The sequence below is a fragment of the Mauremys reevesii genome, linkage group 6 (assembly GCF_016161935.1).
Source record: "Mauremys reevesii isolate NIE-2019 linkage group 6, ASM1616193v1, whole genome shotgun sequence".
Taxonomy (NCBI): Eukaryota; Metazoa; Chordata; order Testudines; family Geoemydidae; genus Mauremys; species Mauremys reevesii.
Window position 1 is genome coordinate 128,803,217 of NC_052628.1, and position 68,383 is coordinate 128,871,599.

At 52.8% G+C, this 68,383-nt stretch overlaps 2 protein-coding genes and 2 long non-coding RNA genes across 5 annotated transcripts in view; 1 reads left to right on the forward strand and 3 right to left on the reverse strand.

The window, feature by feature from the left end:
- LOC120408010 overlaps positions 1–3,201 on the reverse strand; it is a 6,475-nt gene extending 3,274 nt beyond the window's left edge. Inside the window, exon 1 of one of the 2 annotated variants that reach the window (XR_005600367.1) lies at positions 3,117–3,201. This is a non-coding gene — a long non-coding RNA (uncharacterized LOC120408010). Of the gene's footprint in view, positions 846–3,116 lie in introns of those variants that run through there. The other variant, XR_005600366.1, reaches the window with a different exon arrangement.
- A 29,551-nt stretch (positions 3,202–32,752) lies between these two features.
- Positions 32,753–36,944, reverse strand: LOC120408020. The gene is made up of 4 exons (XR_005600370.1): positions 36,885–36,944; positions 35,556–35,691; positions 33,632–35,329; positions 32,753–32,769 (listed from the first exon to the last, which is right to left on the reverse strand). It is a non-coding gene; the product is annotated as an uncharacterized LOC120408020 (long non-coding RNA).
- A 178-nt stretch (positions 36,945–37,122) lies between these two features.
- LOC120407315 lies at positions 37,123–42,799 on the reverse strand. Its single transcript, XM_039542823.1, has 8 exons — positions 42,763–42,799; positions 40,416–40,918; positions 39,895–39,992; positions 39,413–39,535; positions 38,850–38,929; positions 38,291–38,396; positions 37,775–37,828; positions 37,123–37,221 (listed from the first exon to the last, which is right to left on the reverse strand). Exons 2-8 carry the CDS (start codon positions 40,915–40,917, stop codon positions 37,123–37,125), a joined length of 1,062 nt encoding a protein of 353 aa, XP_039398757.1. The 5' UTR covers position 40,918; positions 42,763–42,799.
- Positions 42,800–54,002: 11,203 nt separating this feature from the next.
- LOC120407316 (class I histocompatibility antigen, F10 alpha chain-like) lies at positions 54,003–60,546 on the forward strand (the record flags this gene model as incomplete). Its single annotated transcript, XM_039542825.1, has 3 exons — positions 54,003–54,267; positions 59,165–59,443; positions 60,464–60,546. Coding segments are annotated over 3 exons (627 nt in total), but the record flags the coding sequence as incomplete, so codon positions are not given.
- Positions 60,547–68,383: the final 7,837 nt, after the last annotated feature.

Sequence of the window (68,383 nt, forward strand, 5' to 3'; positions counted from 1 at the left end):
ACTAGTGTAGCAGGGCAAGTTGCGGTTCTTCTGACTAGTGGCTGAGAAGTAGGAAGAGGAGCATGCAGAAATCTCCAGCTATTTGCAAGGGTGGCTCTGGAACAAATCTCCAAGCCGGATGCTGCAAACTGCCTTAGGGCCTCGTACCCCCGTCGTTAGCTCCAGCGCTTGCACTGTCAGACTAATGATGTACAAGGAGCCTTAAGGCTCAGAACTCATCTGCATGGTGCATTAGTCTGCACTGGAGTGGGACACATTCCAGTGTGTTGTGCACTAACAGGCCTGTGCGTGCTGCAGTGATGCACACTAGGGAACTCTCCGTGCATGCCAGCAGGTCCTTATGGGCCAGTTAGTGCACAACACACAAGTGCACCCTAGACCTTGCCCCCCCCGCTCGTGCAGACAAGCTCTTAGTTTACACTGACTTTAGTTCCCCACCTTTCTGAAGAGCAGCGTGTCCGGTGATAGAGCCACCGTTGCATTCCAGCAGATTCTGCTGCGAAGCCTAAAGCTTCCTATTTCCCCAGCTCACGCTCCTTCTGTTCCAGGCACACGGTTGCAGCCGAACTGTTTAGGCAACACTTGTTTTCTCTCTTGCACAGCTCAAGGCATTGCAGCCGCTCTCTGACTGGAACCTGTTAAAACTCCCTGGCTCACCGGGTTTGGATGCACTAGCCTTGCAGACGGCTTGGTTTGGACTGGACATATTCAGAGCGAGATCTTGTCCAAAGTGGAGGGGGGGGGTGAAAAGAAAGGTGTCAATACATTAATACCACAGGGTCAAAGCAGGAGCACAACTGCAACCATAGATGCACTAACAGGCTCTCCTGGGCTGAGATTTAAAGCTTCTTAGGAGCTTCCTGTTTCCTGCTGCTTCCCTGAACCCGCTTGAGGAGAACAGGCAGTCAACTGACATAATAGGAGCCAGTTAGGCCTTAAGATGCTGATATCTTCCCTCACTCAGGCCCTGCTACCAGCCTGCTTATTTGTCCCCTTCAACTGAGTGTTGAGAGCCACTCTAGCTGGCACAGAACAGCAGTCATGAGTGAAAGAAGAAAACGCCCCTCTGGGGCAGCATTCAGAAAAAGAAAGAAAGCAAAGGAAGCTTTTGTATCTAAGCAGGAAGGAGCTCTCCTGAGATACATAGACACAAATGTTCACCGTGAGCCTTCCGGCCCCAGTGATGATGTGAGTGGTGAGGAGATGCCTGATCTTCCAGTTAGTCAGAGTGCAGGTGACCTGGCAGCTACTGCAGCATCCATATCTCCCATCTCAAATGGATGTAACCAAGCACATTCCTGAAGAAAAGCGTAGATCAGAGAAGAGTGTGGTGGAGGCACAAGAAGCAGCTGCTGCTGAGTTTAGTTCCTTAAGTCTAGATGATCCAGGACTGTGGACCCACTTGAGCAGTAGCCTGAGGGACTTCCTTGTTCTGCATGGGCCACAGCAAGTGAAACTTCATGTTCCCCAAAGACAATGAAAATAGAAGTTTCCATCCAACACATTACTGGTGTGAAATCCCCAATGGTGACAAAGTGGAGAGGCCACGGCTTATGTACTCAGAAACCCAGAATGCTGCATACTGTTTGTGTTGCAAACTCTTCCAGTCTAATGTTCCAGCCACATTGGGTTCTACAGAAACAAAGGACTGGAAACATCTGGCAAGAAATCTGGCATGCCATGAGAAGGCAGCAAATCACCAGAGAGCATTGCATAGGTGGAAAGAGCTTGAGATGAGACTAAGGTTAAAGGCCACCCTAGATGATCAGCATCAAGAGAAGATTGCATCAGAGTCTCTGTACTGGCAAAATGTTCTGAAAATGCTTCCGACCCAAAACCTAGCACTTCAGATCAGCTGTCTGGGCCAAACAATGGAAACTTCCTTAAAACTGTGGCGCTAATGGCTGAGTTTGATGCTGTACTCCAGGAGCATCTAAGAAGAGTCACCACTCAAGAAATGTACATACACCACTACCTTGGAAAAACCATTCAAAATGAGATCATATAGTTACTGGTAACAAAAATCAAACAGAAGATTGTGGCAGATTTGAAGTCAGCAAGGTATTACTAAAAAGAACAGGCGTACTTGTGGCACCTTGGAGACTAACAAATTGATTTGAGCATAAGCTTTTGTGGGCTACAGCCCACTTCATCGGATGCATGCAGTGGAAAATACAAGAGGAAGCTATATATACACAGAGAACCTGAAACAATGGGTGTTACCATACACACTCTAATGAGAGTGATCAGTTAAGGTGAGCCTTTACCAGCAGGAGAAGGGAAAAAGAATTTGTAGTGGTACTCAAAATGGTCCATTTGCAGCAGTTGACTTCTGGGCTGCACACCTAACATCAGCCATATGCAATAAATGACTTTAATGGTGCATTTTGTAACAAGAGAAGAACCTAGTGAAAATGTCCTTGCAATGGTGACGGTCAGAGAGCATTTTCTAGAATTTATTGACATTGATGATACTACAGGAGCTGGTATGACAAATGTGCTTCTTAAAAAGCTGGAAGATACAGGAATTGCGATAGCTGACATGAGAGGTCAGGGCTACGATCATGGTGCCAACGTGAGAGGAAAGAACAGAGGAGTGCAGACACGGATCCGAGAGTTAAACCCTCGAGCTTCTTTTGTCCCATGCAGTTCTCATTCACTGAACTTGGTGGTCAGTGATGCAGCATCAGCTTCTAGTGAGGCTGCTGAATTTTTTAAATATAATTCAAAGCATCTATGTATTTTTCTCTGCATTGACTCGTCAATGGCAAGTTTTGAAGCAACATCTGGGAACATTCTGTCTGACATGGAAACCTACCGATGCACACTCTGAACCCTCTGAACAAACCCACCAAAGCTCAGAAAAGTCTCGAAGATCCAAGAAAGTTAGCAGCTGAAACAGATGGCAAAATGGGATTTATGACCTCTAACATCACTGGCAGCCAGTGGGGCCTTGCTATATTGCTCACTGCTAGGAGAATGGCGTTCACATAAACATTTACTTATAAACTGTTCAGTGTGAAAGCCTGAAGTGCAGCACTTGGGAAACACGCTGCCGTGGTGTTTTTGAAAGAGAGAATCTGCCAAGTGCTGAGATTTTACTGCAGTGCACTTACCTCAAAGGTGAATTCCCGCTGAGCAGCAAGATCTATCTTATTGCCGACTAAAACAATCACGAGCTCATCGGGAAGAAATTCCTTCTGTGCGTGCGTGCAAGGAGACCCTGCTCCTGCCATGCCAGGCCCATGCCCGGCTGCGGTCAGTGTGCACGGGGAGATACAGGGAGGAGGCAGAGTGGCTTGAGGTGCTCTGAGTGCGGGCAGACTTCATACGCGCACAGCGCTGCTCCTGCACCTCTGCACTACACCCTGTTCAACGCCTGGGCGCTCTGGAGACTCTCCACCCTGTGACTAAACCACGCTCTGAACATAGGCTACCATGGGAGAGAGACAGGAGAAGCCTCTCTATTAAACACTGACCCTGCCATGCCACCCACTGATACCGTCACCGACCTCCTAGGCTCTTCTGTGCTGGGTCCAATTATCTGGGGAGGGCAGAGATAACGGGGGTGGGGGGGCAGCAGAGCCATTTGGGGTGGCTCTGCGCCAGTCTGCACCAGCTGAGGAGCTGGCCTGGCTGCTGCAGTTACAGGGACTTACTCCTGATTTCCATGGATCGCTCGTGGAGTCGGCATTCGGCTTTGGGCAGGGCCAGACAGATGAGCAGCAGGTACATGAAGCAGGCAGCCAGCAGTTTCATTCCCTTCAGCTCCCCCAAGGCTTGTGGCTGGTGCCGGAATTTAGCAAGGTGTGAGTCCAGCCTGCAGAAACAGAGACCAGGAGAGTTAATGAGACCTCATCTTGGGTGGGGGGGGGGTGAGCAAATCAATCCACTCTCTGGAGAGACACTCACTGAATAACAGGAATTACAGCTGTTCCCAGGAAACTGGAGGAAACATGGAAGTGCCAACGTTTTGAAACGGGTTTTTGTTCCAAATTGGACTGAAAAGCTGAAATTGCCCGCAAAATAAAAAATTCCAAGATTTTTTTAAATTTGGAACCATTAAAATGTTTTGTTTAGTTAATGTCAAAGCAATACACACTATTAAACCATCAATCTTAAATACATTACAATTAACGGTTTAATATAAAAGTCAAAACGAAACAAATGAAAATGAGGAGATTCAAAACGCTGTGTTTTGACTCTATCAATATGAACCACTTCAACATTATCGAAACAAAACCAGAAAGTCAAAACGGTTCATTTTGGTTCTTTATGCATCTAAAATGTTGTCAGAATTGACACATTCCCGCAAAATAGTTGGACTTTGACAAAACTGCATTTTCCAATGGAAAAAAGGTTCCCCTGAAAGTGTTTTGCCAAGCACCAGTGGGAACGGATGCATGATCAGCATTGTCAACCACACCTTAGTCATTCAAAAGTCATGAGTCAGGTCCCCCCAATCATGAGATTATGATCATAATATATATATATATATATATACACACACACACATGTTTCTTTTTATTTGTCAGTCTGGTTTCTGAGCTGCTACAGTGCACTTGGGTTATATTTTCAAGCTTTTCTCCTCAGCCAGTAGATCGAAAAACCATTTTTAATGAAAGCCAAGACTCTCGTGCGATCTCTGGATTCCGAAAACTGGATAAAACATCTCGAGAGTTGGCATCACTCTAAGCAGTGAGTGAGTAGTTGCCTTTTTGGAGCTAAAACTAAACCTGAGACCTAAACTTACCTGTGAAACCACACACAGGTGCACACCTGAGCGTCTCCTCTGTGGGCATGTAACAGGGCGGCTTGCCTGGGTTCTGGAGTCTGGGCTAAGCCAGGCCGGAGTACAAGAGGAGCCTCACCTGAGCGGATGCAGGTGATTTAATATAAGAGGCAGCAGGATGCGGCAGGTGTGTGGCTGGCTGAGAGGGAGGAAGGAGCAGGAGGGCAAGCAAAGGAGCCAGAGGGCTGAGACCTGGCGGCTTTGGGTACAAGACTCTCTGGAGTGCTTAAGGGGCCCATAAGGGGCTGCTAGAGGCAAGACACTGCAGAGGCATCCCTGGCCACAAGGGGGCGCTTCGGCCGCAGCAACACTCTAGGGCAGCAAAGGGCAGTGAAAGGGCTGCAAGCCGTACCACCAGAGTGACACAGGCACCGATGCCTTGAGCTGGTAACTGCATCTGTGACATGGGTCCAAGGAGCTGGCTGGGGTAGAGGCGGGGTGGGGGGGGGGCAAAGGGGGCAGTGGGCAGGCCAGCATTGTCCCACCCATTTGCATTGCTCATGGCAGAGATGTAACACAGCCAGGGCTAATACGTTTCTGCTGCCCATCCATCCGTAAAGCCGCCGAGTAGCTGCTGGCTTTGGAAGTCCTGGCAGTGCAGCCACTGGGAGATCCGTCACCTTTGCTCCCTCCATCAGGGGTGTTGGTGCGAGTGAATGCCCTGGGCCCAGAGTTTTGAGAGTACTCTGCCCTGGAGATGATTGAGCCCTGCACCAAAAGCTACATATTTTGAAGGCACCAAGGACCATAAAAACTCTCTGAGCCCTCGTCATCTCTGGCCTCGATCCTGCAACCTCCTTTCCAGGCCTCCCCGACAGCCAGGTCAAGCCCCTCCCTCCTGTCTGACGGCTGGGATTGTCTTCTGACCTTGTAGCTATGACCACGTCACCCTGCTTCCCTGCAGTCGGTTAAACGTCTTGTTCTCACTGTTAATGTCGTTCATGGCTCGGCTCCTTACCTGCGCTTCTTTTGTCTGGGCCTACTGCCTCCACTCTGCCGACGATGCCGCCCTTGTCGGCCTGTCTGTCCACTTCTCCCATGCTTCCCAGGTGCAGAGAGTTCCTGTCCCAACTAGCCCTCACAACTGCCACCCCAGGCCTCCTTCTCCTCAAGGCCTACTTGTGTGTCACGAAGCCACTGGTGGTGACAACTGCTAATGGCTCATTAATGGACAGTGGGGATCGCACAGAGTAGAAGTGGGTATTCACCCACAAAAGCTCATGCTGCAAAACGTCTATTAGTCTATAAGGTGCCACAGGATTCTTTGCTGCTTTTACAGAACCAGACTAACACGGCTACCCCTCTGATACTTGACAGAGTATTTTGTGCATTTGTTTGCATCTCAAAATTTATTTGGACTTGTAAGAAGATTCAGACCCATCTACAGTGCACATTCATCAGCTGTGCACCCTTCGGTCACCTTATCTATTGTTCCATCACCTCATTCCCTCACATTGTTTGCTACGCTTGTTCGATTGCTTTTGACTTTCTCTGGTGTGTCTTGTCGTAAGTTGGGCCCTTACCCTGCAAGCGGCTGTGTGTGACCAGAACCCTGCATTGCGTGGCCAGGGTCAGGACCTCAGACCGAGTTAATCGGGGCCTGGTCTGTCTTTTACCGTGTGTTTGCCACAAAGGGGCTGTGATCTGATTGAGGGCCGTGGGCACATAAAAAATCCAAGACACCTCCTCTGAGCACAGTTAGAGGCATGTCAAGATCTTAAGGATCATAGAACAACTCTCCCCCTCCGTCCATCTCCTGATGTGCTACCTGGAAAAGCTTGAAGTCAAGGAACAACCGCAGCCACTATACTGTCCTAAGCAGACTGTCAATTCCCAGTGTGTGTAGACTCATAGACTTTAAGGCCAAAAGGATCATCTAGTCTGACCTCCTGCACATTGCAGGCCCCGCAACCTCACCCACCCAACTCCTGTAATATTTATGAAGCACCAACAAAGTGCTTTGCCTATAAATGAAATACTCCTGTCATCCTCCCTACCCCCTCCACTGTTTATTTTTCTGCCTTCCTCTCTAGGAGCAAGGGGTGAACTCCTGCCCCTCTGGCCATGGTTACTGGAAATGGGAACAAAATTTTTTCCCCATCCTGACTCGGGATGAGAAGTCAAAATCTCAAAAATTTCCTAAACTGAAAATTTGAAAAAAAAAATCAGTTTGGGTCAATCAAAATGTTTCATTTTGATCATTTCAAAGTGTGTTATTTCAGTTTTGACTCTTAATTTCTTTAACTATCGCTAGCTGAAATTTTGAAATGAAAAGTTGTTTAGGAATCAGAACTTTTCATTTCAAAAAATGCTAAAATGAAACATTCTGAACATTTTCAAAAAAAGTCAAGTAAAGAAATTAATCAAAACTGACCCTTTTGCATGAGAAATTTTGGTTTTTGATAAATCAGCATGTTCTGATGAGAAACACTGAGTAAAAACCATTCCCGACTAGCTCTGATTGCTCTTCCTTTTTGTATACTCCTTGGTGAATGACCATAAGACATTGTAAGAAAAGAATTGCTTTGAAAAGCTTCTTGGTCTATTACTTCTGTTCATTGTTATTTTCTATCCAAGTTACTGACCTGCTTAAAACACTGAAGTGGTTCAGAAATAGACAGATGTCTTCAGCCTAGGAAATAAATGACCAAGGAGTCATGCGTGAGGAGTCAACACAAGTGTAAGTGTTCATTGTAACCTACAGTCTCAGTGCGAAGTCCTACTACCTTGTTAATTCTTTCCCTAGCACATCAGAGAGGGCGTTTTGGAAGACATTTCTTATTGGTGTGAATAAAAAGGAAACTCGTGCTGAGGGGTGCGGGGGGAAGGCCGGCTGTCATTTAATGAAGCAATGGTTAGAAAAATATAGGGGAAGCTGTAGGGGATCCAAGCTCTGGCCCAATGAGCCCACGTGCATGACTAAGGCCAGCAGAACTTGAAGCTGGATTGGCTAGTGGTGAGACCATTGGGCTGGGGCCCAGAACTGGTAGATCTCTGGTTCTGGTTCTATCGCTGACCCTTGCCAGGCCCTTACTCTCTTTAGTCCTCACTTTCCTGTCTGTCAAACAGGCATCACAATACTTCCTGGCAGCAGGTTCTGAGGCCTAATGAATGTTTGTTAAGCAGGCTGAGATCCTTGGGGGGTGGGCGGGGCTGTACACCCGCAAACTATTGGTCTGAATCATGCTAGGAAATCCATGTAATTGGATGATGCCATGAAGGTGTTCGTTGGGTACGGCTACCTACTGAAAGCTGTGCCTGGGGAAGGAGCCACGCAGTTCCCAGTGACACCAAAGACAACTGTCAGACTGACTCCTCCTGCACCCCTACGTCTGACACTGCAGACACTGGAGCTCTCGGGCCCAGCTCAAAGCCCACTGGGAGTCTTTCCAGGGATGTCAGCAGGCCCTTAGCGGGCATCCTAAGAAGGGTTTCAGGTGCCTTAGTGAAGGGCTGGAAGTCAGGTGCTTTAGGACTTGTCTGCACTTGAAATGCTACAGCAGCACAGTTGTTGCGCCGCTGTAGCGCTTTGGTGTAGACGCTCCCGATGCTGACAGGAGAGATTCTCCCATCGGTGTAGTTAATCCACCTCCCTGAGAGGTGGTAGCTAGGTTGATGGTTCCAGCAACCTAGCACTGGCTACACCATTAATTCCTATGAACTGCAGGAGCACCCCTTTGGGAGAGCAGGATGAGTCCCATGACAGAGCCACACAAGCCCTGACTCTCACACCTGTAACTGGCCGAGCCGTCAGTGGATGGCGGTCCTAGGCTCGATTTGCGTTTACTCCGATGCCTCCCACCACCGAGCTGGTGTGTGGTTTCAATTTGTCAGCGTGATTTACTCTGACAAAGTCACATAGCCCTTCCCCTTGCTGGGAATCACCCTGGGACTCCAGGTAGAAACGAAGTGACTCTGTTTGGCAATCTCTTACCAGAAAGGCCAGCTGATTGCAGTTATAGCGCTGCCAGCAGGCTGCTGAGTTTGAACCTTATAGCAGCAAATATCCAACGGAAGGAAATGTGCTAATCGTTAGAGAACCTTCTGTCCATCCACACCTGTTCTTTTCCCCTGGGCTGTATCACCATTGATCGCCTCCTTTTTAGCCCTCACGGTTTCTCTCCTGCATGCGGCGATAATTGTACATGAAGTTATGCACCCGCCGCTGGGTGCACTCCATTTTAAAATGTGAAATTCTGTGCTACAGATAACAGATGCATTCTGGAACCTTGGGAGAGACGGACTCTGAGCACTGAGGCTTCTTCACACCCCTTATGGCACAATTTCCACCGTGCTTCTTACATTCTCGTTTAAATTGATGGCAACCATGCAGCCGAACATACCGGGCATGGGAGTCAAAACTCCTCACCAGTGCTTCCCCGTGCAACTGGCACACTCTCAATGCATCACCCTCACCATTCAAGTGGAGTGTGGACATTTAAAAGACGGTCACTGGAGCCGATGCACTAGGAATGAGAGTGGGATCTGGCTGCAGGTTCTGCTGCATTTGTCCATTGCCCCATTTGGACAAAGACAGACTTTTGGGCAGTCCACACCCCACTGCTGCAGGACATGGCCCGGGGACACCAGTTAATGTGCAGATGTTTAGGTGGTAACTCTGAGTATCAGTGGAAGAACAGCATTCCCACCCAGCCCATTTCTAGTTCCTACGGCTCCTGGGAGGCTCAAGTGTCATGTAGTTGACCTCTCAATGACAGTGATGGCACCTGTGGCTGTTCTAGCTTGAGCAGAGTGCTCAGTTCAATCAAAAGGCCATTTCCCCCTGAAAAGTGCGAGACCTGAACATCCAAGCCAGGCTCTGAAAATCAAAGGGCTTTTTACATCAGCAATAAAGATTCTGCCATCAGGACGTCCAGAATTTGGCAATTCTGCTGCTGATACAACAGACAGAAGAGATTCCACCTTGCTTTTCCAGAGCTGGCTCAATCTGCAGTGGGAACTTCATGCAAAAACTGGGTCAGCGAAGGAAGCAGGTGTGACCTAAGACACACAGGGCACAGTTTTTAACACCGAGCGCACCCAGCTGTGGGTGCCTAACTTCATGCACAATCACCATCCTTGCGGGTGATAATACGATCAGAAACTGAACACATCATTTTACTCTTTTCTGGCTTCCCCACTTTTTATTCCAATTGGGTTTTACTAGAGGTTTCATGGGTCTTAAGCAATGAGGTTAATATCTGAGTATAAATGCACAGGCTAGATGCCTAACATGTCCAATGTTGTTTTCTTCAACCGCCTGGAATTCAGGAGCTAACCGAGCATGTACAACCTACAAGGGATGAGAGGTATTGTTCCAGATGTTCTTAGCATCGGCAGCAGACTCAGACAAAGTCAGTTTTCCTTTGCAGGCCTTTTGAAAATTCTAAGGCTCTGAACTCAATCGACAGAAAATACCTGTTTTGCCATGCAAACAACATTGTAGTAGCGGTTATAGTTCAGTCACGGGAAAACAGAATTAGAAGCCATTTGGATATAAGCTCAAAGGCTCGCACTGTGTATGGACACTTGCCTTTCGTTGCAGGCTTCATGTACTTTCAGCAAAGAGCACTTTATGGGAAATACTGTTTGCTGAACGTGTAACACTGCTCACATGGATGGATAGTACACAGACATTCATGTGCAGAAAAACTCACACCAAAAACTTCAAACATGCGAACAAGCACATTGCCACAGCACACAAGGGTCACTGCATGAAAACACCTGGCTGCGTCCCCAAGATAACGCATCACACAAGCAAACAAAGAGTGGAGGAAAAACCAGTGGATTCAAATAAGGTGCAGTTCCAACCCCTTCCAGTTTACCTCTGGCTGCGAGTGTGTGGCTGGCACACAGACATGCTAAAGTACTTACTGTGTGTCAAGCAGGAGTTCTCGGGCCCGAGAACAAGAGTTACTGTGTGTCAAGCAGATGTATCCTGTCCCTATTCTGGCGGCTACTCCGGAAAAAGAGCTCGCCCCTGCTCCCACCTGAGGGAGGTGTTGGGTTGAGATCAGCTGATCCAAGCAGGCAGTAGGGACAGAATCTGAGACTTGAAGCTCCTAGAGTGACCTCTTACCTTTATAGTCCTGCCCTTCAGCCATCCCGAGCTATTTTCAAGTGTAACGTGATCATAACTAGACCCATTTGAAACCCTTCACCACACAAGACAAAGCCCGTAGAGCTAGTGATAACTATTTATTTCTCCTCCCCTGGCTCCCTACAGCCACTAGCCACCTTCGAGCTTTCCCTCTTCTCTCCCAGGCTCTGCTCACTTGATTGCAGCAGCTCAGCGGATGGTCCAGATTTGCTCTTTCACTTCCATTCTTCACTTCTTTGGGGGGCTGCATTTGCAATCGAGCAGCCTGATGGAAATCCCTGAGTCCTCTGTCTCGGCAGGCAGGCCAAGCAGCCAAGGGAGGTTAGCCTGAACTGTCAGGAGTGGAGGCTTGGCCCATAGGGTAGGGTTACCATATTGGAACTGTCAAAAAAGAGGACACTCCATGGGCGGGGGAGTGGTTTAAATGCTCCAGACAGATGCTTCGCAGGTAGGGTTGGGGGCATGTAAGAGTCCGGTGTGGGGGCTCGGCCCTCTCGGGTGTGGCCGGGAGCCAGGCCGCGTCACTACACGGCCTAAATCAGCAGTTCAGTCTCCGAAGGTCCAAGGGCTCAGACCCTCAGGCAGGGCTGAGCACCCAGAGTCAGTAAAGCCCTAGCCCTAGTCAGGGCGGGGCAATAAACAGTAGTTCAAGGGGCTCAGCTATTTAAGCAGGAGCTGAGCAAACAATAGTTCAGGGCTCAGATCTTTAAGCAGGAGCTGAGCAGCAATAATAGTTCAGGGCTCAGGTCCTCGAAGCAGGAGCTGAGCAGCAACAATAGGTGAGTCCAGACTTCTGGGTCTGAGCTCTGATGTGAGGGGGAGACTGCCACCTGTGAGGCGGTGGCATGGGGGGACACAGGCCCACCCACTCCACTGTGTCCCAGACCCAGTTAGTCTGCTGCTGTGTCGGTGGGGTCCTGACCGCAACACACCGACATCGGCTCGAAATCTGCAGTAGCCAGACTGGGGTCAGCTACCCCCGGGCTACTTCCCATCTCCCCCTCCATGGGTACCTGCTCATCGCGGGTGTCCGCAGCGGGGTCCCATACCATGGGCTCCTCGTCGTGATGAGGGCTGACTAGGTCGGGCTGCTCCTCAGGACACGGGTCGGGGGGATGCTCGGGCAGCTCCTCAGGGTACCGGGCTCGGGGCAGGCTCGGCCAGTTCTCCTCTGGATACCGGGCTCGGGGCAGGCTCGGCCAGTTCTCCTCTGGATACCGGGCTCGGGGCAGGCTCGGCCAGTTCTCCTCTGGATACCGGGCTCGGGGCAGGCTCGGCCAGTCCTCCTCTGGATACCGGGCTCGGGGCAGGCTCGGCCAGTCCTCCTCAGGGTACCGGGCTCGGGGAAGGCTCGGCCAGTTCTCCTCAGGGTACGGGGCTCGGGGAAGGCTCGGCCAGTTCTCCTCAGGGTACGGGGCTCGGGGAAGGCTCGGCCAGTTCTCCTCAGGGTACCGGGCTCGGGGCAGGCTCGGCCAGTTCTCCTCAGGGTACCGGGCTCGGGGCAGGCTCGGACAGTTCTCCTCAGGGTACCCGGCTCGGGGCAGGCTCGGACAGTTCTCCTCAGGGTACCCGGCTCGGGGCAGGCTCGGACAGTTCTCCTCAGGGTACGGGGCTCGGGGCAGGCTCGGCCAGTCCTCCTCAGGGTACGGGGCTCGGGGCAGGCTCGGCCAGTCCTCCTCAGGGTACGGGGCTCGGGGCAGGCTCGGCCAGTCCTCCTCAGGGTACGGGGCTCGGGGCAGGCTCGGCCAGTCCTCCTCAGGGTACGGGGCTTGGGGCAGGCTCGGTCCAGCAGGAGCTCGGTCAGGAGCGTCTGTCCTCTCCAGCCGCCGGGCTGCAACTGAGTGCTGGGCCAGGGCTTTTATACTTCCTGTCCCGCCCCTTGACTTCCGGGGGGGCGGGGACAGGTGGCAGTGGCTCCGCCCACTGTGGCAGCTGTTCTGGCTCCTCCCTCTCGGGTGCGGCCGGGAGCCAGGCTGCCTCACTACACGGCCCCCCCCTCAAGGCTGGCTCCCGTGCAGCGGGGTCAGCCCCTTCCATACCCCCCAGCCGGGAGAGGAAGTCCGCGTTAGCATGGTCCTTCCCGGCCCGATGACGCACAGTGAAGGCATAGGGCTGCAGGGCCAAGTACCACCGCTGCAGCCGCATATTATGGTCCTTCATGCGAGCCAACCATTGGAGGGCGAAATGGTCGGTGACCAAGGTGAAGGGCTCCCAGGATGTAATACCTCAGGGCTTCACAGGCCCACTTCACAGTGAGGGCTTCCTTTTCGACCACCGCGTAGTTTTCTCTCGGGGAACAGCTTCCGGCTGATGTAAAGAACCGGATGCTCTTCCCCTCTACTTCTTGGGAAAGGACGGCCCGAGTCCCACTTCCGAGGCATCTGTCTGTAAAACAAATGTCGGTGGAAATCAGGACTATACAAGTCCGGCTTGCTGCAGAGACTCGTTTTGAGTGTCTGAAAGGCCTCGCCGCACTCGTGGTCCATTTCACCTGCCGCGGGCTATCCTTTGTCAGGAGCCCGGTAAGGGCGGCAATTACGCGAATTGAGAATAAATCGTCTGTAATACCCTGCCAGCCCCAGAAACTGGCTCACCTGGCGCCGTGGCTGGCGGGGGCAGGTTGCGATGGCCTGGACCTTGCCGACAAGAGGTTTTACCTGTCCATGCCCGATAGTATACCCCAGGTACGTGGTCTCTTCTCAGCCGATGCGACATTTCTTAGGGTTGGCTGTTAACCCGGCCTTCCGCAGGGACCTCAGGACGGCTGCGACCCTTTCTAGGTGGTTCTCCCACCGAGGACTGTAAATGACCACGTCATCTAGATAGGCGGCCTCGTAGTCCTGATGTGGCTGGAGGAGGCGGTCCATTAGGCGTTGAAAGGTGGCGGAGCCCCATGGAGGCGAAGGGCATCCGGGTAAACTGGTATAGGCCAGTGGGTGTGGCGAGCAGTCTTCTCCCTGGAGGCTGGTTCCAGGGGGATCTGCCAGTACCCTTTGCTTAGATCAAGGGTGGTGATATAGCGGGCCTCCCCTAAGCGGGCCAACAGCTCATCTATCCGAGGCATGGGATAGGCATCGAACTTGGAGATAGCATTAACGCACCTAAAGTCGATACAGAATCTCTGTGAGCCGTCGGGCTTCGGTACCAGCACTACAGGGCTGCGCCACTCATGTTGCGATGGTTCAATCACCCCTAGATCCAGCATAGCTCGTACCACCTCCTCAACGACCTGCCTCCTGTGATACGGCAAGGGCCTGGTCGCGCCCCGGATCACCACCCCAGGCTCCGTCTGGATCCTATGGTATACCAGGGTGGTGTATCCCGGTTGGCCCGTAAAGGTGTGGGAAAAGGCTTGCAAGAGGCACCGGGTCTGCTTGAGTTGGTCGTCTGTTAGGGTCTCCCCGAGCTGCGGTTCCCCGGGGTCCTCTGTATGGGCTACCTGGGGTCCTAGCTCAGGTTCTGGCGGGTAGGGGTTGATCGGGAGACCTTCATGTTCCTGCCAGGGCTTGAAGAGGTTGACATGGTACCGTTGGGTCTTCTTTTTCCGGTCCGGCTGATTGATTTCATAATTAACCGGGCCCACCTTCCGAACCACCTCATATGGCCCTTGCCACCAGGCCAGGATCTTCGATTCACTGGAGGGAAGGAGGAGTAATACCCGGTCTCCGGGATGAAAGTCCCGAGTCTGGGCGTCCCAGTTATAAGTCTGGGCCTGCGTGTCTTGGGTGGCTTTCAAGTTCTCCTGCGCCAGGGCCCCCGCCTGCTTAAGGCGCTCCTGAAGCTGGAGTACGTACTTTAAGAGGCCCTGGGACGGCGATGGGGCTTGCTCCCAGGTTTCCCTCATGAGATCCAGCAGGCCCCGAGGTCGCCGACCGTACAGCAACTCAAAGGGTGAGAACTTGGTTGAAGACTGGGGGACTTCCCGCACTGCCAGGAGCAGGGGTGGAAGGAGCTGGTCCCATCGGCGAAGGTCCTCCTGGGGGAACCTACGCAACAGCTCTTTCAGCGTCCGATTGAATCTTTCAACCAGCCCATCTGTCTGGGGATGGTAAACGGACGTCCAGAGTTGCTTTATCCCCAAGAGTTCGCACACCTGCTGGAGCAGCCGTGACGTAAAGTTGGTCCCCTGATCCATGAGGATCTCCCGGGGCAGGCCGACACGGGCGAAGACCTTCACCAGCTCAGCTGCGATGGTGCGGGCCGTGATGGTCCGGAGAGGGATTGCTTCGGGGAACCTGGTAGCATAGTCCATTATCACCAAAATGTATTGGAACACTGCGCTGCTCTTAGGGAGGGGCCCCACCAGGTCCATGGCCACCCGCTCAAAGGGGGTCTCAATCAGAGGCATCGGGACCAGCGGTGCCTTGGGAGTTCGTGCTGGGGCAGCCAACTGGCATTCCGGACAAGAGTTGCAATAATTCTTTACCTCCTGGTGTACCCCTGGCCAGAAGAAGCACCCCAGGATCCGAGCCAGGGTCTTCTCGTGACCGAGGTGCCCGGCCGCAGGGATGTCGTGGGCCAGTTTCATGACCGCCCGGCGGTGACACCGAGGCACGAGGAGTTGTGTCCGGGTATCCCCCGTGCGGGGGTCCCTCTCGACGCGATACAGGTGCTCCTGCCGCAATTCAAAGTGCGGCCACTGCGCCGCTCGATGGGGGTCGAGGACCGTCCCATCCAGGGAGGCCAGCTGGTCGTATGTCCGCGTGAGTGTACGGTCGGCCCGTTGATCCCGGCAAAAGTCCATGGGCGCCGAGGGATCCTCCCCCACTCCGGGGGGAGGATCTTCACGTCCTTCCATCGGGTTGGTGTGGTCGGGGGCTTCCACCTCGTCTTCCTCAGTCTCTGGGGCCTCCCCTTCCAAGGCTGGCGTGACCTGCGGGCTGCCCTCGGCGTGACGGCGTGTCGGCGGGAACTCGGGCCAGTCGACCCAGGATCACCGGGTACGCCAGCCGTGGAGCGAGTCCCACTGTCATCAGCCGGGTGACCCCATCAATAGTCAGTTGGGCCCTGGTACTTGGGTAGGGCCGTATATCCCCGTGGATACACTGCAGCTGAATGTTCCCCAGGCGGTTGTAAGCCTGCGGGCCCATGGTTTGGCAGACCAGTGTCTGGCCGCAGCCTGAATCGAGGAGGGCCACCGTCGGGCGCCCCTCAACGACCACGGGCACGGTGATCTTGGCCGCTTGCCAACACCGGGCACGGCCTTCCCCTGAGTAAACCTGGCCAAAGGTACACTCCAGTCCTCGGCAGTCCCACTGTAAATGGCCATACTCTCCACAGGAGAAACAGGGCCCCAGGTCTGCTCGTCCCGTCCGTGACCGGGTCCCGGGGTTACCTCCAGGCAGGTTCCGGTAGTCCCCTCTCGCCACGGGAACCGGGGTCCGAGCGGCTCTCCCGGAGGACGTGGCGGTACGGGTCCAGGCCTCCGCTCCACGGGAGGAAACTTGTACGTCTGTGAGGGTGGGCGCCCCCTTCTTTTCTGGGTTGGGGCGCTCCGTCCGGGGCGGGGCTGTCCGGCCAGCCGAGCCCAGCGGGGTTTCAGCCGCAAGGAAGTCCTCCATTAACGTAACGGCCGCGGCCACTGTCGCCGGCCTATGGCGGAGGACCCAGGCTCTTCCTCGCGGCGGGAGTACATGGGCGAACTGCTCCAATACTACCACTCGAAGCTCCTGGGCCACTATCCGAGGTCGGGCCCCTGGAGGATACGCCAGGCTTCTAAACCGCTGTCGGTAGGTCTCTGGACTCACATCCAGGGCGTCTAGGATAGCGGCTTTCACCTGGCTGTAGTCCTGGACTGCCTCCACAGACAAGCCTCGATAGACCGTCTGAGCAGTCCCCGTTAAGTATGGGGCCAGGATGGTGGCCCATTGGTCCTGGGCCCAGCCCGCGACGACGGCCACCCGCTTCAAGGTGACGAGAAAGGCTTCGGGGTCGTCGCCGGGCCCCATCTTCGTCAGCCGAATTGGGGGGCAGGGCCACGGGGCCCCTGCAGCATCTCCTGGATGGGGTTCCCCCGGTCGAGTCAGCACCGCTGCGAGCTGCTGGACACATTGCCGCTGGAAGTCCTGGTGCTGGGTAACCAGGTCTTGAATGAGCTGCCGTTGTTGCGAACCTAGCTGCTCGACGAGCTGCTGCTGCTGTTGTGACCGGGCCGCCTGTTGTCGCTCCTGGCTCTCCGTCATGAGGGCAGGAGCTGGGACAGATCCATCTCTCTGGCGGGAGGCCTCTCTCCCGCGGCCCCCTTTTCACCGGCGTCAAGAGCTCGCGCCCACATCCTGGGCGAGAGGTCCTCAGAGAAGGCACCACGTGTAAGAGTCCGGTGTGGGGGCTCGGCCCTCTCGGGTGTGGCCGGGAGCCAGGCCGCGTCACTACACGGCCTAAATCAGCAGTTCAGTCTCCGAAGGTCCAAGGGCTCAGACCCTCAGGCAGGGCTGAGCAGAAATAAACAGTCAACGAAGCCCAAGCCCTCAGTCAGGGCGGGGCAGCAAACAGCAGTTCTAGGCTCAGACCCTCAGGCAGGGGCTGAGCACCCAGAGTCAGTAAAGCCCTAGCCCTAGTCAGGGCGGGGCAATAAGCAGTAGTTCAAGGGGCTCAGGTCCTTAAGCAGGAGCTGAGCAAACAACAATAGTTCAATGCTCAGCTCCTTAAGCAGGAGCTGAGCAAACAACAATAGTTCAGGGCTCAGGTCCTTAAGCAGGAGCTGAGCAGCAAAATAGTTCAGGGCTCAGGTCCTTAAAGCAGGAGCTGAGCAGCAACAATAGTTCAGGGCTCAGGTCCTTAAAGCAGGAGCTGAGCAGCAACCACAATAGTTCAGGGCTCAGGTCCTTAAGCAGGAGCTGAGCAAACAACAATAGTTCAGGGCTCAGGTCCTTAAAGCAAGAGCTGAGCAACAACAATAGTTCAGGGCTCAGGTCCTTAAGCAGGAGCTGAGCAGCAATAATAGTTCAGGGCTCAGGTCCTTAAGCAGGAGCTGAGCAGCAACCACAATAGTTCAGGGCTCAGGTCCTTAAGCAGGAGCTGAGCAGCAAACAACAATAGTTCAGGGCTCAGGTCCTTAAGCAGGAGCTGAGCAGCAATAATAGTTCAGGGCTCAGGTCCTTAAAGCAGGAGCTGAGCAGCAACAATAGTTCAGGGCTCAGGTCCTTAAAGCAGGAGCTGAGCAGCAATAATAGTTCAGGGCTCAGGTCCTTAAAGCAGGAGCTGAGCAGCAATAATAGTTCAGGGCTCAGGTCCTCGAAGCAGGAGCTGAGCAGCAACAATAGGTCAGTCCAGACTTCTGGGTCTGAGCTCTGATGTGAGGGGGAGACTGCCACCCGTGAGGCGGTGGCAGGGGGGACACAGGCCCACCCACTCCACTGTGTCCCAGCCCGGGGCCCTAACAGCAGCAGTTAGTCTGCTGCTGTGTCGGTGGGGTCCTGACCGCAACACACCGACATCGGCTCGAAATCTGCAGTAGCCAGACTGGGGTCAGCTACCCCCGGGCTACTTCCCATCTCCCCCTCCATGGGTACCTGCTCATCGCGGGTGTCCGCAGCGGGGTCCCATACCATGGGCTCCTCGTCGTGCTGAGGGCTGGCTAGGTCAGGCTGCTCCTCAGGACACGGGTCGGGGGGACGCTCGGGCAGCTCCTCGGGGTAACGGGCTCGGGGCAGGCTCGGCCAGTTCTCCTCAGGGTACCGGGCTCGGGGAAGGCTCGGCCAGTCCTCCTCAGGGTACCGGGCTTGGGGCAGGCTCGGTCCAGCAAGAGCTCGGTCAGGAGCGTCTGTCCTCTCCGGCCGCTGGGCTGCAACTGAGCGCTGGGCCGGGGCTTTTATACTTCCTGTCCCGCCCCTTGACTTCCGGGGGCGGGGACAGGCGGCAGTGGCTCCGCCCACTGTGGCAGCTGTTCTGGCTCCTCCCTCTCGGGTGCGGCCGGGAGCCAGGTCGCCTCACTACAGGGCCGTACTGTTGCAAGAGATGGGAGGAGAAGAACACCCCATTTTGGACCTGAGCCACAAGCTGTTCCCCAGAGAGACCCGGTATTCCACCACAGAGCGGGAGGCCCTGGGAGTGAAATGGGCATTCGTGGCGCTGAGGTACTGTGATGTTCGTCCATCGTTGTCGATGAAGACCTCAACAACTCATTCGTTCGATGACCGGACTCTGTGAGTCCGGAGATGACTGATCAGTCCGATTCGGGCGTGGAACGTCCTGCCACACGTTGGACAGACATGCGATGGCACTGTCGATGATGTGCGGGCAGCTCTGGACTCGCGCAGCTCACGCTTTCTTTCAGACTCAGCAGTACGCCTCGCCTCAGAGGTATTACTGCCTGTGTGAATGAGGCTGCGCCATGCTGGACGGTTCAGTGCGAGGGTTTCCCATGTGGCGGTGTTGATCTCCAGGGAGTTCAGAGAGGTCTTCAGCGTGTCCTTGAACCGCTTCTTTTGTCCTCCATGGGAGCGCTTTCCCTGGTGAGTTCTCCGTAGAAGAGCTGTTTAGAAATGCGCTCCTCTGACATTCTCACGACATGTCCGGCCCATCTGGTCTGGGCTCTCATCAGCAGTGTGTGAACTGACGGCAGACTGGCTCTGGTAAGGACTTCAGTATCGGGCACTTTGTCCTGCCATCTGATTTTTAGAAGCTTTTGCAGACAGGAAATGTGGAAATGATTGAGCCTTCGTGCATGACTCTGATAGACAGTCCACGGCTCGCAGGCCTACAGCAGAGTTGGAAGCACCACTGCTCGGTAGACCATCAGCCGTTGGTAGGCTGATCCTCGGCGTTCCCAGGCGTTGGGCGCAATCGGCCAAATGCAGAGCTGGCTTTAGCAATTCTGCCGTTTACTTCATCATCGACTGACACTGCTTGGGAAAGGGTACTGCCCAGGTATGTGAAGTGCTCCACTGCCTGGAGTCTCTGTCCATTTACAGTGATGGCCGGTTCTGAGTACGGGCGTGGGAGCTGGCTGGTGCATGACCTCAGTCTTCTTGATGCTAACGGTGAGACCGAAGTTGTTACATGCAGATGAAAACTTGTCCATATTGGCTTTCATTTGTGGCTCTGTACTAGCATTCAGAGCACAATCATCGGCAAAGACAAAGTCTCGAAGTACAGTTTCCTTCACCTTGGTAATGGCACGCAGTCGCCTCGGATTGAATAGTTTCCTGTCAGTTCTGTATTTCAGGCCTACTCCTTCAGTGCAGTATTGAAAGGCATCAGTCAGAGTGGCAGAGAATATCATGCTGAACAAAGTGGGTGCTAAAACACACCCTTGCTTGATGCCGTTGGTGACTGGGAAGGCCTCAGATGTTTCACTGTCATCCAGGACACGAGCCATCATACCGTGATGAAATTGCCGGACCATGGGGATGAATCTGTCTGGACAGCTGAATTTCGACATGATCCTCCACAGGCCCCGGCGACTGACAGAGTCGAACGCTTTCGTGAGGTCCACAAAAGTTGTGTAGAGCTCACAATTCTGTTCTTGACATTTCTCCTGTAGCTGACACGCAGCGAAGATCATGTCAATAATCCCACGTCCCTTGCGGAAGCCGCACTGTGATTCTGGCAGTAAGCCCTGCTGCAGGTGAGTGATCAATCGGTTCAACAGAACCCGTGCAAGAATTTTCCACGCTGTAGAGAGCAGCGAGATTCCATGGTGATTGTTGCATACCTGGCGATTGCCCTTCCTCTTATAGAGGTGCACCATGGACACATCTCTAAATTCCTGTGGAATGGATCCCTGCTTCCAGAAGGACTGAAACAGCTCAGTGACTTTCCGTAGCAGCACGGGTCCACTGACTTTGTACACCTCTGCTGGTATGGCATCTGACCCTGGGGCTTTGCCACTTGACAGCTGGTTGATGGCTTCCTTCACTTCATCCTCTTTTGGTGAAGCATCCATGGAGTCATGGACTGCAACCTGGGGCATCTTGTCAATGGCCTCATCATTGATGACTGAGGGCAGTTGAGAACTGCTTCAAAATGTTCAGCCCATCTCTGGAGAATCTGCGTCTTCTCTGTAAGGAGCACAGTGCCATCAGAGTTCAGGAGGGGAAAGCTCCCAGAAGACTGTGGACCATAGACTCTCCCTCACTTTAATCCAATTCACGCGCAAGTCTCGACATCATAACATATCAAGTCCTGTGGTGATGGGCAAGCGACGAAGCAGCAGGTGTGGATACACTGGGAGCTGTTGCCGCGGACCTGCACACAGGCGGCTCAGGTATAATGGTCGTTCCTCACTGACCGAAGCAGCAGTGGGCGCGGCATCTTCTTGGCGACTGAGCAGCCCTATTCAGGACTGCACTGCTCACTTGGCTAGAAAAGGTGCCTAAACATTGCCTGCTTCACCTTACCTGGCCAGCATACGCGGCTGGTGGGGATCACATCAAAGAGGTTGAACAAAATAAAACTTAGAGTGACACCGATCACCATTGGCACATGGAATGTGCGCACGCTACTGGACAACATCACGGCAGACAGACCGGAGAGAAGAACAGCACTTGTCGCCAGAGAGCTCGCACGCTACAACATTGACATTGCAGCCCTTAGCGAAACTCGCCTTGCTAATGAAGGACAGCTGTCCGAGTCAGGCAGAGGCTATACATTCTTCTGGAGTGGCGCAGCAGTGATGGCGTCGCGAATCTGGAGTTGGCCGCCATCAAGAATCATCTTGTTCGGAAACTTGCCAGTTCCCCCAAGGGTGTGAATGACCGACTCATGACAATGCAGCTTCCGCTTCAAAAAGGAAAACAAGCTACTTTGATCAGCACATACACTCCCATAATGACCAACCCAGAGAATGTGAAGGATAAATTCTACGAAGAACTAGGTGCTCTGTTATCATCAGTGCACCGCAGAGACAAGCTGATCCTGCTTGGCGATTTTAACGCAAGAGTCGGATGCGATGCCGCAGCCTGGGAAGGAGTCATCGGGAAACATGGAGTGGGAAAGTGTAACAGCAATGGCCTGTTACTGCTGAAAACTTGTGCAGCACATGACCTTCTGATCACCAATACGGTCTTCGCCTCCATACCCGCAACAGGACTTGGTGGATGCATCCCGTTCCAAGCACTGGCATCTGATCGACTATGTCGTCATCAGGAGAAGGACAGACAAGATGTCAGGGTTATAAAAGCTATGTGCGGCGGTGACTGTTGGACGGATCACAGGCTCATAGTATCCAAAATGAAGCTCCGTATCATGCCGAAGAGACGACCACAAGGCTGTAAGGCTCTCAAAAGGATCAACGTGTCGAAGCTGAAGAATAGCCGCATCGCTGAAAATCTAGCGGAAGACCTAGAGAATGAGCTTGCTGATCTTCGTATTGAGGATGACGCTGAGAAAGACTGGGAGCCATTCCGCAACACTGTCCATACAGCTGCATCGAAGGTATTGGGGCCCTCCACACGCAGGCGGCAAGGCTGGTTTGTGAAAATGATGCAGAAATCCAGGTCCTACTTGCTGAGAAGCATCGCCTGCATCGTGCACATCAGAACGACCCATCCTCAGCGGCAAAGAAGACAGCCTTTATCATGCTCGCAGAACAGTACAGCACCGACTGCACAAAATGCGGGACTTGTGGCTGAGCGCCAAAGCAGATGAAATACAGGCATATGCGGACAAGAATGACTATAAGCAGTTCTGTGAAGCCCTCCTTCTCCTTGGTAATAGAACACGCACCCCTCAGGTGGATTAACAGCATGAAGGACTCAAACACACGGATCATGTGGTGGTACATGTCCCTCCAACCCTATTCCTTCCAAGTGTTACACCGGCCGGGAAAGGCTCATGCGGATGCAGATTTCTTTTCCCAAGTTGTGGGGCGGTAGGGGGGTAGGGGGAAGGGGAGGAGACGACTAAGGGTCAGCCGGCCCAGGCGACTGTCTTAAGGGGGAGGGTGTGTGACGGGGCAGAGTGGACCCACATTGGTATAGCAGGGGTTAACACTTCCTCCTGGCAGAGGAAGCCCCGCCCCAGAAGTTCTGCTGGGCCTGCTCCAACGGGAGCTCAGATATAAAAGCCTGCACATCAGCTCAGTCTGGGCTGACCGCCGGAGGAAGGGCGCACGCTGTTAGCTCCTGCAGAGAGGGCCTGCGAGCCAGGATCCGGGTGTCAGCCCTGCCGAGGCACCACCGGAGACCCTGACGGAGGATGACCCAGGGGCGGAACAGACCGGAGGACCCCTCGCTGCAGAAGCACTGCCATTCCCAGGGGAAAGTAGAGATAAACGGTGTTAAAGCTGTGTTAGCACTCGGCGTGTTGCGGGCAGATCCCTGCTGAGCGGCGGCAAGTAGAGCTTGCAGCTATCAGGGCCCTGGCAGGGCTCAGAGGAGAAGGTGGGCCCGAGTCCAACCGTGAAGGATTATGTGGACTCTGGCGCACTACCCGCCTGAAAGGGGATTATATCAGGCCCGCACAACTCGTAAAGCGGCGAGGCCACCGTCCTCCAAAGCAAACAGCCGAGGGCCGACACCTCCCAGCCCCGCAGAACCACCCGGCCCCAGGGCCGCCCAGCCCTGTGGAAACAAACCCTCCTTCCCCAGCGCCGCCCCACCAAAACTGCTGTGGGCCAAAAGGAAGGTTGGGGTGGGAAGTGATACTTTATTTTAAATCAACCGGGGCTCCCAGCTGAAGAGGTGGCTGGGAGCCCTCAGGATCAAATTAAAGGGCCCAGGGCTCCGGCGGCTGGGAACCCGGCAGGGTCGGCTCTAGGTGTTTGCTGCCCCAAGCAAAAAAAAAACTTGGCTGCCCCCATCCCAGCCCTGGGCTCCCCTGTACCCTCCTGCTGCCCCAATCCTGGGCTCTCCCCACTGACCCACACCCCTGCGCCCCAGTGCTGGGCTTCCCCCTTTCCTCCCCACCAGTGCCCTCCCTCCACCCAGCTGCTGCCCCAGCCTGGGCTCCCCACCAGTGCCTCCCCCCCAACACACCTCCTGCCTCCCCAGCCCTGGGTCACTAGTAACGCTCCCAGGGCAGGTCATTCAGCAGGAATTTTGGATGTGCACAAAACACAGACAGGATTGGTTCCCATATGGTTACAGAGCTGCAATAAAGTGGAACAATTTTCAGCTTGTGTGATTGGAGGATATCTGGATGCATATTATAAGACTGTCCTCCATAAATGAGGAAAAGTTGAGGTGCCTTTATTATTCTTTTGTTCCACTCTTTCTTTCTATGGGAATTTGCCTATGCAATATCACTGTCTTCCTTAAACAAACAAAAAGGCAATGGCTGCTGAAAATAGCAATTCCAGTCCTAATAAGCATTTCTTGCTCAATTTTATCCTGCTTTTTCTACAGCAAGTTACAGTGGATCAGTATATTTGATTTGGGAGAAATGAAGTAACAGCTGCCCAAACTGAGCTTGAGCACTCCTGAATCCTGAGGTGTTCAAATCTGGAAGGCAGGCGCAGGGGGCTGTGGGCTCCACGGGAGTCTGGCTGCAATGTGTCTGGAGCTGCATGGAGCCAGACACGCTGGTCTGAGTGGCACAGTAAGTGGGCTGGAGGTTGGAGAAGGGGTAGGGAGTTCCAGGGGGCAGTCAAGGGACAGGGAGCTGTGGGGGCTGGATGGGGCAGTGGTTCAGGGGGGCAGTCAGGGGCCAGGCAGCAGTAGGATCGGCCTGGGAGTCCCAGGGGGTTCTCAGGGGATAGGTAGGGGGTGGGGTCCTGGGCGAACGGTGGGGGGGTCTCAGGAGGGGGCAGTGGGGGACAAGGAGAAGGGAGGCTTCGATCGGGGCTGGGGTCCCAAGGGGCAGTTGGAGCAGGGGTCTTGGGAGGGAGCAAGCGGGGGACAAGGAGCAGCGGCATTTAGATAGGGGTGGGGTCCGGGGGCAGTTAGGGGCAGGAGTCCCAGGAGAGGAGTATCAGGGGACAAGGACCAGCGGTGTTAGATAGGGGTGGGGTTCTGGGGGCAGTTGGGAGGTGCAAACAGTGGTCGCATGCCGGGATTCAAACCGCTCTGGGCTGCTGGCAGCCGCGGGGAGCCCTGAGCTCTTAAAATCCCAGCCGCAGCCGGGAATCTGTGGGCAGCCCAGAGCCCTCTGACTCCCAACTCTGGCTGAGATTTAAAGGGCTCTGCGCTCCCTGCGGCTGCGGGCAGCCCAGAGCCCTCTGACTCCCGGCCGCGGCTGGGATTTAAAGGGCTCTGGGCTCCCCGCGGCTGCCAGCAGCCCAGAGCCCTCTGACTCCCGGCCGCGGCTGGGATTTAAAGGTCTCTGGGCTCCCCGCCACTGCCAGCAGCCCAGAGCCCTCTGACTCACGGCCGCGGCTGGGATTTAAAGGGCTCTGGGCTCCCCGCGGCTGCCAGCAGCCCAGAGCCCTCTGACTCCCGGCCGCGGCTGGGATTTAAAGGGCTCTGGGCTCCCCGCGGCTGCCAGCAGCCCAGAGCCCTCTGACTCCCGGCCGCGGCCGGGATTAAAAGTGCTCTGGCCTCCCGCGGCTGCCAGCAGCCCAGAGACCTCTGACTCACGGCCGCGGCTGGGATTTAAAGGGCTCTGGCCTCCCCGCGGCTGCCAGCAGCCCAGAGCCCTCTGACTCACACAGCTGGGATTTAAAGGGCCCCTCTGACTCCCGGCGCGGCTGGGATTTAAAGGCTCTGGGCTCCCGCCACTGCCAGCAGCCAGAGCCCTCTGACTCACGGCCACGGCTGGGATTTAAAGGGCTCTGGGCTCCCCGCGGCTGCCAGCAGCCCAGAGCCCTCTGACTCCCGGCCGCGGCTGGGATTTAAAGGGCTCTGGGCTCCCCGCCGCTGCCGGCAGCCCAGAGCCCTCTGACTCCCAGCCGCGGCTGAGATTCAAAGGGCTCCCCGCGGTTGCCGGCAGCCCAGAGCTCTCTGCTTCCTGGCCGCAGCCGGGATTCAAAGGGCTCTGGGCTGCCCGCAGAGCTCCGTGTGCGGGGGATTTAGAATCCCCTCGCGGGCCGCACAGTGAGGCTCCGCGGGCCGTATGTTGTGCAGGCCTGGATTATATGAACGTTGGCCGCTAGGCTGTTCTACCCTGCTGCAAGAGGATTATATGGACTTTGTCCGCTAGGCGTGCTACCCCACCCTTAAGAGGTTATATAGATGCCGCCAGTCGCGCTACTGCAAATACTGGGGAGGAAGAGCGTAAGACCGGTGACAGTAACAGGCGGCCCGTAGAGGCAAACACCGAGACTAGAGAGGCGAGGCCCCAGCACCGTTCGGCACCTGCCACAAAGGCGCTGCGGTGCCAGGTCCACTACAGACTCCTAGACTTTAAGGTCAGAGGACCATTTATGATCATCTAGTCTGACCTCCTGCACAATACAGGCCACAGAAACTCACCCACCCACTCTTGTAATAAACCCCTGACCTATGTCTGAACTACTCAAGTCCTCAAATAATGGTTTCAAGACTTTAAGGTGCAGAGACTCCTCCAGCAAGTGAACCAGGCCCTGTACTGCAGAGGAAGGTGAAAAGCCCAGCTATGGTGATCAGCTAAACCCTGAGCATGTGGGCAAGACTCACCTCGACCCAAGAAGAGCAGGCCTGGGCAGAGCAGGTCTGTACCAGGGAAAGGAGAGTGCTTTCCCCTGGGCGGCACAGCCTGGGGCTTAGCCAAATTGATTACAGAATGAGTCCTACCTCCGAGGGACCATGTATTGGCCCTGAAAGAACCAGACTGCAGCGGCGATAAAGCCTAGCTGGGCTATGCACTGGAATGAGAACTAGGTAGGAAGTTGAAAGCAGCAAGGAAAGCCTAGAAGGGAACTTGAGAAGAGAGGTAGGATGTGCCCAGGGAAACCTGCAGCAAAGAGAAAAGAGCAGACCTAGCTGTTGAGCACAGAGCCCTGGGCTGCTACCAGGTTCAGGATGGGACCGGGTTCCTCTACTGACCCCAAAGAAGGGGGCATAAATGCACCCAGAGAGGTTACCAAGCCCAGCAAGGGGGCTGCAGGCTGAGCCAGAGCCCCAGTGAGAGGAGAAGAATTTTTTCTCTGGGAAGACCTTTTTGGACTTTTACTGTGTCACAAACTGAGCCCCAGAAGCGGTGACTAAAAGTAGTGAGCCGGCCAGAGGGCCGAATTACCAGGCAGAGAGACTGCCATGGTGCTGGAGTGACCGTCGATGAAGGACCAGAGGGCACCTAACAATGAGTAGATTCATTGATTATTGGCATCGTCAGCAGAAATGAATTCCTCCCGTCATCTGCGATGGCTCATGGAAGTCTTGGATACTGAAGGAAGGTCCGTCCCCGCAAGTGGGATTTCCCATTTGAGTTCCAGGGACTGGTTAAGCAGGCAAAGCAGGGCTCGGGGTTTCTCCAGCAGCTCCTAGAAACTCCCCAGAAGCAGAAGGAAGTGCAGGCAGAGCTGCAGATGCAGCTGGTAATCTTGAAGGAGCAGCAGCAAGACCTGTCAGAGATCCTGCAAAGGGAAATGAACCTGCTACGCCCATGGACAAACAGAGCAGCCTCGGATCTAGTGGCCAGTGAACTCTGGTACAAAGCTGCTTCCATTATGGAAACAGCCTGGTACTGGCGTGGGGGTGGGGAGACCTGGGTGTGGGGTGGGGTTACTGTGGCGGGGGTGGGGAAGACGCTGTGGGGCTGGGAGGGGAAGGACATGGCCCAGCTTGTGGGAAGGATCCTGCTGGCTGTGTCTGGAGCACTGTGCAGCCTCTTCTGTGGGAAGTTCCCATGGGTCAGTGTGGCCTGAATCTCTCCTGCTCCTTTGTTCTCTTTGGGCTTCACAGGAGATGTCTGGTGAACTGCCTGTGGACTCTGTGCCTGCACCGCTCCGAAATTATTCACTACCTTGAAAGAAACAGGGCACAGCTCAGCCTGGTAGGTAGGCTGGAGACTCACACTTCACTCACACACACAACACTGAGGGGCTTTGGGAAGCACAGTAACAAAGAAGAGATTTAAGTGATACTAAGCAAGAGAAAGAGACAAATTTCAAACAGACAAAAAAAACAAAACACACTTTGTAGTGACTCAAACTGAATCATAAGAGTCACAATTGTGGCCTTAGCAGTTTCAGACTAACATCTCCGCTTTCCTAACAGACCTTATTTGATGTCCCTGTACGGTACAAAAATTCTCTGTCGAATCTGCTGATTTGATTGCTTAGCCTTCGGTTTCAGACCCTCTGTTCTCTTTCTGGGGTGCCTGGACCCTGACTGCAACATCTCTCTTCCAGTCTCTGGCCCAGCCTCTTCCACAGACGTATGCTGCAGCCAGCCCAGCTCAGAGAGCAGTGGGGACACATGATCTCATCCTGTCAAACCAAGCAACATGGGTCCCATTGAGGCTTAGATGGAAGATCCCAGGTATCTCGTGGAGGTAAAACCATTCACTCTTCTGGGCACTTTGGGCTTCCTGTTCCATAGCCTAGTTGTCATCATGACTTTGTTTTTATTCTCAGAGGACGTGTCTGGGATCCTGGAGACTGTTTCCTGCTGGAGGTTTGAGCGGGGAGAGATCACTCAGAAGATCACTCGGGTCTGCAGGGTTCATGGGAGCAGCCACACTCCAGCAGGCCATCTGGAAGCCTACTAAAAACTGCTTACCTCGACTTACAAAGTCCAGACCCAGTTTGAGGCTCCATCCCTGAGGCCTATTGGCAGAGTCCCAGAGCAGCTAATCGGCCCCCGGGACCTCCTTAAACCAACAGCAGGAACAAGAAGCTGTCTGCTCACTGGGGCTCCCCTGTCTTCTGGACCATGTGACTCGCTGTGGCTCATCAGTTTGAGGTCTGAACACAATTTGATCTTTTGCTTCTGCTCTTCCAGTATCCTGACCCAGCTGACTCTCGACTCCTGTCTTCTGAGTGTAGACTCTGCCTCTGAGCACTAGATCTGGCTGCTCATGACCCGGCCATGACACTGACTTTTCTACAATTCCTCCAATGCCCTTTTCTGCTCTCCAGCTCTGCTCTCCCAGCAAGACACACCAATCCCCTGGCTCCCAAAGTCCTAGTTGCTGCTATTCAAGGGCTCAGGGATAGTGCTTGTATTGCCCCCTCCCGCACCACAGCTGCTTTTCCTATGAGAATCTCTCTAGCGCAGAGGAGAAATCCGCTCTTCTCTTAGAATCAGTCCTGGCAGCAATTCAGGAAGTCATAGAAGGGACGGTCTGCTAAGCTCCCTCTGCAATGCCACTGTCAGAGACCATTACTGGTGGGTGCCAAGTGAGTGCGCAGGCAGCTCCTTGAGAGACTCCTAGGGGCAGGGTAGTCGTGTTTCACGGTGACCTCTGAAAGCCATGCAAAGAGTGCAGCATTGAAGAGACTCTCCTGCGGTAACAAAGGGTTTCTGTTCTCCTACATAGTCAGCCAGTGAGGCCAGTTTGCAGCATGTGGAAGAGCTGTTTGGTGCCTTGTTGGAGGATTCACCATATAGCTGGCAGCAGCTTCAGATCCTGGAGTCCCTATGATATGGTTACCATGCATCCGGATTTTCCAAGACATGTCCAGCTTTTTGGTTTTTAAATAGCCGTCGGGGAGGAATTTGTAAAAATCTAAAGGTCCGTGATTTCCCTCCCAATGCCCGGGCCACCCAGAGGGGGAGCAAGTGGGGCAATTTGCCCCAGGCCCTGGGCCCCGCAGGGGCCATCCCTTTTGTTTTTGGGGGCCTCTGGAGAAGGGTCTGTCACTCGCGCCGGGGGCCCCAGAAAACTCTCGCGGGGCCCGGGCCCCCGGAGCTTCTTCTGCTCTGGCTCTTCAGCGGCAATTCAGCGGTGGGGGGTCCTTCCGCTCCGGATCCCGCCGCCAAAGACCCTGGGACCCCTGAATCCTCTGGGCGGCCCCACCCAATGCAGAGTGTGACTGAGCTGAAACAGCGGCCAGCCCCGATTGAGCCACTCACATCCAGGCCTCCAGTAGTCAGAGCCCCTCCCCTGGTCTCCCCCTCCCCTGGCCTCCCTCTCCCCCCTGCAGCCAAAGTCCATTTAATCCTCCTTTGCAGGTGGGGTAGCGCGGCCTAGCGAGCAGAGTCTATAAAATCCCCCCTTGCAGGCGGGGGAGCATGGCCTAGTGGCCAGAGTCCATATAATCCCCCTGTACACATGGGGTAGCACGGCCTAACAGCCAGAGTCCATATAATCCTTCACGGTTCAGGGTGGGGGGGTAGGGGCACTCGGGCCCATCCTCTCCACCGAGCCCTAAGCCAGGGCCCTGGTAGCGGCAAGCTCTACTTGCCGCTTGCTCGGCGGGGATCCGCCTGCAACACGCCGAGTGGTAATACAGCATTAACACCGTTTATCTCTACTTTCCCCTGGGAATGGCAGTGCTTCTGCGGCGAGGGGTCCTCCGGTCTGTTCCTCCCCTGGGTCGTCCTCCGTCAGAGTCTCCGGTGGAGCCTCGACAGGGCTGACGCCTGGATCCTGGCTCGCAGCCCCTCTCTCTGCAGGAGCTAACAGCGTGTGTCCTTCCCCTCTGGCTGTCAGCCCAGACTGAGCTGATGTGCAGGCTTTTATATCTGAGCTCCAGTTGGAGCATGCCCAGCAGAGCTTCCGGGGCGGGGCTTCCTCTGCCAGGGAGGAAGGGTTAACCCCTGCTATGCCAGTGCGGGGCCGCTCTGCCCCATCACACACTCTCCCCTGGGCAGCCTGACCCTTGGTCGTCTCCTCCCCTTCCCCCTACCCCTCCGACCCCCCCCATCTCGGGAAAAGAAATCTGCATCCGCATGAGCCTTTCCCGGCCGGTGTAACACTCGAAAGGAATAGGGTTGGAGGGACATGTACCACCACATGATCCGTGTGTGTGAGTCCTTCATGCTGTTAATCCACCTGAGGGGTGTGTGGTCTGTTACCAAGGAGAAGGGGTTCCCTATTAGATAGAACAGCTTGTGGCTCAGATACCAAAGGCCGTATTTTCCCTCGGCCCACCGTATAGCCCGGGTAGATCAGTTCTTTCTGGCCCAGGTGACATTTGGTTCGGTTTGCGGTGAGTCCTGCTCTGCCCAGCGCCCACAGCTGGAGCTGTTCCTTCCAGTTGGCACTGTAGATGATGATGTCCGTCAGTGTCTCCTGCAGCAAGCCGACCCGTGCGAAGATCTGCAAGAGTTCATTGGCGATAACTGGAGCCGTGGCAGACCATAGTGGTACCACCTCTGGATACCGTGTGGCATAGTCAACCACAACCTGATATACTTATGGCCGGAGCTACTCTTCTCCAAAGGCCCCACTAAGTCCAAGCCCATCCGTTCAAAGGGTGTCCCTCCTGCTCACCCACAAGGGGGCCGTGCCCCCCCAGGGGGTCATGCCCCATCCAGCCCCCCATGTTCCTTGACGCCCTCCCCCAGGACCCCTGACCCATCCACCCCCCTTCCCTGTCCCCTGACTGCCCCCTTGCCATCCCATCCAACCCCTCCTCTCATTCCTGATGGCCCCCCAGGACCCCTGCCCCATCCAACCACCCCTTCTCTCTGTCCCGACTGCCCCCCATCGTCTCATCTAACCCCTGCTCCTTCCTGACTGCCCCCCTGGAACCCTTGCCCCCATTCGATCCCCCTGTTCCCTGCCCTCTGACCGCCCCAACCCCTATCCACCCCCCCCACAACCCACCGAACTCCCCTGCCCTCTTCCAACCCCCCCTCCCTGCTTCCTGCCCCCTTACCACACTGCCTGGGGCCGGGGCCGGGGCCAGGTCCGCTTGGCCAGGACCGGGACTGGTGCAGTGGGGCCCGACTCCACAGGCTGGGCCGAGCCAGGCCGGAGCTGGTCAGTCAGGACCAGGACCGGCGCCGCGGGGCCCGACTCCCTGGGCTGGGCCGGGCCGGAGCCGCTCGTCCGGGACCAGCACTGGCGCCACGGGGCCGAGCCAGGCCGGAGCCACTGGGGCCAGAGCCGGGGGTGCTTGGCCGGGACTGGGCTGGGGCGCTCGGCTGGGGCCAGACAGGGCCGCGCTGTGCCTCCCTGGAGCTGTACTCGCACCCCCCAGCCCCAGCCTACCTGCCTGCTGCTTGTTTCAGGCTTCCAGCGAACATCTGATTCGCGGGAAGCAGGGGTGGGGGAGGAGAAGGAGGGCGGAGCGTTCAGGGAGGAGGGGGAGGTGAGCTGGGGCGGGGGGGACGCTTGCCCGAGCTTTTGTTAAATGGAAAAGCTTTTTCAGAACCGGTTGTCCTGGAACAGCTGGTTCTAAAAGGGTTTCTAAATTTAACATCCAGTTCCTGCGAACCGGCTCCAGCTCACCACTGCCATCTGCCCAAAGCAGTCAATGGCTCTTCCCTCCACGAGGGAGCGGGGTCTCCCTCTCAGCCTCTCTGAGAACTAGCACTGCTTGGTTTCCTAGGACAAGGTGACCTGTCCCCACTGCTCCCTGAGGTGGCCCAGCTGGGAGGCTGTCACACACCCCAGGGCCTAGCAGACAGGTGGGGAGGAGGTTCCCGTTCATGTCACCCTCTGAGAGCCCACAGAAGGGCCAAAGGAAGAATTAAGGGCAAGAGGTGAAGCCGGCCCTGAGCCTCTGTCCCATCCTCACCTCCTCAAATGTGGAGCTTCCTGAGCTTCAGTTGGGCAGACAGAAAATGTAGCTCTGGCACAAAGGTGCTTCTGCACCATCTGGGGCAGGGAGAGCTCTGCCTGGGAGCCCAGGGAATGGGATGGGGGTGAGAGCAAGGAAAGAGGGGAGGGTATGGGAGTGAGGGAAGAGCTCATGCCCCAGATGAAGGACGTTTGGGGTCAGAGGAAGGACCCTGCTCCACAGAGAGGGGAGAGAGTTTCTGTCAGTGACAGGGGCCTCCATTTCCCCTTCCACTAGCCCCCATTTCCAGGAGACAGAGCAGTACCTGCAGCAGGGAGGCGGGAGTTGCTGAGGGGACCTTTAAGGGCATCAGGTGAGGCTCAGCCCTTGCAGCACCTCAGGCACCTGGTGCAGCTGCCGGATGCTGCGGAGCTGACCCATCACCTTGGCGGTGGTGTCCTCCAGCTGCAGGGAAGGAGAACATGTCAGAGACTGAGACACTGCCCAGGAATCAGGGAGGATTAAGGGCACCTGGAACCAGCACCATTTCCACCCAGCAGCTGCTCATGTCTGAGTGGTGGATTCACCCTCCTGATCCCCAGGATGGAGGCTTCTTGTCCTCTCTAGTGACCTCCAGTGCCAGCCCCCCTCCTTTAGGGTTAGCTCCTGCCGCCTCCCCCTCAGTGCCCCTGACAGCTGTTCCACCTCCAACCCACCTGGGGACACCGCTCAAGTTGGTAGAACCCTCTCCTCCACCCCTGCCTCCATCCCCACCCAGGTAGGGCAGGAGGGATTCTGACAGCAGTGAAGTGGCCTGCGGGGAGGTTGAGACCTTTCCCCAAGTCACCCCAGTGACAAATGCTGAAGCCAGAGGATGGCAGCCCTGGTGAACGGGGCAGGTCAGCAGCCCCTGCTGGCTGAATCCTCCCATTCTCTCTAGAGCGGGTCCAGCCCTGCCAGCAGCAGGACAAGCTTCCCCCACCCATGTGCCTCAGAACTGCCTGGCCGGTCGCCATCACCCATCAGTCCTTGGCCTCCCAGGCTGCCAGTGATGGGAGCAACTCTGGGTGGTGGCTGGGGTGACATGGACACTAGGCCCTGGGAAATGGGTGCAGCTCTGTGGGGCAGGAAAGGTTCACACAGGGCACTTAGGGGACTCTCCTGCCCTTCCCAGGAGTGAGAGCAGAGCATCACATCCTAAGAACACAAGTCCATGAAGTCCACAAGTCCCCACTAGGCTCCTTGCTCCCAGGCCAGCAAATGGTGATAGGATGGGAATGAGGCCTGGGCCCCGCTCCAATCTCCTGAGTCGAATGCAGCTGCTTACCGTGTAACCCAGCAGTTGCTCGACTTCCCCCAGGATGGCGTACGTGAGGAGAAGCCCAGCCTGGCTAATGCACAGCAGGGGGTTGTAGATCGCTGGCACGGCTGTCTTGAGGAAGCATTTCCTCTGCCCCGCAGAGAAGAATTTTCCAAAGACCTAAAACCAACAGGACAGGAGGCTGTAGCAGATTGCCCAGAGCCAGCCTCCAAGCCCTGGAGATAGAATGGCCTCAGTGTCCGGTGCCCCAAAGGAAGGGTAAGAGAGCTGCTGTAGCCAAGGCCGTTCATTCCCCAGGAGGCTTTCAGGGTCCCATGGCTCAGGGAAGCCCCTTTATGAAAAGGTGGCAGATGCTTAGGGACCAAAGCCTCCAGTGGCTCTTTCTGGAGGGCAATTGATCGCAGGGGCCATGATGGGCTGGAAATAGATCTCTAATGTGGGTGAGCAGGGCCCACTCTGCTGTGCAGCGCACCGAGATGATAGGGGACCCTGTATTGCTTCCAGCAGAGAGATCTCCTGCACCTCAGTGGCTAGAGGAGTGTGCGTGGGGGGGGGGAAAGGGGTTGGAGCTGACAGACCAAAGGTCTATTGCCCCCAAATTAGTGATTTCTCTAGTAGCTGGCTATGGCCTCGGCAGCTCCTTGGTTTCTGCCAAAGGGAATCCAATCTGCAACCTGACCAGGATAAGGAGACTCATGTCCCAGTCCCCATCACAGACACTCCTAGGAAACTTTTCTTCTGCTGCAGCAATTCAGCTTGTGGGAGGCAGGACAAGCTCACAGAGTCTCTCTCACGTGGCATCTATAGGGCAGCATTCTGTAGATGCACTTGGAGATCCAGGAGCCATTCCAAGGCCTCCTCTGTGATGTTATCAAAATCACACATTTCACCTTTGACTCCAATCTGGGGGCACTGGGTTATGGTGTGTTCCAAGGTTTGGATGTTCTCAGCACAGTTGTGAGACAGGGGGCCGGGAGGTCTTTGATTTTCTACTTGTGCAGCAAGTAGTCGCAACTTGGGTCAGTGACAATGTGCTTCTTTGGCACAGTGGCTGAGGTCCAGATACTCTGCCATTCCCTGGCCGGGACTGGAGACATGAGGAGGCGCATGTGGTGCATATTGGCTCTGGAGCTCACTGTGTCCCCTCCCCAGTTCTCGGCTTGGGGCATTCTGCTTCCTGACTGGCAATGGACTTGGGCAAACCCCACCTCCTTTCTCTGCTTCTACAGGGTGCAGGGAAGTAAACAAGGGTCTGCTCAAGCACTAGTGACTGACGGACCCAGTGCTCTTCTCTCAGACACTTGGGGATCAGCCAAGGGGACAAGGAGCAGAGAGACACCCAGAGCCATAATCCTCTATTAACTCACCCACCCGGGGATTCGCCTTATGCCACGTAGCAACGGCTCCATGGAAGACACTCAAATCACAGCAACTAGCGAGGTTCCAATGTGGGACCTTTAGCACCAGCCTGTCCCACTGGGTGCTGGGTGAGGAACTCTGAGCTGGAAATAAGGAGTGGGCTCTTGTCCTGTCTCCAGGAGGCATCCACTGCAGGGACCCCAGCCAGCCCCACTCCTGAGCTGTGTCCTACCCTGCCACAGTGTCCTTACCTCCCCACCCTGGCTGTGTTTTGATAGCCCAGGAGCCTGCTGTCCTGGTACCAGTTGTGGCACCACAGATCCTCCACCTCGTGTATGCTCAGCCCTGGAAGAGAGAGAGAGAGAGAGAGACACTTTGATCATTCTGGTTGCAGTTTCTGTGTCCTTCCAATCCCATTGGTGGCTGCCCAGTGGAGTGGAGAAGAACAGAGGTGGAGAGAGACTTGTTCTCCAGCTGGGGTCAGGCTGAGGGAAATTGTCTGGGGTCCCATTATCCACCTGTGGTCCCTTTCAGTCCCCTGATGGGTTCCGTGTCCCAGTGGGTTCCTTACCCCTCTGTTCGAGCAGCAGCTGGTACAGCCGGTAAGTCCCCTCCCTGGCCTGCCGGCTGATGTCCTGGTCTGGGTAACTCACAAACAGAGCCAGCTGGGCCACGTGCTGACCCAGCCTAGGGAACTCTGCTGAGATCTAATGGAAGGGAGAGGAGAGGAGACTCCATCAGCATTTTCCTGTCAGCTCCCTGTCCCCCCTGGGCCAGAAGGCTCCTTCTGCAGGAGATGCTGGGGGAGAGGAGCCTGAGACAGACCCTTCATTTGCTCTGCTGCCAAGGGAGCCAGGAGCTGCTTTGGGATGCCAAGCAGGGGCTGGAACATGGTCCCTGTCAAGGTTCCTTCCACAACCAACTCTAGGGTACAGATTTGGGGACCTTCCTGAGAACCAATAAGCTTAATTACCAGCTTAGATCTGGTTTTCTGCCACCACCCAAAGCATTTAAGAGTTATTTGGGAAACTCTGTCGACCTCCCCCCTAGAATATCTCCCTCCCAAATACTAGAACCCTTCCCTGGGTAGCCTTGAGAGACTCCTCCACCAATTTCCTGGTGAACACTGATCCAAACCCTTGGATCTTAAAACAAGGAAAAATCAATCAGGTTCTTAAAAAGAAGGCTTTTCATTAAAGAAAGAAAGGTAAAAATCATCTCTGTAAAATCAGGATGGAAAATAACTTTACAGGGTCATCAGATTCAAGGAGCCCAGAGGAACCCCCTCTAGCCTTAGGTTCAAAGTTGCAGCAAACAGGGTAAATCCTCTTAGCAAAAAGGAACATTTACAAGTTGAAAAAACAAAGAGAAACCTAACACGCCTTGCCTGGCTGGTACTTACAAGTTTGAAATATGAGAGACTGGTTCAGAAAGATTTGGAGAGCCTGGATTGATGGCTGGTCCCTCTTAGTCCCAAGAGCGAACAACCCCCAACACAAAGAGCACACAAACAAAAGCCTCCCCCTCCCACCAAGATTTGAAAGTATCCTGTCCCCTTATTGGTCCTTTGGGTCAGGTGTCAGCCAGGTTACCTAAGCTTCTTCAACCTTTAAGGGAAAAGGATTTTGGTGTCTCTGGCCAGGAGGGATTGGATAGTATTGTACACAGGAGGGCTGTTCCCTTCCCTTTATAGTTATGACAATCCCCTTCAAGGCCCAGGGACGACACTTGACCAGGACAAGAAGAACTTGACTCAAGCCTATCTCATTCCCTGCTCTGACTCTGCCTCCCCAAGAGGAACACTGCGAACCCACAGCCCCTGCAGCAGCAGATCCTACAGCCCGGTGGAGCCAGCCCGCCTGCGCCTGGAGTCAGGAAGCTGGGGTCAGAGGTCACTTACGTCAAACTCGGGGAGGGTGACTGCAAATCTCAGCAGGGCCGTGCTGCTCTTAATGGCCCTGGCTCTCTCCTGGGGCACCCTGGACACGATCCAGCGGTTGACATGCTGTGGGGAAAGGAGGCAGGTCAGGATGAATGGGCAGGTGGTGCTTTGCAAATGAGCCCCATCCCCCGCCCCAGCCCCAGGGGCCCGAGACATTATGCACAGAGAGAATAGCTGAGTCATTGATCACAGAGCTTTAGAAGGATTCTTTCCCCAGGACGCAGCTTGTATCCTGCAGGTCACAACTTGTCAGGGTCTCTCTAGATTGGTCCCATCCTCCCAGAGCTCCTGATTCCTGAAGAGTTCACCAGAAAGGAGACTGAATCCTCACCCTTCCCTGCCACTAAAATCCTTGGTGGGATGTAAGGAGTCACTGAGAGCACAATCCCCCCAGGAATTTCAGAGCATATCAGAGAGAAGGGCTGATTCCCTGGGTTCCTCCTGTTTCTCTAGGAAGGAGCGTGTGCCTCTTCTCTGAGAACCATCTCTGGAAACTCGTGGGGTGTGTGTGTGTTGGGGGCGGGGGAAAGGGGGGTTTCAGACTCTCACTCCCCAAGACAACCAGGGGCCCTGTGATTAGTGTTCAACAGAAGCAGGCAGAGCTCTGGCTTGATGTCCCAGCTCCTTCCTCTGTCCCTCAAGAAAGCAGGACCTGACACTGCATTGCACTGACCTCCCCAGCCAAGGACGCCCCAATGGGGACCCAGCTAGGAGGACAGAATAGAAACTGGATCTGCCAGTCTCTCCTTACCAGCCCCCAAAGAGTTAAGGTAAAATTGGTTCCCACCCCTCCTTATGGGACTCACCTCCAAGATGAAGTGGAGCCTGCCTGCGTCTGGGGACTCTGCCAGCAGGTTCCCCAGCACAGCATCCAGGAGCTCTGGCATGACTTTGTGTAGCGCCTGCAAAGCATGGGTCAGAGTTAGGGAAACTGGGCCGATCCCTGCCACAGGATGGGAAGAGGGTTCTCTGGGAAGCACTGGTGAGACTCCCAAACACATCTCCTGGCCTCGCTCATTCATGTCCCACTGCAGGCAATTAGCAAGGATTGATGACACCTGGATCTTTGATCCATGAGCTTAGCAGGTCTCTGCAGACGGCCTTGTAGGCGGAAGAGTAGGATACAGCCAAGTTGCTATGGATGGAAGCTGGGCTGCTGGGCAAAACACGGCATATGGAAGAGCAATAAAGAAAGAAAGAAAGAAAGAAAGAAAGAAAGAAAGAAAGAAGGGGGTAATCCTCTGGAGGGAAGGATCCAACCCTACAGCTTGTTCCATCTCTGCCTACCCCACCCCTAAATCTGGAGCTCCAGCGAATCAAGGGAGCCCGGACAAGGACCACTCTGGAAGAGGCGGAGGATGTACCTGGATGTCGGTGGCGTCCGTCTCCGTGCCCAGGGTGAAGACCGAGCCAAGGGCAGCTTGCAAGAGGCGGGACTCTAGCTCAGGCTCAAGGGCTGGTTTCATGGTGCTGGCAAGAGAGAGGAGCTGGTATTAGACTGCGCAGTGCGGGAGTGGGACTGTCGCCAACACGGACACGAAACCACAGGGCTACAGGCACAGGCAGGCGAGAATGGAAACTGAGGCACTGAGCTAGGGAATGACAAGGCCGAGACGTCACAGACAGACAGTGGCAGGGCAGGAATAGCGCCTGGTCCCTGGAGCCTGCTGCCCCTCCTTTATCTGAGCCCGGGAGTGAGCCCCTCCCCAAGGCCTCTGCAATGTTAGTGGGGTGAAAAGAAGAGCCCAGCCAGGACAGAGTGACCCTTCCCACCCCCCCAGCTCTGCCAGAGGAGCCACTCCTGGGAGGTGAGCGACCTGGGAGTGGGAGGGACAGTCTCCCAGCCTTGGGCCTGAGCAGCACTGGGGTTAGGGGAGCCAGCGGGGGGCAGGTGGGGTGGGGAGGAGGGGGCTGTCTCGGTACCTGAGGTTGCCCACAGCAGCCAGGCAGCTGGCGAGGATCTCGCTGGGTGGAGAGTCTTTAGGAAGCTCCTCAATGAGCTCCTGTGAGGCCTTGAAGGAGACAAAGGAGCATGAGGGATTCGGGCCCTGCTGACACCTCCCCGTGAGGAGATGACACAGCCAGTGCCCCACATGGCCAGCAGGATCCCCCACTACCTCCCGCTCCTCCCATTTCTTCCTGCCCAGCAAACTGGTCCCCTTCCAGGATTCCTGCCCAGCTCAGTCCCAATCCCCTTCTTCCCTCCTCCCTGTCAAACCTGCCCCCATTCAGCACCATCCCCACAACCGAGCTGGGACCATGTGATTCCTTGTCCCCCAGTCACAGCTGCCCTCCAGCCCCACAAGTCCCCCACTGCCCAATCTCACAATTCTCCCTTCTCTTCTCCCTGCCTTCAGCCCCAGCAATCCCTGCCCTCTGCTGCCCCCCCCCACACCCCCCCCCCCCCCCCCAATAGCCCCGCCCAAACCCCGCCCAACCCACGTCTCTCTCCCCCCTCCAGCTGCCGGATGACGGGTCTCACTCACCACAATCCTCTCCACCACAGCCGCCTTGCAGCAGTGCGGCTCCAGCGTGTCCTGCCCTCTGTCCTGTGCAGCAAGACACGCGGGGTAGATGGCCCGCAGGAACCTGAGCTGCTGCCCCTCATCCTGTACCCACCGGGAGTGGGGGATAGCGAGAGAGAACCTGTTAGCTAGGGACCTTCCTCCCCACCCACACCAGCTCCAGGGCTCAGGCCTCAGTGGGGGATTGTGGGGAGCCGCCTAGTGTCCAAATCCCCCACGACTCCTACACAAGCAGGACTGGGAACTGGGACAGTGCCTGTGGGGGGAGGAGACCTCGGCTGTTGTGGGACAAACACCCCCATCTTGGGGGTCCCACATCAGGGATGTACAAGGGCCCCATTAGGGGTGGTGGATCATCAGGGACAAGACCCTCGGCAGGGGGTGGGGATGCTGGGAAGGGACAGGACAATCTTGGTTCCAGCCCAGGTGGGAAACATTTGTACCTTGTCTCTGCCCTGGAGCTGCTCTCCGATGACCTTGAGAGCAGCTTCCTCTGTGGTCATCTCCAGCCATTCCTCCGCCGCTGACTCCGTGGGGGTCCCTGCACCCAGGAGAGAAGGGAACAGGGGGATGTCTGCTGCCCCTTGGGGGAAGGACAGGGGTGTGGTGAGGAGCGCAGGATAAAGGACCCCCCTTCCCACCTCAGGCACCCAGGGCAGATCGGGCCCCACACCTCCCTCTCAGGGCTGCCTTCACACTGTCCAGGACTCCACGGGAGGTGCCGACTCCCCCAGCCCCGGAGCATCAAGGGACAAAGTGGCAGCAGCTCTTGATGCTCCCACCCCCAGCTCCCCTTGCTGCAGGGGCAGCTGTGTGACTGCTGCTGGTGTCAGTGGGGTTCACGTGGCTCAGGCCAGACACCTGGGCTGGGGACCCCCCCCGCCATATCACTGGGAGAGTGTCTGGGCCCAGGGTGTTCACATCCCCGTCCTCACCCCTCCCTCAGCCCAGCCTGGCTCCTCACCTGGAACAAAGCAGCAGCGTCCAGAGGCGTCGCTGCTGCTGGAGCCCCAGGCACTGCTGCTGTCCCGTGCTGAGCTGATGGTGCTGGGATCTTCTAGCTCCTGGTCTGAGGGGGCTGAAAGATCCTCAGAGCCCGGGCAGGGCGATGCCCCCTGCTGGGAATGAGGGCTGGGCTCCTGGGGCCGCTGCTGCCCACATAACAGGCCCCAGAGCCTCCCTGCCCGGTGCCCCTCCTGGGCTGGGTCCTGGCCGCAAAACCTCATCCTGAGCCAACTCCACCTGGGCTTGGTCGGGGCCTCTCCCAGGTCGGCGCCTGCGCCGGGAGCTGGCTTTGTTCTCCAGAAGGCTGGGAACTTCCGCCTTCTGGCCTGGATGGGAGCTGCTTCCCCGCCAGCGGGGACGGAGAGGTGGCTCTGCCCCTTGGGAAGATGGCCGCTCCTTCCCGAAGGCTCTGGGGGCACCTGCAGAGCCTTCCTCCTGAACCTCCGCAGGAGCTTGGCCATCCTGGAATCGAGCGGGGAACAGGTGTGAGTCTGGGGTCACTCCTGGGCCTTTTCGGTCCCTCCTCAGCCCTGCTCCAACCAGAGCAGCCCCTTCTCCCCCCATAGGAGTGCAGGGAGTGCAAGCTACACACACTGGCAGGAGTTCATTGCATGATCTGCTCCCCCTCAACGTTCCCCCTCGTCATCCCTGCTGCTGCTGCAAGATCCAGGAAGTCTCATCCTTTTAGAGCAATGGGGTCAGTCCCAAAGACCATCGGTTACTCTGGACAAGCAGCTCCCTCCAGGATCCTGACATGCCAGCACTTTACACACCTTCCTGCAGCCTCCCAACCCCCATGGCCTGTAGCCATGGGACCCCGACCCTACTGATGGCAAACAGGCCTCAGCTACTGGCTCAGGGTCACACCAAGTGTCAGAGCCATGGATGGACCCCTTCCTAACCACTGCTGCACACTCCCTCCCACAGCTGGCAATCGCAACCAGGCCCTAGTGTCCGCTCCCCCTGCCTTTGAGAGGGAGTGTCACTCCTGGCTCCATTGCTGCCTATTGATCTGTGGGACTGGGCTCTCTGGGCCTCACATCCCCGAATGGGCTTTAAAGAAGACAATGGTTAAAGTTTGGCCCCAACTCTTTCTTGTTTCTCTACACTTGCCATTTTAGCAAAGTTTAGAATTCTTGACGTTCAACACCTGGAAACATTCCTTTCTCCTTCGCAGACAGCTTGAGCATCCATCCTCACCCAGGCTCACTGCTGCCAGGAGTTAGAGAATCCACCCTATTCCCCTTGGACCTACCCAAGGAGTCCCACAGCAAAGTGGGGACAGAGCCAGAAAGAGAAGCCAACAGTCCTGACTCCTGTTCTAACTAACAGACAACAACCCCCACAGAGGCAGGGAGAGAGCCCAGGAAATAATCACTCAATTAGGAATCTTTTCTGCACCCTCTCTAATTTTTTTAACATAATATTCAAAATGTGGACACAAGAACTGGATTCAACATTCCAGTTTCAGGCTCACCAATGCTGGATCACTTCCCTTTCCATACTCACTACTCTATCCAGCCAAGAATGGCTTTAACCTTTTTTACCACAGTTTCACATTGACAGATTATGGTGAGCAGCTCATCCACTATGGCCCCCAAATCCTTTTCAGAGTCACAGCTTTCCAGCGGACTGTCCCCCATTCTGTAGGGTGCTGCCTGACTCCTCTGTTACTGGCAGGCTGGGTTTGCATGTGGCTTTATAAAAGCTAATGATTCAGTAAGTAGTTTAGAAGAACTAGCCCATTAGAGAGAGAATCATGAATTGCTCAAAGACAACGAATGGAGAAAAGCAGCAAGAGCAAACAAACACGTTTGGTTCTGGCTTATTTCCTTGGTCTTAAAAGAGAGTAACAAGGACCTGAGTCTCCTCCCTCACAATAGCCCCATGCTCGGCCCAATCAGCATTGAGACTCTGAGACTCAGAAAGCGGAGAGGTCTCACCAGCTGTCGCAGGTCACCACCGGAGGGAGTCACTCTTAGAGCACTATTCCAGCCACATCTTTGGGAGGGCCTCCCGCAAGGAGAGTTGGAGCGCAACCCCCCACCCCTGCCCCCCACTCCACATGCGCACACAGGTCCTGGTGGTGAAAGGAGAGCAGGGGGAAAGGACAAAGGTGCAAGAGAAGAAGAGAAAGGAGGGAGAGACAGGAAAAGGGAAAACAAAAAGGAGAAACCCCAATGTCCCCAGTGATTCTAAGGGACAAAGTCCTAGGTCAGAAATAAAATGCTGCCCCCACAATCTAGTGTTTTCCGGCACCTGATGGATCAGACTGAACAGGTTCCAAATCTTTCAGAGGCTCTTACCTTCTATATAGGGACGTCTGTTTTCTGGATAAATCAATAATTGAAGAAGAAAACTCTGAAGAGGGTCCTCGTTACGCTCACGTAGGTAAAGTGAATTATCTCGGTACTCGAGGAGAGACCTCGAGATGGAGGCAGCTGAAGCAAAGCCACAGGGATCTCCAAGGTTGCCCCTGTCGTGCACCCCTGTCCTGCCTGGATGATGTCAAGAGCTCTCTGTGAGATCATCGCCTCCCACCACCTTTGTCCAATAGGCTGAGGTCCTGCCAAAGGCCCTTGTGATGTCACTGCCACACCCACCCCTCCCCCGCAGTGCTGATGTCCTGCCCCTGTCCAGCCACATTGGATGTTTGTGCTGCTTTACCTGGATCACCCCACTCAATGACTCTTCATTGTGGGGATGACACCGACTATACAGTAGAACACGAGACGCTCTTCCCCATGCTACGCTCAGTTGTTCATAAATTAGTAGACTTTATGGACAGAAGAGACAATTAGACCATGGAATCTGACACCCTGCATATCACTTGCTTTCTGTATAGCATAGTAGCTAGTTTTTGACTAAACACGTTCCAGAAAGGCATCTAGTCTTCATTAGAAGACCTCAAGAAATGGGGAATTCCCACCACTTCCCTTTCTAGTTTATTCCTTTGGTGATTCATCCTCACTGTTGACTATTTGTGCCCTATTTCTAATATGAATTGGTCTCTTTTGAGTTTCCAGCCACTGAGACTTGTTATGCTTTTCTCTGCTAGATTAATGAGCCCTTTAATATCAGCTATTTTCTCTCCATGAAGTCACTTCAACACTTCAATGACATCACCTCCTGATCTTTTGATAATCTAAACATGCTGAGCTCTTTCACTAGTTCACTAGCAGGCATTTTCTCCAGCCCTCAAAACGTTTCATTGCTTTTGCTGCCCCATCTCCAATATTTCAAAATCTTTTCAAAGCGGACGCCAAAACTGGATGCAGTATTCCAGGATCAGTCTTACCGATGGTGCGTCACCTCCTGTGCTCCTCACTGCTCTTTTCATCCAGCCAATGATGGCGTTAGCCTAGGCACCACAGCATCACACTGGCTGCTCATGTTGAATGGCTTGCCCAGCATGGCCTCTCAATCCTCTTCACAGTTAGTGCTTTCCTGGATACACTTCCCCATTCTGCAGGTGTGGCCTGCATGCTTTGCTGCTAGGTGTAGGACCTTTCCTTTGGTTCTTTTCAAACTTGTTTTCTTTGAATGGGTCCAGCTTATCACGGGATCCGATTGCTCTGCGTCACTGCCCTGTCCTCAGCATTAATTACCTCTCTGCTAGTATTTGATCACCCACCCACGTTAGTGGCAGTGATTTTATATTGCGTTGCAGTTCACTGATATTTATTTTCAAGAATTAATCCTTGAGAGATGTTAGGGGGCTTATTCCTTCACCCTCTCACTTCCCTGGTCCTTCTCGCATGAACAGAGAGCAACAATACCCGAAGTCTGAAGGTGCAAACAATTTGATGTTTATTGGGGTCAACTTCCAGCAAGCATGATTCCAGTTTCCTTCCTTAGTGTCTCCTTCCCAGCTCTGACACCACAGAGCCTTGCCTGTGTCCCTGTTCCTATTCCCTGTTCTCATTCCCCCCTTAGCAAAACATGATCCCAATTCCCCCACCCCCAGCCCCTGTTCCCATCCCCCCCTTACTTCCTGACTGACTGCAGACTACATAGAAAAACTTGAGTTCTGCTTAGCTAGACCTTAACCAGTCATTGTACTGACATTTAACTAACCAATCCTAACATACTGTAACATGGTTATTTAACCAATTATATCCCACCAGCCTCTCTATGGCTCCCTCTACACCAGTGGTTTTCAACGTATTTACCATTGTGAGCTGCACATGCAGCTCTCTGTGTTATGTGGGCCGCATCCACACAACATATATACTACCTGAATGGCTCCGAGGATGTCACATGGGCTGCAGCTGTGTGCTGATTGGGCCCTGGGTTAAGAACTACTGCTCTACACTGAGAGATCTGGCTTGTTTCCAGGCCCCATGGCAAAACCCCAGTGTAAACAAGGTAATGCTGCTAATTGTCACCAGTGTAGCTTAGCCTGGTTTCATGCAGAGATAAGCTACACCAGTTCAACACACCATTTACCTTGTCTACAACGGGACTGTATTAGACCAGCTACACTGAAGACCGGAATCAGGGCAAAACCTCAGGATATGCTTTGCTCAGCTGGAAAAGCTGGATTCTAAAGGTCTTGGCTACAGTGGCAATAGACACAGATACTGCTAAACTAGTCATAGCGGGTGGGATATTCCCACCAACGGAGCCTTGACGAGGAAATGTTACTTTATGGAAGCACTTGTCCTGTTCCAGAATTGAAAGCGCACTGCAGCGTTGAGAGGCGAGGATGTTTCTCATGGAAATTACTGTGTAACTGTAGTTAAGCTGCATAAATCAGCTGTTGTGTCCCGCAATGTGTAAGCCAGTCGTTAAAGAAAAAATGACCACAGCCCTTCTGGTTTGTGTATCCAGGAATCCTTTCATGGTTTTCAACTTTACAGCTTGCCATTTTGAACAGCTCACCAGCTCAGCTGATGGGATTCACCATGAAACCTGTCTGCTTGCAAACTGCATGAGCCCGAATTAGATCACAGCATCGGAATGTGATTTGTTTGGTCTTTGCAGAGGTGTGGCCATTCAAATAAGCAAAGAACTTAATGCACCAATAAATCAAACCTTTTTTGTTGGGGTGGGGGCAGGGTTGTTCTAAAGAATTTCTCCTGTTCCTACTTCCTTTTATGCATCAATCCCATTTGTTAATCCGCGGATGTTCTGGTAGCTCCTGTGCTTAAAACACAACGGCACAGGCCCCAGATAACAAAATGCAGCCAATAGGGCATGTATGGTATGGGGCATTGTTTAATAAGTCTCCTCTGTAGCTCCTGAATGAGTGTGAAAACACAGGCCTGTGATCCATTCCAAGTTAATGAATGTATTTCTCTCCCCCCCCCCGCCCCCCAATCCTCTGTTTCAACGCCACAGCTTCATTTCCTGTACTTTTAACAATTGTATTTTGCAAATATGATGCAGTTGCACTGCCTGGTTAAGTGAGGAAAGTCAGCGGAGAGGCAAACAATTCTGCCGAGATCAAGAGGAGGAGCATGAGACACAAAATGGGGTGCTAGGATCTCCTAACACAAAATCGGCTTTATTGTAAGACTTAACATATGTACAGATATATAGGGACAGAGGCGGATGAAAGCAGATAAATAAAAATGGCCTGAAAGCTAGAGTCTTATTTTACATTGCCGAGGTTTGTCATGAGATTCTGATAGACTGGTACTGAACTAAAGGGGGAACTGCGGGTGACGGTGAACCCCATAAGGCTTCATGGGAATATGCTTATGAATGTATACATGATATAACTGGAATATGTTTTATGCTACACATGCCATGTAATATATCTACGTAAAGGTTATGATCTACTCAATACACTCCTCCTATTTGTATGCATGTAGCATTTTTGTACTTGAAGTTAGCAATATTGGCTGTATACTTGCTTGATTTCTAAGTAGCCTCTGTAAAGCATTTGAGCAGCTTCTTGAGAAAGGAATGTGCAAGTTAAGTGCCCAATCAAGAAGCACTAAGAGACAATGGATCTTGGGAGGCTCCAATCCACATAAGAAGTCTACGAGGACGTTCAAGGTAGCAGGTAAGCCATGGCTGCTGCCTGTAAAACTTGAGTCATGCAGGGACATGTGACTTGCCCATGTGACTCCAAAGCTCCATCTTGGAGCTGGACTTTGTATAGGAGAGAGGAGGAGGCCTCCACCCACAAGAGACAGTCTACTTAAACCCCTGGGAGACCCCTCCATTTTGTCTTCAGCTGGCTAAAGAGAGAGCCTCTCCAAACCCAAGGATACCCGAAAGAAACTGGAACAAAGGACAGTAACTACAGGGGGGGTGAGTGATTGCTGGACCCAGACCAGAAGGAGACTAGTCTGTAAAAGGAAGCTTACTGGAACTGGTGAGGTTATAGCTGTATTCAGTTTCTTAGACATAGACTTGCGTGTTCTATTTTATTTTCCTTGGTAATTCACTTTGTTCTGTCTGTTACTACTTGGAACCACTTAAATCCTACTTTCTGTATTTAATAAAATCACTTTTTACTTATTAATTAACCCAGAGTATGTATTAATACCAGGGGGAGGGGCAAACAGCTGTGCATATTTCTCTACCAGTGTTATAGAGAGCAAACAATTTATGAGTTTACCTTAGAAGCAGCAAAGAGTCCTGTGGCACCTTATAGACTAACAGACGTTTTGCAGCATGAGCTTTCGTGGGTGAATACCCACTTCTTCGGATGCAAGCAGTGGAAATTTCCAGGGGCAGGTGTGTATATATAAGCAAGCAAGAAGCAAGCTAGAGATAACGACGTTAGATCAATCAGGGAGGATGGGGCCCTGTTCCAGCAGCTGAGGTGTGAAAACCAAGGGAGGAGAAACTGGTTCTGTAATTGGCAAGCCATTCACAGTCTTTGTTTAGTCCTAAACTGATGGTGTTAAATTTGCAGATGAACTGGAGCTCAGCAGTTTCTCTCTGGAGTCTGGTCCTAAAGTTTTTTTGCTGTAAGATGGCCACCTTAAGATCTGCTATTGTGTGGCCAGGGAGGTTGAAGTGTTCTCCTACAGGTTTTTGTATATTGCCATTCCTAATGTCTGATTTGTGTCCATTTATCCTTTTCCTTAGAGACTGTCCAGTTTGGCCGATGTACATAGCAGAGGGGCATTGCTGGCATATGATGGCATATATTACATTGGTGGACGTGCAGGTGAATGAACCGGTGATGGTGTGGCTAATCTGGTTAGGTCCTGTGATGGTGTTGCTGGTGTAGATATGTGGGCAGAGTTGGCATCGAGGTTTGTTGCATGGGTTAGTTCCTGAGCTAGAGTTACTATGGTGCGGTGTGCAGTTGTTGGTGAGAATATGCTTCAGGTTGGCAGGTTGTCTGTGGGCGAGGACTGGCCTGCCACCCAAGGCCTGTGAAAGTGTGGGATCATTGTCCAAGATGGGTTGTAGATCCCTGATGATGCGTTGGAGGGGTTTGAGCTGGGGACTGTATGTGATGGCCAGTGGAGTCCTGTTGGTTTCTTTCTTGGGTTTGTCTTGCAGTAGGAGGCTTCTGGGTACACGTCTGGCTCTGTTGATCTGTTTCCTTATTTCCTCGTGCGGGTATTGTAGTTTTGAGGATGCTTGGTGGAGATTTTGTAGGTGTTGGTCTCTGTCTGAGGGGTTGGAGCAGATGTGGTTGTACCTCAGTGCTTGGCTGTAGACAATGGATTGTGTGGTGTGCCCAGGATGGAAGCTGGAGGCATGAAGGTAGGCATAGCAGTCGGTAGGTTTTCGGTATAGGGTGGTGTTAATGTGACCATCACTTATTTGCACCGTGGTGTCTAGGAAGTGGACCTCCCATGTAGATTGGTCCAGGCTGAGTTGATGGTGGGGTGGAAGCTGTTGAAATCGTGGTGGAATTTTTCCAGAGTCTCCTTCCCATGGGTCCAGATGATGAAGATGTCATCAATGTAGCGTAGGTAGAGAAAGGGAGGAGATGTTAACCCCTCTCTGTCTCTAGCAGTGAGTTGGTGCCCCAGCATGGGGGGAGAGTTTGGAGCCCCTGGATTTGTGCATTAATCAGGTCTTAGTTTAGGCGTGAGCTTCCTTTGCAGAGCACAGAACAGCTGCTGCGTTTGTGCTGTTAGGATCTCCTGTACCTGCCAGATAAAGAGCTTCTGAATCCCAACAGGGTGTGGTGAGGAGAGGGGAAGGCACGTCCTGCTTTTGCTTGCATGGACTTGAATCTTCCTTGTTCCCCATGAGGCTGCAGCTCAGACCCTGGGGAGGTCAGCGGCCCGTGTTGAGCTGGGTGAGGCTGCGAGGTGGGTTTGGGGTTTGTTTGACATGGCTTAAGGTGCATTGGTGCCCTTGCATCACATCAGTAACAGGCTTGGTTTGACCTAAACAGGGATAGGCCTGTGCAGCCTGGCCCTACGGGGTCATAGAATCAGAGAATCTCAGGGTTGGAAGGGACCTCGGGAGGTATCTAGTCCAACCCCCTGCTCAAAGCAGGACCAACACCAACTAAATCATCCCAGCCAGGGCTTTGTCAACCTGGGCCTTAAAAACCTCTAGGGAAGGAGATTCCACCAGCTCCCTAGATAACCCATTCCAGTGCTTTACCGCCCTTCAAGTGCAGGGCCGCCCAGAGGATTCAGGGTGCCTGGGGTCTTCGGCGGTGGGGGGCCACCGCCGCCAAATTGCCACCGAAGACCCGGAGAGGAAGAAGCTCCGGGGGCCCCGGGCCCCAAGAGAGTTTTCCAGGGCCCCCGGAGCAAGTGAAGGACCCCGCTCCAGGGGCCCCGAAAAACTCTCATGGGGGCCACTGCAGGGCCTGGGGGAAATTGCCCCTCTTGCCCCCCCCCCCGGGCAGTCCTGTCCAAGTGAAATAGTTCTTCCTAATATCCAACCTAAACTTCTCCCACTGCAACTTGAGACCATTACTCCTTGTTCTGTCATCTGCTACCACTGAGAACAGTCTAGATCCATCCTCTTTGGAACCCCCTTTCAGGTAGTTGAAGGCTGCTATCAAATTCCCCCTCATTCTTCTCTTCTGCAGACTAAATAAGCCCAGTTCCCTCAGCCTCTCCTCGTAAGTCATGTGCTCCAGCCCCCTGATCATTTTTGTTGCCCTCCACTGGTCTCTTTCCAATTTGTCCACATCCTTTCTGTAGTGGGGGGCCCAAAACTGGACGCAATACTGCAGATGTGGCCTTACCAGTGCCGAATAGAGGGGAATAATCGCTTCCCTCGATCTGCTGGCAGTGCTCCTACTAATACAGCCCAATATGCCTTTAGCCTTCTTGGCAACAAGGGCACACTGCTGACTCCTATCCAGCTTCTCGTCCACTGTAATCCCCCGGTCCTTTTCTGCAGAACTGCGGCTTAGCCAGTCAGTCCCCAGCCCATAGCGGTGCATGGGATTCTTCTGTCCTAAATGCACACCTCTGCACTTGTCCTTGTTGAATCTCATCAGATTTCTTTTGGCCCAATCCTCTAATTTGTCTAGGTCACTCTGTATCCTATCCCTACCCTCCAGCACATCTACCTCTCCCCATAGCTTAGTGTCATCAGCAAACTTGCTGAGGGTGCAATCCATCCCATCATCCAGATCATTAATAAAGATACTGAACAAAACTGGGCCCAGGACCGACCCCTGGGGCACTCCTCTTGATACCGGTTGTCAACTAGACATCAAGCTGTTGATCACTATCCGTTTAGCCTGACAATCTAGCCAGCTTTCTATCCACCTTATTCTGTTCATCCAATCCATACGTCTTTAACTTGCTGGCAAGAATACTGTGGGAGACCATATCAAAAGCTTTGCTAAAGTCATGATATCATGTGCACCACTTTCCCCATATCCAGAGAGCCATTTGTCTCACCCTAGAAGGCAATCAGGTTGGTCAGGTATGACTTGCCCTTGGTGAATCCATGTTGACTGTTCCTGATCACCTTCCTCTCCTCCAAGTGCTTAAAAATGGATTCCATATTTACCTTTTCCCAATTGTCCGGCACCTCCATCGATGGCCATGAATTTTCAAAGATAACGGCCAATAACTCTGCAATCACATCAGCCAACTCTCTCAGCACCCTTGGATGCATTAGCTCCGACTCCATGGACTTGTGTATGTCAGCTTTTCTAAATAGTCCTTAACCTGTTCTTTCACCACTGAGCGCTGCTCACCTCTCCCCATACTGTGCTGCCCAGTGCAGCAGTCTGGGAGCTGATCTTGTCTGTGGTGATCGAGGCAGAAAAAGCCTTGAGTACTTCAGCTTTTTCCTCATCATCTGTCACTAGGTTCCCTCCCTCATTCAGTAAGGGTCCCACACTTACCCTGACCACCACATTGTTGCTCACATACCTGTAGAAACCCTTCTTGTTACCCTTCACATCCCTTGCTAGCTGCAACTCCAATTGTGCTTTGGCCTTCCTGATTACACCCCTGCGTGCTCGAACAGTATTGTTATACTCTGTCCAAGTTTCCACTTCTTGTAAGCTTCCTTTTTGTATTTAAGCTCACTGAAGATTTTCACTTTTAAGCCAAGCTGGTCGCCTGCCATATTTGCCATTCTTTCTGCACATCGGGATGGTTTGTTCCTATGCCCTCAATAAGTCTTCTTCAAAATACAGCCTGCTCTCCTGGACCCCATTCCCCTTCATATTAGCCTCTCAGGGGATCCCGCCCATCAGTTCCCTGAGGAAGTCCAAGTCTGCTTTTCTGAAGTCCAGGGTCCATATTCTGCTGCTCTCCTTTCTTCCTTGTGTCAGGATCCTGAACTCGACCATCTCATGGTCACTGCTGCTCAGGTTGCCACCCACTTCTACTTCCCCAACCAATTCTTCCCTGTTGGTGAGCAGGTCAAGAGGAGCACGGCCCCTGCATTTTCTGTGCACTGCTGTATTGCTCTCCCAGCACATGTCAGGGTGATTGAAGTCCCCCATGAGAACCAGGGCCTGTGATCTGGAAACTTGTTAGTTGTCTGAAGAAAGCCTCGTCTACCTCATCCCCCTGGTCTGATGGTCTATAGCAGACGCCCACCACAACATCACCCTTGTTGTTCTCTCCTCTAAACTTAACCTAAAGACTCTCAACAGGCTTTTCATTAGAGAATGGAAAGTTACAGCAAAGTCCATCTGGGTCTGTCCAGAGCCCAGAACTTTCTCTTTTGTCCCAGTCCAGAAGCTTTTCCCTCCAACAGCCCACACTTAGCCCCAAGGGGCCCCTCTTTAGTCTTTTGTTCTTGTTCCTGTCAAACATTGTCCCCTCGCCTCGTTCTCAGCTCTTTGTTTCCCAGCTGGTCCCAGCTGGCTGGCTTCCTGCAGAGGATGGGTCATGCATGTCCAAATGTGCCAAATGTCTGGGCAGTTGTCTTCTGGGACTCCCCATCAGCATGGGTCCCAGACCCCAGATAGTGAGGCATCAGTCACACCTGGATCTCTGCAGAGCAATTAATCTTTTCCCCCACCTTGTTAACCATGCAGCTCATAGGGGAAACCAAGGCACACACAATATTCATTATAACACATGGGGAGAGGTGGCTGATGGGTGATGCGGAGAGAGACCTGGTGATGGTTGGAGAAGGGGAATCAGCACCGGAGAGCTCAGAGAACAAGGCTTGGTGAACACAAGTCCAGTGCATGGCCCTTTTGTAGAGTCGGGGAGTTGACCCGGGGCGGCCAGGTGAATGCAGAGGGGAGGGTGAGGAGATGGGAAGCAGAGGGTCAGATGGGCCATTGCCTTGGAAGCTGAAGTTCCCAAGGATGAGTATGGGAGGCTGGAAGGGAGAGCCTGTTGTGGGGATCAGACAGGGTGGGTGTAACTCCCCTGAGCCGTGTCTGGTGTCAGTGGGACACTCACTGGAGTGAAGGGATCAGGGGTTCAGTCTCTGCAGCACCAGGCCCTCTGTCTGGGAGCCGTTGCCCTTCCCTACCCCCTGCTTTGGCCCTGATCCTGCCTGTGGCTGTGTGGTGTGAACCCGACTGTACGGACGGGTGATCAGCCTGTGAGCTCCACAGGGCAGGGCCTGTGCAGTGACTGGCACAAGAGGGGGCCTGGTCCCTACAGGGGACCTAGGTTCAGCCACAGCATGAATAAATTAAGTCCGAAGCAGACTGCAAAGAGTTACAAAGGGATCTCACAAAACTGGGTGACTGAGCAACAAAATGGCAGGTGAAATTCAGTGTGGATAAATGCAAAGTAATGCACCTTGGAAAACATAATCCCAACTATACATATCAAATGATGGGATCTAAATTAGCTGTTATCACTCAAGAAAGAGATCTTGGAGTCATTGTGGATAGTTCTTTGAAAACATGCACTCAAAAAAGCGAACAGAATGTTGGGAATCAGTAGGAAAGGGATAGATAAGAAAATTATCATATTGCCTCTATATAAATCCATGGGATGCCCACATCATGGATACTGTGTGCAGATGTGGTCACCCTATTAAAAGAAAAGCTCTATTGGAACTGGAAAAGGTACAGCAAAGGGCAACAAAGATGGTATGGGGTATGGAACAGCTTCCATAGGAGGAGAGATTAATAAGACTGGAACTTTTCAGCTCGGAAAAGAAATGACTAAGGGGGTTCTAATTGAGGTCTATGAAGTCATGGAGAAAATGAATAAGGAAGTGTTACCCCCTTCTATTTATTTCCTCTGGGGCACCTGGCATTGGCCACTGTTGGAAGATAGGACACTGGGCTAGACCCTTTGGTCTGACCACAGGCACCAACTTCTCTTGGCACCGGTGAGTGCTCAACTGCCCCCATCCCCGCCCCGACTGCACCCCTGCCCCACGCCCTCCCGACCCTCCCCCATTCCAACCCCTTCCCCAAAGTCCCCGCCCCAACTCTGCCCCCTCCCTGCCCCTATTGGACTCCCACCCCGGCCCCGCCTGCTCCCCTGAGTGTGCTGAGGTCCCTGCTCCTCCCCCCTTCTTTTCTCAGCTTGTTTTGCGATGGCAAGCGCTGGTAGGGGAAGTGGGGACGCGGCACGCTCAGGGGAGGAAGCGGAGGTGAGCTGGGGCGGGGAGCTTGGCTGCCGTTGGGTGCAGAGCACCCACCAATTTTTCCCTGTGGGTTCTCCAGCCCCGGAGCACCCACAGAGTTGGCACCTATGGGTCTGACCCAGTATGGCCGTTCTTATGTTCTTAATAAATTACAGAAAATTGTGTGCACAGCTGGGGCCCTGGCTCCCACCTGCAGTTTGGACACATTCCCCCGCCCCCCCTTGTGCTCCCAGCTTCAGCTCTTGCATCTCCTACAGCCCCAGCCCTTCTCCTGCTCCATCCTCCTCCAGCTCTGCCCTTCCTCCTGAGCCCCCGTTCCTTCTGCACACTCCCCTTCAGCCCCCGTGCACCCAATACACTCCCCCGTCTGCTCCCCTACTCCTCACACGCTCCAGACCCCCTCCCATCTCCCCCTCATCTCCCCCGTCCATCCTTGTCCTCCTTCTCCTTCTACCCCAATCTCTCTTTCTCCCTGGTCAGGCTATTCTGTGGGCCATTCTGCAGGTCTCCCTCCCACAGGAGCGCTCCTGGGGGCCAGCACCGCCTCTCGTGTATTGCCAGGGGGTCCATGGCAGGGTTGGTGCAGGTCTGACCTCCCTGCCCCAATCTTCCCCCCCGCGGCCTGCACTCCAGGCGTGTATTGGACACGGTGGTGTCGGAGTCCGGCCCGGGGCTGCCCTGGTTCAGCCGTGTTGGGTACGTGGACGATCAGGTCATCTACGTCTACACCAGCGGGATGCAGAGGGCGGAGCCCCGCACAGTGTGGATGGCGCAGAACGAGGGCCCGGAGTTGTGGGACGTGAGGACCTGGTGGGCACAGCGCCACCAGAAATGGTACAACGCGAGTCTGAACACCCTGAGTCAGCTCTACAACCAGAGCGAGGGTGAGTGCGGGACACGGCCAACCTAGGGCCATGGGGACACAGGGACGGAGCGGGAGATGGTGGTATCAGTGTGAGCGGGGGAAGGGGACGGAGGGGCTCGCAGGGCATTCCAGGCAGGAGATTGTTGCTGTGGTGGAAGGGAAGGCGGTGGCCAAGGCATCCCTACAAGCCACCCTTGACACAGTGGATGTGGTGGCTGGGGCTGTGGCATCAGCAATCGCCACGCAAAGGGGCTCCTGGCTTCAGTCCTCTGGCCCCCAGACAGAGGTCCAGCAGGCTCTTCAAGACCTTCCGTTTGAAGGGACTTCGCTTTTCTCAGAGCAAACAGATACCAAACTGCACAGCCTGAAGGACTCCAGAGCAGAACAGAAGTTATAGGTGCAGAGAGCCACCCCCATCTGCCTCAGCCTCACTGCCTGGCCCTCACGGATACTCAGGGGGCTCCAAGCAGAGCTTTTGACCGGGTGCCTAAGGGCATTACACCAGTCGCCATACCAAATCCTGCCCCCTTTTTGTTTTTGGATTCTCTCTCCTGCTTCAGCTCAGCAGGTCCCTTATCACCACAGACCATTAGGTGCTGAGTGCGGTGGAGGAGGGTTATACGTGTCAGTTTGTTTCCATGCCTCCCTCCTACCTCCCATCCCCATCCCTCTTCAGGGACCCTTCTCATGAGCAACGTTTAGCCCAGGAGGTGCAAGCCCTTCTCTGGGTAGGAGCTGTGGAGGAGGTGCCTCAGAACTTAAGAGGGAAAGGGTTTCACTCCCATTATTTCCTAATTCCAAAGGCCAAAGGGCGTCTCTGACCCACTGGGCCTGCTGATTAATGAGCAGAAGCCGACACTTCTCCCGGCTCAGAGGACAGAGTTTATTGGAGTGATGCTCAATTCTACCCAGGCCAGGGCCTTCCTCCCAGAAGCCCAATTCCAGTCAGTGTCGTCACAGGTCAAGGCCCACTCAGGCTGTCGGGTCACATGGCCGCGTGCATATACGTGGTGTGGTATGTGAGGTTGCACCTCAGACCCCTTCAGGCTCAGCTAAACTGCCGTCATTTGGACTCGGTGCTCACAGGGCCTGCCCATCTGAGGCACCTCAGGACACAAGGTCAGTGGTCCCAGCTGGAACTCTTGCAACAGATAAACGTCAGAGAGCTCAGGATGGTCCGCCTAGCACACAGGTGTTCTTACCCCCCATCGTAAGCAAGTTGGTGCGAGTTCTTACAGACAACATGGCAGCCATGTTTTATATCAACAGGCAGGGAGCGTCCCGCTCTTCTCCCCCCTGTGTCAGGAGGCCATTTGCTTGTGGGAGCTCTGCATAAAGCACTCGATCCACCTCGAAGCTTCTCACCTTTCGGGAGCCCAGAATGAGCTGGCAGATCAGCTATTCTCACTGCGAATGGTCCCTATGACATAGCAAGGACCATTTTCCAGTGGTGGGGTGCTCCCCTCGTAGACCTGTTCACAACCAGACAGAACAGGAAATGTCAGCAGTTCTGCTGTCTGTGTGACTGCAACCCAGGCTTGCTCCCGGATGCCTTCTTACTCCCTTGGAGAAATCACCTGTTCTGCGCCTCCCCCCCCCCATTCCTTTTGTGCACAAGGTCTTGCTGAAGGTCAAGGGCGAAGGTTATTCTCATAGCCTCAGCCTGGCCACATCACCACTAGTTTGGGTTATTTCTAGACCTGTCAGTAGCAACTCCAGTGCCGCTTCCTCCCCTTCCAGACCTGATCTCGCAAGATCACGGCCAAATGCTCCATCTGCCTGACAGCTCCACGGTTAAACCTGCAGAACTGGCCTGTTCGGAGCAGGTCTGTTAGGTCTTGCTAGGCAGTAGGAAACCATCTACCAGAGCTACTTACCTGGCCAAGTGGAAGCATTTCTCCATTTGGTCTCCCCAGCAGGGCCTCTCACCAGGGTGCCAGAACCTCCCGATGAGTTGAGGGCCACTGGTGACACACACACACACACACACACACACCACACACCACACACACACACACCACACACACACACACACACACACGTTCCACCTCTTCTCAGGCTCCACCCTCTTCCCCTTGATCTCACCTGCTGCTAAAGTGGCAGGGCCATGGCTCCTCATTTCCCCCTGATCCAGCACCGCTGCCTCTCACCCACTGAGTCATCTCTCAGATAAAGCAGATACTCCAGAACAGTCTGGAAACAGACAGGTCTAGCGATTTCATCTGCTAAGGCACACACAGCCGCGGTCTCCGCATTCTACCCCCTGCTGGGTGGTTGATCCGTTTTTTCACATGAAATGTCCATTCACTTCCTCAAAGGCTTTGAAAGGCTCTACCCCCAAATCTGGGAACCCACCCCACTGGGGGACTTAAACCTGGTCCTGTCAGAGCTCATGGGGCCACCCTTTGAGCCACTGGCATTGTGCCCTCTGTTGTACCATTCCTGGAAGGTCGCCTTTCTGGTAGCAATTACCTCAGTCAGGAGGGTCTCGGAGATGACCACACATGTCAAAACCTACATATACAGTGTTCTTTAAGGGTGAGGTACAATGTCACCCCCACCCCATGTTCCTCCTGAAGGTAGTCTCGCACTTCATAGCAATCAGGCTATTTTCCTGCCCATTTTTCCCCGAAGCTTCACAAGAATAGGGAGTATCAGAGGGGTAGCCGTGTTAGTCTGGATCTGTAAAAGCAGCAAAGAATCCTGTGGCACCTTATAGACTAACAGACGTTTTGCAGCATGAGCTTTCGTGGGTGAATACCCACTTCTTCGGATGCAAGAATAGGGAGGAATCTCCATACTCTGGATGTTAGGCAGAGTGTCCTAGTGTTCTATATAGAAAAGACTATAGAGAAAGTCGATCCATAAATCCACACAGCTCTTTGTGGCAGAAGTGGATAGGATGAAAGCCCTACCCATTTCGGCTCAGAGAATTTCATCCTGGATCACATTGTGCATTCACACGTGGTATGAGCAGGCAGGTGTCCTATCACTTGCCTTCCTGACGGCCCATTCTGTGGGAGCACAATCTTCCTCAGTGGTGTTCATGGCCCAGGCCTGATCCAAGATGTTTGCAGAGCAGCGACCTGGGCGTCGGGACATGCTTTTTCTTTCAACTACGCCATTGCTCAACAAGCTAGAGATGATGCTGGGTTTGGTTGGGCAGTGTTGCAATCCATGTGTCCATGAACTCTGAGCCCACCTCCTACGGTACTGCATGGGAGTCACTAAATGTGGAATGGATACGTGCAAACATTTGAAGAAGAAAAAATGGTTACTAACCTTTCTGTAACTGTTGTTATTTGAGATGTGTTGCACACGTCCATTCCATGAGCCACCGTCCTATTCATCTGTTGGAGTTGCTGGCAAGAAGGAGCTGAGAAAGTGCGGGGTCAACCAGTCCCTCCACTGTGACATGAGACCGCTGCAGTAGGGGGCGCTAGAGCTGGCCCGAGGGGTACCACCGAGGGAAAAATTCCCGGTGATTGTGCGGGGTACGCACACCTAACGTGGAATGGACGTGTGCAACACATCTCTAAGAACAACCGTTACAGGAAGGTTAGTCACTGGTTTTTGTCCAGATCTGGGGCATTGTTCAGGGACACAGCTTAGTGGGCTTGGCTCTGTCCTATGGCTGTGACACCAAATTGTATTTTAATCCCTTGGCCTACATTTTTCCAGAAGTGATTAGTGATATTTGGGTGTCTGATATGAAGAGGCCAGGTGCTCTCACTTTCTGATCAGGCCCCTTTAAAAGGTCTCAGTTGGGCACCCAAAATCACTAGTCATTTACTTCTGTGTATCTAATGGTGGGGGGTGGGAGGGGGGTGGAAAATATTTGGGACCCTGTGTGAATTATTTTTGTGCCCCCACATTCTGCCCCGTTTGCCAAGCTAGGGGTCTGATCTGTTCCCCACACGTTTCAGTCTTCCTTGTGATCCCCACAATGTTCTCTGTTCACCACAGCCTCCCTCCCTGTCTCCTAAACTCTCCTGTCCCCATCCCCACAGCCCCTTGCCCCCCTCTCCCAGTCTCCCTCCCTGCCTCCTGTCAGCCCAGGAGTGGCTGTATTAACCGAGTCTGCACTTGGTTGTGTGCGAGATGGGGGCCGTTGCTGTGATGATTAGCCTGGCTGTGGGAAAATGGCGTCCAGCTGAACTAAGGGCCGTCAATGGTCTGATCCTTATAGGGAATCACCTTGAGACAGTGGCCATGTGAAAAAGAGGCCAAGCATCCGAAGTTGGTTCTTTGCCATTCCTAGATTGAGTTGGGGGCATGGGGAAGATGGGGCAGGGAACAGAGTGACCCTGCGGATTCTGTGAGGTCATTAAACCAGAGCAGAGGTTAGTGTGGGGGACAGACCTGTACCCCCTCCCCACAGGGACATGGGGGTACTGTGAATGGAGGAGGTGGGGGACCAAGTGACCCCGAGGACCCTGCAAAATTAATACAACCAGCGCAGGAGAGAGGGGGTACAGACCCTCTGCACTCCCTCTTTTCTCCAGAATGACCCTGACTACCAGAACTGGGGGATCCTCAGAGAGCAGAAGAGAGCTGGAGGGGATAGACCCATGCAGTATCCGGAGTGCTCCCTTTGGGGTCGTGCCGCCCTGCACCTGCTGCAGGGAGCATACAAGAACAAGCAGCAGTGAGTTACTCCTTGAAGGTTGTGAGCTCTATGCGGTGGGGGGTCTTGTAAACTAAAGCCCCAACATATGGAGAGGGCGGCCCATGTGAGTTTGGATTCCCTTCTGAAAGGAGCTGGGAGGGTGTAGGACCCCACAGCATAAGGGGAAACCCCATTTCTCAGGGGAGGGAGGGCCCAGTAGCAAGGAGAAGAACCACTGGGTACCTGCAGTGGGGTCTTGGTGAGATTTTCAGAGACAGGCTGCTGCTGACCCTCCGCTGTGTTTCAGGGTTTCACATTATCCAGACGATATTTGGCTGTGATCTCTGGGAAGACGACGTCATTCAGGGGTTTTACCAGGATTCATATGACAGACGAGACTTTCTTACCTTCGATAAGGAGACCATGACTTGGGTAGCAGCAGATATTGGGGCTCAGATCAGCAAGAGGAGATGGGATGCTGAAGTAGATGACAATGAAAGATGGAAACACGACCTGGAGGAGAGATGTACAGAACTCCTTAGCCGGGAAATAGAGTGCGGGAAGGAGACTCTGCAGAGGAAAGGTAAGATGGGGGACAAGCCTCACCGAGAAGGTCACTACAAATTACATCTCCATTCCCCAGCCCCAGTTCCAAAATGGGGCAGGGGGCGGTTCAGCTAACCTTGCTCCCTGGGCAGCTCTGCTGGAAAAAAAGGTAAGAAATTGAAAATGTTAAAAGCAGCTCACTGTAGAGAAGCTGCATCTCCAGAGCCACTTGACCAAATGAGCCCAAATTCATTCCACAGATTCTACCTCTTCCCCTGGTGTGACGCAGCGTTATCAAGGCAATCTGCCTGTGCACGTGCATGATGGAGCACTCTGAGAAATAGAGTCTGTAGAGAAAGTGCCACTGAACTTTGATCATGGAAGTGCCACCACTTCTATGGGCACCAGCTTCATTCACCATGTAATTCTTCCTCATTCACCGTCTGTACCATCATATTTGTTGGGTTACCCCCAGCCCCTGTGTCCCACCAATGACGGTAGCTTTGTTCTTGTTGCCTCTTTGTCCAAACTTCTCCCACAGTCATCGATGTGCTTTCTTCCATGCCATCCCCTACATATGGAATTGCCTTCCCCATATCAATCTGGAAGAAGGCTCCCCTTGTCCTTAAAGTTTTCCCCGTCAAGATCTACCTTTTGCTGCAACACTTTCATACTTATTACTTGGTTCTTTTAGCAATAAGATATCAGATAATCACACTCAGTCAAATTTATTACCAAAGCTTTTTAGTTAAAGATTAATCAGCACAAACATAGCAGGGGAAGAGGTTAAATGCTTTACCACTTCAACTCAGGAGGACAGTTGCAACCTAGTCTACTTCAAAATGTTAATTCACTATTGCCCATGTATGTACCTTGTCTGTTACCATGGCCACAAATATCCCAGATTAGTTAGCATCATTACACACCCTAATGTTTCCCTTCCCAAACAGTTTGCGCTTGCTGTTCAAGGTTACTTGAAATTTGTACCCAGTTTTTTTGCAACAGTTATACTAGTTGCTTATTTCTCTCACAAACCTCAGCAGAAAATGATCTTGTCCTTGGCCATCTTTACAAATGGCAACAAGAAACAGCCATACACAGCAATGTAATGTGTATTTCAGTGCCAAGAGGCTGGGAAACTGATTTTTCAACATGTGTAAATATTGGGTAAATAGTTTTGTTAACAACCTACAAGAAACTAGCCAATTAATATTAGCTAGTTTGAGGGGCAGTTTACAGCCATGTGTCATGTTTTTTGTTTAATGGTCCTTTCCATCTCTAATTGGTCATTTTATCTAATTCATTTTTTGCTCCCTGGGCAGGGCAAGATTCTTCTCTCTTTCAAATCCAGGGACTGAGAGGAGATGGGCACAAACCTAGCACATGATTGACATCTGTATCTGGAGCTTAGTGAAGCCTTTCAAGGTACTTGTGTCACTGTGGCTGGGAGCAGAGGCTTTTGGTTTCCACACTCATAGAATCTGGTCAGGGACCTGGATTCAGGGTTCACCATTGCTGATGCTGTGAATTCAGCACAGAAATCCAGAAACATGGCTCTACGGGCCCTTCATTCTTGCCCATGTGGCCAGAGAGATGTTTAATTTGGGGAGCAGCTTGTTTCTGTGTTCCAGCATCACTGCAGAGAGGGTGTGGCCTTGGAATGGAGCGAGAAGGAAGGTTAGTGCCCTGCATCAGGGGGAGAGTCTCCTATGCCCCTAGCACAAGAAAGTCTTGGAAAAATTTTTTACACATGGAGCTGCCTTCCAGACAGCTTTTTGCTTGGTTAAATCAGGATGTGGAAAAATGCAGCAGTTGGAAGTGCAAACCATTTCTAAAAGGGCAGCCTGCACTGGACATCTAGTCATCAGATGGTTTCACAGCAAAATCCTGCTACCACGTCCCCTGCCAATTTTTGTGTCATAAACCACATTTCCTTATTCTCTTATAACTATTTTTCTTTTTGCTGTATTATTATGTGAATCCTTCAGACAACAGGAGAAGCTGATTAGTGAAACTGAAAGTGTATACAGAACTCAGGGTTTAACAGATGTATATAAGCCAAGAGCAGTATTAAAATACCTCTATCGTCCCTTCTTCATTTCCTGCCCCCCTCAAAAAACACGCATTGTGTCTGTAACTCCATTCATGGCAGGGAAATCCAGAGCTTTGAGGTCAGTTTCCAGTTTGTCACCAGACTCCCACAATGGGACTGTGTTCCATTAGTCATGAAAGTCATCATGGTCAAGGTGGGTTAGAGGCTGGGAGTCAGGACTCCTGGGTTCTGTCTCTGGAAGGGGAGTGGGGGCTGGTGGGTTAGAGCAGGAGGTCTAGGAGCCAGGATTCTTGGGGTCTGTTCCTGGCTTTTGCACTGATCTTCAGCAAGTCTCCCCCTTTCCCGTTTAGGGACGATACTGACATCCCTGCTCTCCCACAGTTAGGTTTATGAAGATTGATTAATGCTGTAAAAGTCCCTCTGTTTTAAGTGCTAAATATTTATTATGAATTGAACTGGTAGAGGGTGGGTCTACTGTCCAGGACTTTCCATGGTGGGGTGCAATGCATGGTGGGTGCATTGGAAGAGGTGGAGGGTTGCAGGACTCAGCCCTTATCTGGGGAGCTGACTGACTGATCCCTGCAATGAGATGAAAGAGGGTTTTAGTGGGGATTTTTCCTCACTTATCATTCTCTCCATTCCATTTCAGAACCAAATAACAGTCTGATTCCCACTGTGGCTGGAGTTATCACTCCTGATTGGTGGTATAATTGGAGTAGTCGTCTGGAAAAAGAAATGCCCAGGTAAACAGTCTGGGATGGGGGGATTCCCTGGACTTGCCGGGCCCTGCCCGTACCCCTAAGGGCAACAGCAATACAGGAGCCAGTGTCAGTGCGGTGTAACTGCCCCACTGTGGGACTGAGCTAATGACACCCAATGGGAGCTGCTGGAGGGCCAGACCCAGAAACTGGGTGTGGGTTACGGTTTATATGGGGTTAGGTTTTCCAAAGAGCTCAGTACCCAGTGCACCAAGGTCTTTGGAAACTGTCTCATTGTGTCTTTCTCTCCTGCTGATCCTGAGCACCTGGGACCTTGAGTCCATTACTGAGCACCAGGGAGCTGTGCTGGGCCAGGGGCCCTGTTTCTGAGCTGCGGACACTGATTGCAGTCGGTTCTTGCCTTGGGAGCTGCATTCACTGACATTTGCCTTCTCTCTGCAGGGAGGAAGGGAGACGGCTACACTGTAGCTCAGGGTAAGTGACAAGAGACCCATCGCCTCTTTTTCAAGTGGCCACCTCTGAACAGCCATCAGTATTTCCTTGTGGATTTTAGGTTAGAGGCTCTGACACGGAAGTGGGCAAACTACGGCCCGCGGCTCACATCCGGCCACAGGACCCTTCTGCTCAGCTCCTGGCCTGGGAGGCTGCCCCTGGCCCCTCCCCCGCTGTTCCACCTCAATGGTTTGGCCGGTGGGGCTGTGAGCTCCTGGGGTAAGGGAGCAGGGGGGGTTGGATAGAGGGAAGGGGAGTTCAGAGTGGTGGGCAGGGGACAGGGGTGTGGATGGGGTCGGGGCGGTCAGAGGGCGGGGAACAGGGGGGTTGAATGGGGGCAGGAGTCCCCAGGGTGGCAGGAAGGAAATGAGGGATTGGATGGGGGGGCAGTCAGGGGCAGGGGTTTTGAGTGCTGTCGGGATGGAACAGGGGGGATTGGATGGGGCGAGAGCAGGAGGGGTCAGATAGGGGATGGGGCTGGGCCACACCTGGCTGTTTGGGGAGGCACAGCCTCCATTAACTGGCCCTCCATACAATTTTGGAAACCCGATGTGGCCCTCAGGCCAATAAATTTTCCTGCCCCTGCACTGACAGGAGATCCTTGCTCCCAATCATAGGCCTTGTCTACAATGAGGATTTTAGAGAAATCTCCAACTATTGCTCTAGTGCCATAGAATCGTAGGACTGAAAGGGACCTCGAGAGGACACCCAGTCCAGTTCCCTGCACTCAGGGCAGGACTAGGTATTATCTAGACCATCCCTGACTAACCTGCTCTTAAAAACCTCCAATGAGGGAGATTCCACAACCTCTCTAGGCAATTTGTTCCAGTGCTTAACCACCGTGACATTATTTTTTTCCCTAGTGTCCAACCTAAACCTCCCTTCCTGCAATTTAAACCCACGGCTTCTTGTCCTATCCTCAGAAGTTGATGAAAACATTTTTTTTCACCTCCTCCTTGTAGCAACCTTTTATGTACTTGAAAACTGTTATCACATCTCCCCCTCGCTTTGAAACGTTTTGGTGAAAACTGAAACAAAAGTTATTTAGCCTGTCATAAACAGTTAGTTAAGGGTTAAGGTCTCTTTTACCTGTACTGGGTTAACAAGCAGAAACCTGATGACCACCTGACCAGAGGACCAATCAGGGACAAGATAATTTCAAATCTCTGTGGAGGGAAGTTTTTTTCTGTGTTCTTTGTTTTGAGTTGAGTCTCTCTTGGGAATTAAGGGAGTCCAGACATCTTAATCAAGTCCTCCCAGGTTTCTGCAGTATTTTTCATCTATTCAGTCTAGCGAATATTAGAAAGGCGTACTAGTATTTTTTTACTTTTATTTCTGCATTGGCAATTGTGTGTTTTGCTAAAGGAATCTCTTTATTTCTATTGCTGTACTTTGCTTTTACTGAGAAAGAAAGCGGGAGGGGGAATTCTCTCCAGGTTTATAGGTTAGACTCTGTGGATTGTTCCATCCTGGTATTACAGAGATAGTGTACTTTCTTTTTGTTCTTTTAATAAATTCTTTTCTTTTCTTTGGACTTGGTTAATTCCTTCTCTTGTGGAAATTCAGGGGAAGGGGGAGGGGGGAAGAGTGAGTTCCTCCTGGGTTTGATTCACAGAGTTGAATCGGTGTGTATCTCTCCGGAGTAGGCTAGGAGAGAGAGAGGGAGGGGGGAAGTGGGCTGCTTCCCTTTGTGCTGAGATTCAAGGTGGTTGGATCTGTGTTCCCCAGGGAAAGTTCAGGGGAACAGGGAGTGTGCTAGACACTTAAAAACCTAGCTGGTGGCAGCGTAGTAGATCTAAACTAGGATTTTAGTTTAGAGGAGTCCATGCAGGTCCCTATCTTGGAACCCAACAGCTCCAAGTGGGGGAAGAAGACCTATGACATAGCCCTTTTCCCATTTTCACGTATTCTGTTACTGTCTTTCCTTCCTCATTGACTGATGGGTCTGCCCCGTCCTTGGTCTTCCTCTTGCTTCTAATGTATTTGGAGAATGTTTTCTTGTTTCCCTTTATGTCTCTAGCTAGTTTGATCTCATTTTGCACCTTGGCTTTCTAATTTTGCCCCTACAGACTTGTGTTATTTTTTTACAGTTATCCTTTGTAATTTAACTATGGGAAATATTTACATAAATTATGGACTGTCTTGGAAGCCATCTAATGCCTGGTACCAAGAGCCGGTATAAAGTGCGCAGGTCTGCCGGGTCCCGCTAGGGTGTAGGAGTCCAGCTCTCTTTACCCTCTCAGGGGTGCCTCCAGCGGGTAACGGAGGGGGTTTGAGAAGTGCCAACAAAACCTCCTCAGAGCACCACCCTTCCTCCTACAGTTGGCCCTCAGTTGCGCCTCCCTCGCTGCTCCTCGTTACTCCAAAAAAACAGAGGTGACGTGTGACAGATCACCCCATATTAGGGCCCATATCAAAATGAATGGGGTGGGGCTGAGGGGTTTGTTTGGTGTGTGGGAGGGGGCTCTAGGCTAGGGCAGAGGGTTGGAGTGTGGGGGTGAGGGCTCTGACTGGGGGTGAGGGCTCTGAGGTGGGGCTGGGGATGAGGGATTCAGGGTGCAGGAGGGGGCTCGGGGCTGGGGCAGAGGGTTGGGGTGTGGGGGGGATGAGGATGCTGACTGATGATAAAAATAGATAAATACACCAGCCAGATTAGATTTACCAGAAACTATAAACTGTTCAGCCCCAGTTTGAGAGTGTGTGTTAAATTGTCTTGCTGTCAGACCCTATCTGTATAAAAATTGCATTAAAGCATAAATGTACGTGAATTGAAAATGTATACGTTTTATATAGGATCAAAGAGACTGTTGTATTGGGACTAGCTGGCCTTTCCCAACTCTTCTCCATCCCTTGCAGTCTGATGCTTCCCACGCAACTCGAACTCTGCCCCAGTAGGTCTGGGAATAGAAACAGAAAGTAGAACAGCACCAGGCCAAACCAAACTTGCCCTTGTCTGTGTGCCCAGCACCACCCCAAATCAGCATTCCTCTTCATCCCGTCCACACTGCTCTGTGCAGCGCCATTGATTAAGGGGGGAATTGAATTGATGTTGATTGGCAGGGGGACTGTTCCCTCTAATTTTTTTCATTCCTGTGCGCAAAGAGTTTTGTTATGTGCACCAATATGAAAGTACTGTGCAGATACGTGCCACCAATAGAAACAAAAAACCTAGATTTGATTTTATATATATAGATATATATATATTAAAAGTTACCATAGGGATAATTACTCCAGCCAGGACAGGTTAGGCATTTTAGAACTCACTACTCAAAGAATTAAATTTAAGTATAAGAGAAATAAATGTTTAACTTCACAGACCAGTCAGAAACCTAAAATAACAGCACTTGGAAAGAATAAAATTACAGAGAATATCTGTGCATTGCAGGAAGTACAAAGAAATAACGAACAACAACACAAGTATGTGTTGGAGGTGCGTGTGAAAGAGACAGTGTGAGGGAGAGGGAGAGGGAAAGTGAGTGTGCTGGTTGCTGGGGAAGTCCATCCACTGTCTCTTTAAGGCACTCACACCAGAAGGCTCAGACCACAGTAGCTGAGCTCTGTAGCCCTGAGGATTAATCTGTTGGTCTGTATAAAATGTCTTTTTGATAAAAATGTGTAGGCTGCATAGATTAATAGAATTTGCAATAGCTGTAAATGCAAGATACCTAGAAGCTTCTAAACCAGACATCCTGGCCTATTTCCTCTGTGATGCTGAAAGCAACCTTTAAGACCCTTACTCAGAAAAGTGATAATAGGAAACAAACCTACGCAAATTGTCTAGGGACCTTCTGAATATCTGCTAACCTTTCACCTAGTTAGGTGCAAAAGTAGGGTATTTCTGCCCACAAAATATAACAAGTCTACCACAAGATACGTAGATAGTTGTCATTGAAATGCGTACACAAAGGTCAGCCTATGAAAACAGGTACCCTCACCTTTCCATGGGGGAAAAGCCAAATTTGGGCATAGGAGGAAAGATTTCTCCCTATAAAAGGTGTGATAATCCACCATTAGGGCAGGCGATACACCCATCCTTCTCTTCTCCATCGCCTCACCCTGCCTACACCTACGAAAGCTGTCAACTACTGATAAGTCGTAGTGTTCTGTCCTTTCACAGCTGTAAGTATGAAATAATTCTTAATTTCTACTTCACCTCTAAAGCATCTATGCTAAGAAGGGTTTAATTCATAACCAGTTTCTTTATAACTATACTTCCTCTAGCAGAGGTGTGAAATTCACTCTAGTACAATTTGCTGCAAAGTGCATTAGAATTGTGTAATATCATATCATATCTCTTAAAGAACTGTGATATTTTGTAACTTTGTAATCAAACTGCTTTTAACATTTTACATTTACTTCTTGTTTCATTGATTTTAAATAAAAGGTCTTGTTTGACTAAACTTTGTCTCAGTGTAAATTCCTGTTATACCCCAATCTCCTTGTATTAAATTCTGTGAAGCCTGATTCAAGACGAACTTTTATCTTCTGATCACACATATTGGCGAGCCATACCCATATTATTAATACCTATTAATTATTACTAACATTCTTAATTAATTAGAAAATTAATTATTAAATAAAACTAAATTAAGTGGATAAATTCCACTGTCCCTACTAACCCTCCCCAAATCAGGCAACAGACTGGCGAGCCAGCCAGGAGGAGATTTAAGGAGTGTGTGACAGGAATTTCAGGGAATTTCTTTGAACCGTAAGTAAATAGTTAATTTCAGTACAATTCTGAAATCTTACTCTTAAACCAGAGACAACTTCCTGTGATTATTGTTGCTGGCAGTACGCCCAGTATTTCCGTTTTGTATTGTGGTTAAGCAATCTTAAGGTCTTTACTTTCACTTTTGCCTAAAGGTTTTGTATTGATAACTGAATATTAAAGTAATATTGTTTTAAAGTGATAAGCGCGCACAGAAAGGGGTTTTTATATATTGAAGAAGTTAATGAATGGTACCGAATAAAATAATTCGCAGTAGCATCTGGATCCGATGACCCACACTAGTGGTGGCGGGGAGTTAATAAAGCAAGGTATTCATAGCCGCCAGAAAGGCCGCAATCAGTCAGAACTTGAATAGTTCAAAGATACCTTATCTGAGTCCCATTAACTCTTCCGGACTGCACCTCTGATCCGTCTGCCTCAGTATTCCCCGATATTTGGCAGGTCCCGACAGAGGGGAAAGACCTCTCGATCTGCTATAAGCCATCGAGAGAAGAGAGACGAGAGTATCCCCCACTCCCTCTATTTACTTGGGACTTTTATGATACAGTGTTTAAACCGGTTAAGGGGTATTATCCTGTTGTTTTCTGTAAAAGGGACGCCTTTTTGTGTATCAGAAGTAAATCAACAGAGGATTGATTCTAGTGAATATACTAGACAATACTAGATTCTAGTGAATATACTAGAAGAAGAAAGAGATGAATTCTCTATTTCATATTGAGAGTATGAAAAATGAAGATAGAACAGGAGTGGAGTGTGTTGGAATTTCTAGCAGTTTAGCTTCGGAAAACTTTGCTAGGAAATATATTCAGGAACATGGTGGAGGTTTGGAGCAGCTGAGAAATAGTGAAATGATTTCTGAGCAGAGAAACCCGTGGGGTTTTGTGAGTAATGTATTTGAGGATGAAACAGAGCAGAAAAAGAAAAAAGCTAAGGTGGTGAAGGGAATAGCTGTTGAATGCTTGCTTGTAGCTTGTAGTTCATTGGGAA

What these genes read in the sequence shown, in the direction of transcription:
- LOC120407315 (XM_039542823.1), bottom strand. Translation starts at nt 40,917, where the DNA reads ATGGCCAAGCTCCTGCGGAGGTTCAGGAGGAAGGCTCTGCAGGTGCCC. An exon ending in AGCTCCAGGGCAGAGACAAG is followed by an intron (nt 39,536 to 39,894) that starts GTACAAATGTTT and finishes CGGTGGGTACAG; the next exon opens with GATGAGGGGCAGCAGCTCAG. An exon ending in CTGTGCTGGGGAACCTGCTG is followed by an intron (nt 37,222 to 37,774) that starts GCAGAGTCCCCA and finishes TGAACTCTTCAG; the next exon opens with GAATCAGGAGCTCTGGGAGG.